Source organism: Silene latifolia, chromosome 9 (assembly GCF_048544455.1).
Source record: "Silene latifolia isolate original U9 population chromosome 9, ASM4854445v1, whole genome shotgun sequence".
NCBI classification, from domain to species: Eukaryota; Viridiplantae; Streptophyta; class Magnoliopsida; order Caryophyllales; family Caryophyllaceae; genus Silene; species Silene latifolia.
In genome coordinates, this window is record NC_133534.1 from 116,583,686 (window position 1) to 116,655,774 (window position 72,089).

The window sequence follows — 72,089 nt, forward strand, 5'->3', positions numbered from 1 at the left end:
AGACAAAATTTGAATTTTTCTTCTCAAAACCTCGTATTATCCATTGTAAGGATCTCTTGTGAAGAGTATAGATAAAAGTTATTTGTGATCAAAAGGGTTTTTGATTCTTGACTAACATATCTACTTACGATGAATTGTTTCTCATATGCTTAATTGAGTTAAGTACTTTGAAACGTTACATCATTTTGGTAACTAGATTTGTTTGAAATCAAAATTGACCAAAATACCGCAACCACTTTAATGAAAGTTTTAAGACTAAACAAAACAATTGAAGAGTAGTCTTCATAAATTTCAATTTTGCTTCTCTAAGCAAAGACTCATTGAAATGAGTGGGGTAATTTTCTTAAACCGTCAAGAAAAGGATAAGTTTTTAAAGAAGTAAAATTAGAATGGAATTGATACAAGGTAATGTTAATAGTAAAGTTATTGAGAATAACGATACTAAACCTATCAATCCCGACCGATAAAGTTTCCATTGTCTTAATTGTTGGACGCTAGGAAGGAAACTACCCCAAATTATTGAAGAATCAACAAGTTAGTTGTGGGACATCTAATGGGTCCTTCTTCTTTAAATGTTTATTTGATTAACATAAATTTTGCTAGTACTACTTCGTCAATATTAGAAACCGGTGGTGGTTTTCATCATTATGTTTGATACATAGGATGATTAGAATATGACGACTAGCAACAATGATGTCGAGAGATAGAGTCATTGTGTACTCAATCTAGTTTTTGGGTTTAGAGTTGTACTTAATTATGACTATTAAGTGCATAAACTCTAAATAAGAATATAAACTTGTTAAGATACAAAAGAGGTTTCACTTTTGTGAACCTATACACCATGATTTGATGTATGGCTAGCCCATTATCAAGGTGATTATATTCTAAACCAAACTAGAATAATATATCATGTAGATGATGCAAGACTCAAATTGGTAACCCAAGATTAAACCTTAGTTTCTGGAATGATGAACGCAAAGAGTTATCAAGTACTCTTGAAACCATTAGATCTTATGGTATATGCGTATCTTGTATTCAAAGCAAGATGTCTCGTGCCTTTTTGGTTGAAAAGGAGATCGAGGTTGTAAATCATTGATCTAAAATAGGTTGATCATTTACTTTTACCAACGATTTAAGTTGACTCTAATGTGTTCACTTAATAAGGTAAATAGAGAAATCTTTGAAGAAGTTTAAAGAGTTCAAGGAATCACGATTTAGTCGTGATGGGATTATCAAACTGAAGACTTTGATATAAGCCAAATGAAATGTGATATAGTATCACAAGTTATTCTCTCTCAACACACATTATGGGATAATGTCTGGTTGGATAAGAAATCAAACGCTATTCGATATGGTTTGGACTTCGATCAAGTTACTTTGAGTTACTTGATCCTTTTGTCTAAATTATTTTTTTTTCTACTAAATCTTAAACGAATCATATGAGATATGAAATGGTAGGGTACCATGTTTGTAAGTTTTTCAAAAGAAACAAATGCTCATTTTTCTTACTATAATCACGAGTACAACGGGATTGTGGCTCGTGAAGCTGTCTTTCTATCATACAAGTTTATTTCTAGAAGACAAAGTGAGAGAAAATATTCAAGAGCCACAAATTGTATTGTGTCAAAGGATGTTATGTCGCAAGAAACTGGTCTTTCTTGGGTACATGAGACGTTTTGTGTAAAACGTTGTTTCGTCACTTGTTGAAGATGATGAATTCATGTTACTTTTAAGAAAGTAAAAGAGGTTACAACTTACAATGAAATTGTTTGATTCAAGTTGATTACTTCTGGAAAGTAATGAACATTTGACTTACATGAGAGTGTTTAAGTCACAACTCAATACAAGGCTTAGAGCCATGAAAATCCGAAATAAAAGGCTTGATTAGTGACAAAGGGTTTTGCACTAATAAAGAGAGATTTCAAAGCTTGATTGGTTGCAAAGGGTTTTGCACTAGTTGAAATGCTTAAGTCTATTTGGATTTTTCTTAGGAATTGTGTTTCATTATCAGATATATATAGCGAGTGAATCTAAAACCCACTTCTTCATAGAAGGAATGTATTCGATACTTGTTATGAGTTTTGTAGATTCTTACAATCCTAAGATAATGTGAAACTTAAGAGAGGGTCTTAAGTAGGACATCAATGAGTTGGAATGAATGTTTCAATCATGTTATAAAACCTTTCTCGATAAGTCGAGAAGTTGTGTTTATGCATGAGGTTTAGTGGGAGTTGCGGAAATTTTAATTAGTCTAATATGTGGATGACATATTGATCATTGAGAATGATTTAAGACTTTTGGAGTAATATAATACATCTTTTATATCCAGATTTATGTAGATAAATCCACATGACATTAGCGTCAAATAAGAAGTCTTATGTTGATAAGATTCATGACTAGTTCAATCAAGTTGAACATATTTGATTGATTCCATTTTTGCTTCGCTGCGGATCAATTAAATGAGTAATGATGTATAACATTTCATATACCTTGAGTATGATGAATTGTTTCAAATCGAATTTAAGTAATAGTTACCAAGTAAGCCATAAAGATTACCCTTAAGTGCTTGCAGAAGCATTAAGGATGTAATACAAAGTGTTTTTGATGCAATTTTGTGTAAGGGTGTTACACAAGTGACAATTGACAATTGAGATTGCGCATGGTTTCAGACAAAACCATAATCAAAACACATTAGGATGGTTAAGATACCATTGTGGCTATGTTATTTAAGAAATATATTTTCTAGAATCGTTCTAGGCAATAAAGAACAATGAGAAATATTTACAACGGAAATTGAGTACACTTGCAATCATGGCATGTGCAAGAGGGATGAGTCCCGCACACTGTGAAAATAGTGGGAGCTATTTTAAGGCAAGAAAGCCTATGTCTAGATTGGATCTAGACACGTACTCAGAAAGTTTTCTAATGCAAATGTATACATTACGAAAGGAAAACAAGTATGTAGCAAGGTTGAGCAGGGAGTTGCTAAGACCTACTTACAATGCCTATTCATAGGCTTAACATGATGAGTCATATCATTTCAATTGAATTGAGATAAACAACTACATACAAGATCTAAATTGGATTATAGAATATGAAGTAGTAATCAAGTATTGACTACTCATATGATAATCACATTCGTCGTTCGAGTTTTTTAAATCTAAAAAAACACCTTTTATACTTTGTTACATCCAAATGGGTTGTGGAGACAATATTGAACCCCGTTAAAGTGAACCTGGATGAACATGGTATTCGCCCATAGTCACTTGTATGAGGTGACGTATCGAAGTGACTAGAGTGTGATGCGATTGATGGCAAGTTCAAGTGCCATAGAGTCATGTGAGATGACTAGTCGATTACATAGGCAGACTGTTAGGAACACTTTGTCGGGCCTTATGACCGCTTATAGAGTTCTGGCAAATTTATATAGCCTGGTCATGGCGAGAGCTACTATAGTATTCTAATGAGTCGATTCTTTTGACTAAAGACTGTTCGCCTAAGGTGGCACAGTTTCAGATTAACTTTGATTTGTGTTACTACGACCTTCGTAAATGGGGTCAAATGGGCATATTTTGGGTTATGATGGCTGTCGCTAGTCGAAGGGAATAAGTGCAATAGGAATTGTCCACCCCTTATCAGGGTTATAACAATATCTCAGGGCCACTCGAGGAGTAATGAACTGGAAATGCGTGGCCACGCTCGGAAGGTATCTATGGTAGATAATTCCGATCAATCAGTTATTTTCCAGATCGAGGAAACCACTATCGATATGATCACTTGCAAGTACGACCAGAAAGACACCTTGCATTGAGTGGGAGATAGTAATAGGACAAGAGAATTGGTGACGCACACTTGTCGAGGACAAGTGGGAGATTGTTGGAATATGTGTCCTCCGACAATAATGCGATCACAACTGTTGATCATGATGATCACATGTTTAAATCTCGTTTTAAGAATACATGTGGGATGTAATAATTTTACAGTCAACTGGTCCACACATATCGGTAATGATTGGCTGACTAGAGTTTGACATTACTGTCGTGCAACGGTGGTGATCAGTTGATCCCCTTAGGTCATACCTATAGGGAAATACTCTTAATTGATTATTTAATTAATTGTATGCCGATACGAGTTAATTAAATTGTTTAAAAATTGACGGGTGATTTGTGAGTTAAGTTTACGTGTCTTACTGTAATTTTATTAAATGAGATACGGTCTAAGTAATCGAATCGTTTTATTACTTGGATAAAATTATTGTTTACGAAACAATTGATATTGAATTGAGATTGAATGAATGATTTATTATAAATACAAGACGTTGTGATTTATAATTGATAAACCGTTTTGGTACAAGTAATTACGAATTACTATTCGATTTTGTAAATGACATATTTTATGAGTATGTTGATTTTTAATATGTTAAAAATACATTACTATTTCATAAGACAAGTAACATGTCACATATGTCACAATTGACAAATGACAAAATAAAATAGACCATCCATTTTATGTTAAAAATGTCGAAATAGTGGAGGGAGTATTATGTTTAAATTGTGTTAAATATTAAAGTGGAAAACAATATGATAACACACCTACTTGTAGCCTTGCATGCCTATTTTTCTTGGGTAGAAAAAAAAGCTCATGCATTGGGTTATACTCTCTCCTCCAACCGGTTTTTCCAAGTGAAAAAACATAGAGTTTTCATCATTCATTTATTCACTTCTTCAACATATATTTTTCTAGTGTAAGAAATTATATACTCTCTACAATATGTGAAAATTCTAGAGAAATAAACTCACATAATTACTCCCTCTTGAACCGATTTTTCAAGAGCAAAATTATAATTTTTGTGTCAATTTTATAGTAAGACTTATATTATTTCTAGTACAAAATAATATTAGTTATTAAGAGATTTCCTTGGGTATATGCTTCTGGGAGAGATTCTAAACTTGAATCTTGTTCATCCATTATTGGAAAGCTCAAGAACTAACAAGAAGGAGATCTTGTTGGTGCCCATAAAACCGAAATTATCATAGTAAGGGTTGATGATTTCTTCTCTTTTAATTGAAGTTTGCATGCATAAGATTTGTAATTCTTTTATGACTAAATAATTTCTCACATATATGAATATGTCGAAATATGAGATTAATAATTTCTAACAATAGTAATAGGACAAGAGAATTGGTTATGCACACTTGTCGAGGACAAGCGGTAGATTGTTGGAGTGTCCCCGACAATAATGCGATCACATTGTTGATCATATTGAGATCACATGTTTAAATTTCATATTAAGAATACATGAGGGAAAGTAATACTTCTTAGTCAACTGGTCCACACATATCGGTAATGATTGACTCACTAGAGTTTGACATTACTGTCGTATGACGGTGGTGACCAGTTGATCCCCTAAGGTCATACCTATAGGGTAATGCTCTTAATTGATTATTTAATTAATCGTATGCCGATACTGGTTAATTAAATTCCTTAAAATTGACGAGTGATTTTGTGAGTAAAATTACGTGTCTTATTTAATTTGATTAAATAAGATTCGGTCTAAGTAATCGAATTGTTTTATTGCTTAGATTAAATTATTATTTATGAAACAATTAAAATATAGAATGAATTGCCTATTATAAATATAAGAAGTTGTGATTTTTAATTCTATGACCCATTTTAAGTAATTGTAATTGTGAATTACTATTTAGTTTTGTATGTGATTTATTTCATTTATATAATAATTTTTAATTTGTTAAAAATGCATTATTTTAATGACATGTCTAGGAACATGTCCAATTTGTCACACAATACAAATAACAAATTGACAAAGTTAAAATGGGTCCATATTATACATATGTGCCGTGTAAAATGGGAGAGGAAGGAAAAATTTGTGTTTTGTTATTTTAATTAGTGGGAAACATTATCATTGCCTACTAATTATAGGCTTTTAAGCCTACAATCTTATGAAGAACAACAAGCAAAAGCATTGGGCACTCTACCCATGCTAAAACCGGTTGCTTCCCCCCTTATACACTCAAGTAGTGTATTTTTCCTTTAAACTAATTCATTCTTATTAATTTACAACTTGAGAAAAATAAATCTCTCTAGTTTTTGTTGTTGAACAAAAATAAAACTCTCACAAAACCTCTCCCTCTTGACCGAAATTTTCAAGAGCAAAATACAAATTATTTTGTGTCATTTTAAGGATAGTTTTTATTAATACTAGTCTCATATTAATTTAAACTATTAAGGTTATTATCTTGGTATAATATTTAGGGAGAGATTCTACACTTGAATCTTGTTCATCCATAAGGAAAGCTCAAGAACTAAGTAAGGTAGGTGACCTTACTAGTGCCCAAATATCCGAAATATCCAATGTAAGGAACCGATTTTCTCCTTACTCTTGTATTTGTTTTGCATGAATAAGATCTTGAATTAATTTTATGACTAAATTAATTATTCACATATTCAATATGTTGTAGATACCCGTATCCGTCGATATTGGAATTTATAGAGAACCCGACAAACACCCGATGATGATAGGACACATGTATTCTTTAGTTGTCATTGTCATTATTTGGGTTCGTTTTACGATGTAGAATGAGCGTCGTTGATGAAGTATTTTATTAATTTAAATGATATTTAAATTAATGTTTTTTTAGTGAGTTCATTTTATTATTTTAAATGATATTTAAATTAATGTTTTTTTAGTGAGTTCATTTTGTTATTTTAAATGATATTTAAATTATGGTTTTTTGAGGTGAATTCAATTTATTTTATTTTATTTTGAATTTATTTTCCCAAGTTTATTTTATCGAAAATAAAATAAATAATTGATTTGAAAAATCATTTTATGAGTATATTTGATTTGAAAAATCATTTATTAATTGATTTGAAAAATCGATTTTAAAAGCGAAGAAAACTCGTTTTAAAAGCATGTTTTTGAGCTCGATTTTAGCTCGGTTTTTGGGCCCGTTTTCTTTACGAGTTGGCACGAATATCGAGTACACTAATCAACCTAAGCCTCTACACATCCAACCCAGTTCGAACCCCCATAACCACGGCCCAAATTCCATCCCAAACACCCCCCAAACAGCCCGCATATACACGAGCAGCCCCCCTGTTTTGCAGCTCAAATCCCGAGCCCAAAACCCGCTCCAAATACCACCAAAACCCGTACCCATTAACCCTAACCCATACCCTAGTATCCTACCCATATTATCCTAGCTTAATCACCAAGAAAACCCCTCTCAAACTCTCACAAAAGCTGCTGGACAGCAGCTATGCGTGAGCAGGCCCGACTGCTTCTCCCTCTCTTTTACCCTACTTTAACTCCTTATAAATACCACCCCTTCACCATACATTCATTCCTATAAGTTCTCCATACATCCTACCTTAACTCACAAGCTTTAAACCTCAGAAACAAACCCTAATTGCCTCTCAAAAACCCTTCACAAAACCGACATCCAAACTGAAACAGTTTGTGTGTCCTCTTCGAAAAACAATTCGTTCCTCCATCAAACCTCCATCAAAACTCGAGTTTCTTGTTCCTAATTAACCACATAACATCCATCTATACATTAGATACGAGTCAAATTGCCCTTGAGAGTACACGAAATCCCTCGAAAAACAGAGTGTTATACACTCTGTTTTCGCGGTTTTTTCCTGTCTGTCCAGTTCTGTTTGTGCTCGTTTTTCGTGCCCAATAACTCAAAACGAGCAGGGGTTGCTTTAAGATCTCTGTTCTCCTCTCTTTCTAGTTTTCAAAACATCTTTTAAATCGAATTTTCATCGTGAAACGAGGGAGAAATCGCTGTTTGAAAGTTGTTGTCCAGATTCGATAAAAACGCGTATTTGCTTTGTTTCTTCGTCGACGACGGCCTCTCGAGATAAAATCTACCATCGATTACGACCCAAGACGGTGTCAACGATACATGTAGGTTGAGGGTGCATCAAATCCTTTTCTTTCTCCCTTTTATTTCGTTTTTTTATGTTTGTTTTTTTATAGTTTGTTTTTGTTCGTTTATCGTTTTTGTTTATCGATTGTTTAATTAACTATGAAAATAGTTTAGTCCGAGTATGAGTTAAAGTACCACCATGAACACCCGCGTTGACTTGAGATGGGAAAGAAACCGCTACATCAGTCGGTCGTACACCCCCGTCTCATTTACATATCCTCGTGTTCAAGATAGGACATAAATAAAACGAACTTCTAACTTCGCTCCTCGTTTTTGACCCTTTGTTTGTTTCGGCCAATTCGACACACCCTAGGACCATTAACATGTTAGTATGACCTCTGATTGTTAACATATAACTCATTTAGATGACATTAGATTAATTTAATAACCTAATTAGACACTTTAGGGTACATCGACATAGCTTTAAAAATCAACTAACAATTCTGTAAATAATTGAATTCATCTCCCCTTTCACTAATTTTCTCGCTAGCATGGAAGTGCGTGCTTAACACCTTTCCATTTACACTCGTTGACGATTTAGAATTGTACCTAACCTAGTTCGTATTTATTTAATTCAATTTGTAATTAATTATCCTTTAATTTGTTTTATTTATTTCTAATTTTTAAAAAGTCGTTTTAATTATCTTTTATGGTTCAAAATCTTTAAATTTAATTTAATGAATTTTTTCGTAATTTATTTTACTGATTTCGTAATTAAAACATAATTAACTTTGCTTTTCTACAAAAACCGTGCCTTGCACGGGTCTGTCTGACTTCTGATCCGTGCACTGCACGGGTCTGCCAGTTCTAGTTTCTTTTCTTCTTTTGTTTGTTTAATTGTTTACTAATCCTATTTTAATAAATATGGATTGGTGAATAATTTTAATAAGTTGGGTTCAATTTAATTAATAAGTTGTACCTAATTTATTTCAAGCCTTTATACTTATTTATTTTAATTTAATTAGTTTAATTCTAATCTAATTTGTTTATTAACTAATAATTCGGCTAACATCTTTAATTAGTCTAACTTAGCTTTAGCTTTTTTGTTTACATTTGTTTCGTTTATTAAGACTTAATAATTTAAGTTGTATTTTGTTAGTTTGTATTGTAATCTGAGTCAAAGTAATTACGATAGTTGTTGTAATTAGATTGAGTTGTAATTTATTTCTCGTTGTGTCGGCATGAAATGCCTGGGTTGTAATAGGATAGATCCCAATGGCTCCCTCATTCCTCCTAAGCCGTGTTTGCGCATCTTTTATTTCAAATCAACCAACATGCTAAAACAACTTTGACAAAGTTAGTATTCATGCATTAAACGACATAGAAATTGTTGTCACATGTTAGGGTTTTAAAACGATGTTTGCATATCATATATCGTAGTAGCTATGACCTTGTTTGAAATCCGATACTTGACTTAGTAGAGGCCGTTATCGACGGGCGGGGTTAGGTGTCCTTATGGGCTTCCTAACACGTACCCTCACCCCTTACTCAAGATCTATGGTTTGTGGATCCGTCTAAATACCATTGGATTACGAGAGTCATTCAAATCGAGTGATATAGGGTACAAGTCTTTATCTTTAATCACTCGTAGTCGATTGGCTTTATGCTTTTCGATGAAAGGTGTAAAGTTGACTTGAACGGTTCCAAGTTCCCAAAAAACTTGGTGGCGACTCTAATATGTCTTAATTCGATTCGAAAGAACCTCGAGTCGATTATGCCTAGTGTGGATCCCGCGGACGCAGATCCCGAGGGCCTTGTCCACGATTTGGCGACTCATTTGGGGAAAAGAGGACTAGTTACACTTTGTTTCTAGAGTCTTTTCCTCCGAGGTGAAACTTGAAAAGAAAGTGTTGGAAAGTAAAACATTACTCATAGTGCTACGATTCATGCATAAACCCTTAAGGATTTGCCCGGGCCGTCCCAGCGTTTCTTCGTGATGCGTGGGGGGCGACGTCCCACTATGCTAGGAAGCTGCACATTGCTTGCTTCCACTTCACCTCGCGTGGTTCTTGATGGTGGGGACGATCTTCTAGGTACTCTACCTTAAGACACCTTGCTCTATAAGACCGCAAAAGGATGGAGGGCATAGACCTTCTTGTAGAAGACTTGCCGAGACTTAGAGATGTCTAGGAGCATACATCCTTATAACATGAGAATGACAATGTGCAAATTGTTTTCCCGAATCTTTTCGAAAATTTTCCATGTCCTTTTCGAAACCGAACTTTTGAACAACTTACTTTCAAACTTAGCATGACTTTCAAAACGCGAAATGCTGCCCAAATAGGACTAGAAATTTCGGCCAAAATGAGCTTTTATAGCCGGCATGCTGCCCATTTCAAATCTCATTTCCAAACCAATCCTTCGTTTTTCAAAATCAATCCAAATTGCCTCTCGAACCTCAACCAAGCATGAAATGCGTCAAGTCGTGTCCGGGTCATGGCCGTGTTAGGCCGGGTGTGTTTCGTTCTAAGAGTCTAGAACACGACCTTGTCGGGTCGCCCAAGCTCACCTCTTGGGCTTCGAGTCATGTGGGTCGACCAATTGGTCTAGGATAGTCCACAGAAACGTCCAAGCTAGGCCCTTTAGGACGTTTCATTCGAACCTAAGGACTATGTTGGTCCAATCACGGGTTTAGTCACACCGAGTCCAGTTTAGAATCGAGCTATGACAGCTTGAGTCATGTCGTTTTGTCGAGTCCAAATGAACCAAGGTCTAAATCCAACCGTGAGCCGAACCTTTGGTTAGTCAATCTCAAGTCAAGTCTTTGTTTGAGTCAAGTTGGGGTCGTGTCCTTAAGTGTGCAGGGGCTCTTACTTTAAATATTGACTCAGTACGGGGTTTTCTTGTAGAAAGGCCGCCAAAAACCCGACGTCAAGCAATGGAAGATGCTGTTAACAAGCTCACTGAGGCCGTGAACCTCATGATGACCCGAATGGATGCAATCGAATCTAAGCTGGGTGAAGATTCCACCCCACCTCTGACTGATCTGGAGAAATGGTTCAAGTTCATTGAAGACCGTTTGAAACTCTCCCAGGGGAAGAACATCCACTATGAGAATGCTAGGGCCTATGCCCCAGTTCAGGATAAGTTGCCCACGAACATGGTACTCACTGACAACCCAAAGTTCAAGGGCACAGAAGATCCAGTCCACCATGTTAAGGCTTATAAGGGGTACTTAGCACTAAAGGGAGTACTTGCTGACATGCTCTCTGAAATTTTTGCCCAATCTCTGGATGAACACCCGAAGGCGTGGTTCTATAATCTTGACCTTAAGAACTTCCCCACTTTCGAAGATATTACGGTGGAGTTCTGTAAGCACTATGCTGAAAATGTTGAGATTCAAACCAACATAAGGACTTTGGAAGTTATGACGCAGAAAGAAAAGGAAGGCTTTACTGAATTCCTTGCAAGATGGCGCGCTGAAAGCGTGAAGTTAGCCAAGAAGCCTGACGAAGTTGAAATGGTAGATAAGTTCGTAAAGAATCTACGACCTATTTACCGCAATGCTCTGAAATACCAGAATTTTGGCTCTTTCAAAGAATTGATAAGAATCGGGATAAAGGTAGAAGATGATGTCATAAGGGCAGAGGCTGAAAGGCCGAAAGGGTACCAAGGGGCCTCATCGTCTAAGGGCAAGGCCCAAAGAACGCCCATATTGATGAAGCCATCAATCTCTTAGAAGGGCAATCAAAGAAGTCGCAGCGCCAAACACCTAGGGCATTCACCGATATCGGATGCACTTATACATATGCTCTCCAAAGGCTCATAGCCCAAGGGAAGCTGAAGCCTATTGGTCCAACTCCGGACCCACCCGCTGAGCAACAAGGTAAATGGCATAAACCAAATGCCTACTGTGCCTTTCATCAAGGGAAAGGCCATGATACTGAAAGGTGCTATCGACTGAAGCACGAAATCCAAGACATGATTGAGAATGGAACACTCCCAATCCCAGCTGTCAAACCCAATAACATCACCAATCCATTTGGCGATCACGCTAACTTTGTTTCTATCGAAGACAATGTCGATTATTCCCATCTTATCCGCCCATGTCACTTGAAAGGGGTGTTTATCGGGAAAATATTTGTGGATTGCTCTGAATTCTTGCCAAACCCGAAGAATGAAATTCAAATCGGGAGTCTCGCTCTAGAATGTACTCCTCTCTTTAACGAAGTTAATAAAGGACAATTCGATTCACCAACCTTCATCACTGGCGTAGATCCTCAGAGGACTACCTCGGGATGGAGGCAAACCATCAAAGGGATCAAGGACCAGAGCCGAGCATCTAAGCTGACAACTGAACAAGGGAAAGCTTAAGACCAGATTTGAAAAATTATGAGTCGGGATCTGTTTTCTTTTCTTAGTCGAGTCGAGTCTAGGACTTTCTTTTCTTGAAGTTGAGTCGTTTGTTCCGCGATGACCTAGGGTGTGTCCTAGGAATCGTTCCTTCGAGTCTGTTAAGCATTTGTCCTTCCAATAAAAGTTGCAGTTTCGTTACCAAATTTGTCTTGTTTTCAATCCTCAATCATTCTGAAAGCATGATGAAATGCACAACACACTCAAAGGCATCCCTGGGGTAGAAATATGTCCTGTTTCAAAATGTAAGGTACAATAGGATTCCGTGTTTGATTCCTTTACCTATTCCATGTCTGGCGGTAGAAAACCTCCATCAAAACCAGGCTTATGACAGGCTTTTAGATGATTCTAGGACGAACCCGGACTAGCTCCTTGTTTCCCCTATCGATGATGGAAGGCAAGCCTTTTCCCCAACAAAATCATCCCCTCTCGAAGAGAGAAGATATCAACCCGTTCTAATAAGGAATTGTTAGTTCCTACCCAAATTAGTTGGCGAAGCCCAGTTTTCAAGGTGTATCCATTTGTGACTAAGAGAATGAATAGAAGATCATTTTCAAAGAGAGAAAAAAAAAAGATGAAAAAGAATGAAAAAATGAGAAAAGGAAAAAATTGGAAAAATGAAAAAAATGAAAAAATGAAAAGTGATGAAAGAAAAAAGGAAAAAAGATGTTGAAGTTATTGCGGAATGCTTTTTGGTTGAATGTCAAAGTTACGGAAGCCAGAATTCAAGTCAAGTACCCATAGTTGAGGTTCAATGGGCGAAGCCCAAAAGCTTAAGTAGTAACCTCTTTACCCCTAAGTCCTTCCTGAGACAGTTACAAGGGGATAGTCGGGAATTTTGAGAATCATTCCGCTTGTGTTGTTATACCTAGCCTTTAGGGTCCAGACATGGAAATTTGAACCCACATCATTTTTCAACCCATTTGCACTCGTGGTTCATCAAACCCGAGACACCCATTCCAACCACATCAGCAGCCATAGCCCTTGGCCTTAGCACCACAAAACAAACCTTCAGAATGATGGTTAACCATTCCAACTTGTTATTACCAAGCTCCACATCCCAAAAGATCCAAGCCTTTTACACCTAACCCCAAACACGGGATTTAACGGTACTTTACAGGCTAGAATGGGATATGACATGATACCTTAGGTGAAACCTTCGAGTGTGTACACACAATCAAAATGCCATGTTTATGCACCATGATCGAACTACGTCGGATTTGATTTCGCTCCACGCGAATACGTAGGCAGTCCTTCAGAATAAGGGATTCAATCCACCCATCATCCAAGTTGTCATCTTGTCAGTTTGTTACGGGTCTTAACCAAGTCCAAATGAAGCCACCTTTGTTTGAGTTGGTCTTAGTGCTCGATGTAAGCTAGGATAAGGATATAGGTTCGGATGAATAGTATCAAGTCTCAGAATGAGCTTTATCGAACGGTTTACGCAAAGATGCTGAGTCACATAAATATGGGTTTGTGTTGGGAACAGAAAATATGAAAAACCCGCTGAAAAGAAAGAAGGCGTGGAAGAAAAATAGTAAAAGCCCGCTGAAAAGAAAGAAGGCGGTGGCAAGAAATGATGAATACTCGCTTAAAAGAAAGGAGGCGAGGAGAAGAGTGACAGAATGTTCCCAACAAGAGTGATGTGTGATGTCTAAGATTTCTCATAAAATCAGTCTGTGTTCAGTGTCTCGGCGAAGCCAACGTTGTTGCTCAGTGAGTTTAATCCACCTTGTCAATGCCAAGTGATCTTGATTCCCATGTGCCCTTGGGAGCACGCCCATGCCATACGATATCTCCGTCCCAAGTCCGATGACCTTGTGATTCCCATTTGCCATCTTTTGGTGCCGGAACGGCCAATTTACATTTCTACCCCCAATAAGTCAATAATTGAATTAAAACCCGTGCACACTTACGGTTTTATTTTCTTTTTTTGTTTTACGGTAGCGGGCTACGCCCACGTTGTTTACGAGTCATACAGAGTGTCTGAGTCGTATTTCATGCTCACCCATCAAGGTTCAATTTCAAAAAATTTTAAAATGCCAAAATTTCAAAATTTCAAAAACTTTTTGCGAATTATGGACAGATGGTTCAAATCTCAAAGCTCAAAATCAAATTTTGGGTCGACGACCCAACATCCAAATGATTCGTTTCAAATTCAAATTTTGGGTCGACTACCCAACATCCAAGTGATTCATTTCAAATTCAAAATTTTGGTCGATGGCCCAATTATTCAAAATTTTCAACATGTTCAAATTTCGGGTCGATGACCCAGTCTTTCAAATTCAATTTTAGGTCGACGACCCAGCATTCCAACACTTCAACTTCAAACCTCGGGTCGATGGCCCAACATGCTAAGTGATGTCAAAATCCAAAATTCGGGTCGATGGCCCATTATTCAAAATTTTCAAATTCAATTTTCGGGTCGATGACCCAGTATTTCAAATGATCCAATTTTAAGATCGATGATCCAAATGTGCTTGTGTGATGATTATTGCTAGTACATTTTCTATGTTTCAAATATAGCAGGATATGCTTCAACTGGGGGCTCTAAAGTCTTCGACTTTAGAGCCATCACAAACTAGGAGACTCAAGCGCCGTTGGCTTCGAGACCATTATTCGATGTAAAGGAGGACATCCACCAAGAATTCAATTCAATACAAGAGTATGAAATGGAAGAATTCCATAGCTGAAAGCAAATGATGAAAGTGCGGCAACCTCCTCGGAAAGTCCCGTCCCATTTTGACACCTGCCAGCAGATGATAAATTTTGGGCAAATGTCAGCAGATGATGAATTTTGGACATACGCGTGCAGATGATAAACTTTGGGCATGTGTCGGCAGATTTGCCGAACTACGACGCGGGTTTGATTCCGTCGAAACGGATACGTAGGCCCCTAAGGATAAGGCTCAATCCACCATATATGCAATTTTATGGGTCGACGACCAACGACGATAATTTAACACAAATGAAGCGAGAGTCAATCCCCAACGAAGTTTCGGGTATGATCTCTTCTTATGGCTGTCGAGCTTATATACGCAAGTCTAATGGACTATAAACGACCGAAGAATCCTCGGGTCGAGAGGGACTGGGGTATACTTTGACTTTCGCCTTGTCCAAGCCTCAGTCAAAGTGGGGGCTCTGTAGATACCCGTATCCGTCGATATTGGAATTTATAGAGAACCCGACAAACACCCGATGATGATAGGACACATGTATTCTTTAGTTGTCATTGTCATTATTTGGGTTCGTTTTACGATGTAGAATGGGCGTCGTCGATGAAGTATTTTATTAATTTAAATGATATTTAAATTAATGTTTTTTTAGTGAGTTCATTTTATTATTTTAAATGATATTTAAATTAATGTTTTTTAGTGAGTTCATTTTGTTATTTTAAATGATATTTAAATTATGGTTTTTTGAGGTGAATTCAATTTATTTTATTTTATTTTGAATTTATTTTCCCAAGTTTATTTTATTGAAAATAAAATAAATAATTGATTTGAAAAATCATTTTATGAGTATATTTGATTTGAAAAATCATTTATTAATTGATTTGAAAAATCGATTTTAAAAGCGAAGAAAACTCGTTTTAAAAGCATGTTTTTGAGCTCGATTTTAGCTCGGTTTTTGGGCCCGTTTTCTTTACGAGTTGGCACGAATATCGAGTACACTAATCAACCTAAGCCTCTACACATCCAACCCAGTTCGAACCCCCATAACCACGGCCCAAATTCCATCCCAAACACCCCCCCAAACAGCCCGCATATACACGAGCAGCCCCCCTGTTTTGCAGCTCAAATCCCGAGCCCAAAACCCGCTCCAAATACCACCAAAACCCGTACCCATTAACCCTAACCCATACCCTAGTATCCTACCCATATTATCCTAGCTTAATCACCAAGAAAACCCCTCTCAAACTCTCACAAAAGCTGCTGGACAGCAGCTATGCGTGAGCAGGCCCGACTGCTTCTCCCTCTCTTTTACCCTACTTTAACTCCTTATAAATACCACCCCTTCACCATACATTCATTCCTCTAAGTTCTCCATACATCCTACCTTCACTCACAAGCTTTAAACCTCAGAAACAAACCCTAATTGCCTCTCAAAAAAACCCTTCACAAAACCGACATCCAAACTGAAACAGTTTGTGTGTCCTCTTCGAAAAACAATTCGTTCCTCCATCAAACCTCCATGAAAACTCGAGTTTCTTATTCCTAATTAACCACATAACATCCATCTACACATTAGACAAAGATTTACGAGCCAAATTGCCCTTGAGAGTACACGAAATCCCTCGAAAAACAGAGTGTTATACACTCTGTTTTCGCGTTCGCGGTTTTTTTCCTGTCTGTCCAGTTCTGTTTGTGCTGGTTTTTCGTGCCAAATAACTCAAAACGAGCAGGGGTTGCTTTAAGATCTCTGTTCTCCTCTCTTTCTAGTTTTCAAAACATCTTTTAAATCGAATTTTCATCGTGAAACGAGGGAGAAATCGCTGTTTGAAAGTTGCTGTCCAGATTCGATAAAAACGCGTGTTTGCTTTGTTTCTTCGTCGACGACGGCCTCTCGAGATAAAATCTACCATCGATTACGACCCAAGATGGTGTCAACGATACATGTAGGTTGAGGGCGCATCAAATCCTTTTCTTTCTCCCTTTTATTTCGTTTTTTTATGTTTGTTTTTTTATAGTTTGTTTTTGTTCGTTTATCGTTTTTGTTTATCGATTGTTTAATTAACTATGAAACTAGTTTAGTCCGAGTATGAGTTAAAGTACCACCATAAACACCCGCGTTGACTTGAGATGGGAAAAAAACCGCTACATCAGTCGGTCGTACACCCCCGTCTCATTTACATATCCTCGTGTTCAAGATAGGACATAAATAAAACGAACTTCTAACTTTGGCTCCTCGTTTTTGACCCTTTGTTTGTTTCGGCCAATTCGACACACTCTAGGACCATTAACATGTTAGTATGACCTCTGATTGTTAACATATAACTCATTTAGATGACATTAGATTAATTTAATAACCTAATTAGACACTTTAGGGTACATCGACATAGCTTTAAAAATCAACTAACAATTCTGTAAATAATTGAATTCATCTTCCCTTTCACTAATTTTCTCGCTAGCATGGAAGTGCGTGCTTAACACCTTTCCATTTACACTCGTTGACGATTTAGAATTGTACCTAACCTAGTTCGTATTTATTTAATTCAATTTGTAATTAATTAACCTTTAATTTGTTTTATTTATTTCTAATTTTTTAAAAGTCGTTTTAATTATCTTTTATGGTTCAAAATCTGTAAATTTAATTTAATGAATTTTTTCGTAATTTATTTTACTGATTTCGTAACTAAAACATAATTAACTTTGCTTTTCTACAAAAACCGTGCCTTGCACGAGTCTGTCTGACTTCGATCCGTGCACCGCATGTGTCCGCGATTCTAGTTTCTTTTCTTCTTTTGTTTCTTTAATTGTTTAATAATCCTATTTTAATAAATATGGATTGGTGAATAATTTTAATAAGTTGGGTTCAATTTAATTAATAAGTTGTACCTAATTTATTTCAAGCCTTTATACTTATTTATTTTAATTTAATTAGTTTAATTTTAATCTAATTTGTTTATTAACTAATAATTCGGCTAACATCTTTAATTAGTCTAACTTAGCTTTAGCTTTTTTGTTTACATTTGTTTCGTTTATTAAGACTTAATAATTTAAGTTGTATTTTGTTAGTTTGTATTGTAATCTGAGTCAAAGTAATTACGATAGTTGTTGTAATTAGATTGAGTTGTAATTTATTTCTCGTTGTGTCGGCATGAAATGCCTGGGTTGTAATAGGATAGATCCCAATGGCTCCCCCATTCCTCCTAAGCCGTGTTTGTGCATCTTTTATTTCAAATCAACCAACATGCTAAAACAACTTTGACAAAGTTAGTATTCATGCATTAAACGACATAGAAATTGTTGTCACATGTTAGGGTTTTAAAACGATGTTTGCATATCATATATCGTAGTAGCTATGACCTTGTTTGAAATCCGATACTTGACTTAGTAGAGGCCGTTATCGACGGGCGGGGTTAGGTGTCCTTATGGGCTTCCTAACACGTACCCTCACCCCTTACTCAAGATCTATGGTTTGTGGATCCGTCTAAATACCATTGGATTACGAGAGTCATTCAAATCGAGTGATATAGGGTACAAGTCTTTATCTTTAATCACTCGTAGTCGATTGGCTTTATGCTTTTCGATGAAAGGTGTAAAGTTGACTTGAACGGTTCCAAGTTCCCAAAAAACTTGGTGGCGACTCTAATATGTCTTAATTCGATTCGAAAGAACCTTGAGTCGATTATGCCTAGTGTGGATCCCGCGGACGCAGTTCCCGAGGGCCTTGTCCACAGTTTGGCGACTCCGCTGGGGAAAAGAGGACTAGTTACACTTTGTTTCTAGGGTCTATTCCTCCGAGGTGAAACTTGAAAAGAAAGTGTTGGAAAGTAAAACATTACTCATAGTGCTACGATTCATGCATAAACCCTTAAGGATTTTCCCGGGCCGTCCCAGCGTTTCTTCGTGATGCGTGGGGGGTGACGTCCCACTATGCTAGGAAGCTGCACATTGCTCGCTTCCACTTCACCTCGCGTGGTTCTTGATGGTGGGGACGATCTTCTAGGTACTCTACCTTAAGACACCTTGCTCTATAAGACCGCAAAAGGATGGAGGGCATAGACCTTCTTGTAGAAGACTTGCCGAGACTTAGAGATGTCTAGGAGCATACATCCTTATAACATGAGAATGACAATGTGCAAATTGTTTTCCCGAATCTTTTCGAAAATTTTCCATGTCCTTTTCGAAACCGAACTTTTGAACAACTTACTTTCAAACTTAGCATGACTTTCAAAACGCGGAATGCTGCCCAAATAGGACTAGAAATTTCGGCCAAAATGAGCTTTTATAGCCGGCATGCTGCCCATTTCAAATCTCATTTCCAAACCAATCCTTCGTTTTTCAAAATCAATCCAAATTGCCTCTCGAACCTCAACCAAGCATGAAATGCGTCAAGTCGTGTCCGGGTCATGGCCGTGTTAGGCCGGGTGTGTTTCGTTCTAAGAGTCTAGAACACGACCTTGTCGGGTCGCCCAAGCTCACCTCTTGGGCTTCGAGTCATGTGGGTCGACCAATTGGTCTAGGATAGTCCACAGAAACGTCCAAGCTAGGCCCTTTAGGACGTTTCACTCGAACCTAAGGAGTATGTTGGTCCAATCACGGGTTTAGTCACACCGAGTCCAGTTTAGAATCGAGCTATGACAGCTTGAGTCATGTCGTTTTGTCGAGTCCAAATGAACCAAGGTCTAAATCCAACCATGAGCCGAACCTTTGGTTAGTCAATCTCAAGTCGAGTCTTTGTTTGAGTCAAGTTGGGGTCGTGTCCTTAAGTGTGCAGGGGCTCTTACTTTAAATATTGACTTAGTACGGGGTTTTCTTGTAGAAAGGCCGCCAAAAACCCGACGTCAAGCAATGGAAGATGCTGTTAACAAGCTCACTGAGGCCATGAACCTCATGATGACCCGAATGGATGCAATCGAATCTAAGCTGGGTGAAGATTCCACCCCACCTCTGACTGATCTGGAGAAACGGTTCAAGTTCATTGAAGACTATTTGAAACTCTCCCAGGGGAAGAACATCCACTATGAGAATGCTAGGGCCTATGCCCCAGTTCAGGATAAGTTGCCCACGAACATGGTACTCACTGACATCCCAAAGTTCAAGGGCACAAGAAGATCCATCCACCATGTTAAGGCTTATAAGGGGTACTTAGCACTAAAGGGAGTACCTGCTGACATGCTCTCTGAAATTTTTGCCCAATCTCTCGGATGAACACCGAAGGCGTGGTTCTATAATCTTGACCTTAAGAACTTCCCCACTTTCGAAGATATTACGGTGGAGTTACGTAAGCACTATCTGAAAATGTTGAGATTCAAACCAACATAAGGACTTTGGAAGTTATGACGTTGAGAAAGAAAAGGAAGGCTTTTCTTGAATTCCTTGCAAGATGGCGTATTTGAAAGCGTGAAGTTAGCCAAGAAGCTGTGAAGTTGAAATGGTAGATAAGTTCGTAAAGAATCTACGACCTATTTACCGCAATGCTCGGAAATACTAGAATTTTGGTTCTTTCAAAGAATTGATAAGAATCGGGATAAAGGTAGAAGATGATGTCATAAGGGAGAGGTGAAAGGCCGAAAGGGTACCAAGGGGCCTCATCGTCTAAGGGAAAGGCCCCAGCAACGGCCCATATTGATGAAGCCATCAATCTCTTAGAAGGGCAATCAAAGAAGTCGCAGCGCCAAACACCTAGGGCATTCACCGATATCGGATGCACTTATACATATGCTCTCCAAAGGCTCATAGCCCAAGGGAAGTCAAGCCTATTGGTCCAACTCCGGACCCACCCGCCGAGCAACAAGGTAAATGGTATAAACCAAATGCCTCTCGTGCCTTTCATCAAGGGAAAGGCCATGATACTGAAAGGTGCTATCGACTGAAGCACGAAATCCAAGACATGATTGAGAATGGAACACTCCCAATCCCAGCTGTCAAACCCAATAACATCACCAATCCATTTGGCGATCACGCTAACTTTGTTTCTATCGAAGACAATGTCGATTATTCCCATCTTATCCGCCCATGTCACTTGAAAGGGGTGTTTATCGGGAAAATATTTGTGGATTGCTTTGAATTCTTGCCAAACCCGAAGAATGAAATTCAAATCGGGAGTCTCGCTCTAGAATGTACTCCTCTCTTTAACGAAGTTAATAAAGGACAATTCGATTCACCAACCTTCATCACTGTCGTAGATCCTCAGAGGACTACCTCGGGATGGAGGCAAACCATCAAAGGGATCAAGGACCAGAGCCGAGCATCTAAGCTGACAACTGAACAAGGGAAAGCTTAAGACCAGATTTGAAAAATTATGAGTCGGGATCTGTTTTCTTTTCTTAGTCGAGTCGAGTCTAGGACTTTCTTTTCTTGAAGTTGAGTCGTTTGTTCCGCGATGACCTAGGGTGTGTCCTAGGAATCGTTCCTTCGAGTCTGTTAAGCATTTGTCATTCCAATAAAAGTTGCAGTTTCGTTACCAAATTTGTCTTGTTTTCAATCCTCAATCATTTCGAAAGCATGATAAAATGCACAACACACTCAAAGGCATCCCTGGGGTAGAAATATGTCCTGTTTCAAAATGTAAGGTACAATAGGATTCCGTGTTTGATTCCTTTACCTATTCCATGTCTGGCGGTAGAAAACCTCCATCAAAACCAGGCTTATGACAGGCTTTTAGATGATTCTAGGACGAACCCGGACTAGCTCCTTGTTTCCCCTATCGATGATGGAAGGCAAGCCTTTTCCCCAACAAAATCATCCCCTCTCGAAGAGAGAAGATATCAACCCGTTCTAACAAGGAATTGTTAGTTCCTACCCAAATTAGTTGGCGAAGCCCAGTTTTCAAGGTGTATCCATTTATGACTAAGAGAATGAATAGAAGATCATTTTCAAAGAGAGAAAAAAAAAAGATGAAAAAGAATGAAAAAATGAGAAAAGGAAAAAATTGGAAAAATGAAAAAAATGAAAAAATGAAAAGTGATGAAAGAAAAAAGGAAAAAAGATGTTGAAGTTATCGCGGAATGCTTTTTGGTTGAATGTCAAAGTTACGGAAGCCAGAATTCAAGTCAAGTACCCATAGTTGAGGTTCAATGGGCGAAGCCCAAAAGCTTAAGTAGTAACCTCTTTACCCCTAAGTCCTTCCCGAGACGATTCAAGGGGATAGTCGGGAATTTTGAGAATCATTCCGCTTGTGTTGTTATACCTAGCCTTTAGGGTCCAGACATCGAAATTTGAACCCACATCATTTTTCAACCCATTTGCACTCGTGGTTCATCAAACCCGAGACACCCATTCCAACCACATCAGCAGCCATATCCCTTGGCCTTAGCACCACAAAACAAACCTTCAGAATGATGGTTAACCATTCCAACTTGTTATTACCAAGCTCCACATCCCAAAAGATCCAAGCCTTTTACACCTAACCCCAAACACGGGATTTAACGGTACTTTACAGGCTAGAATGGGATATGACATGATACCTTAGGTGAAACCTTCGAGTGTGTACACACAATCAAAATGCCATGTTTATGCACCATGATCGAACTACGTCGGATTTGATTTCGCTCCACGCGAATACGTAGGCAGTCCTTCAGAATAAGGGATTCAATCTACCCATCATCCAAGTTGTCATCTTGTCAGTTTGTTACGGGTCTTAACCAAATCCAAATGAAGCCACCTTTGTTTGAGTTGGTCTTAGTGCTCGATGTAAGCTAGGATAAGGATATAGGTTCGGATGAATAGTATCAAGTCTCAGAATGAGCTTTATCGAACGGTTTATGCAAAGATGCTGAGTCACATAGATGTGGGTTTGTGTTGGGAACAGAAAATATGAAAAACCCGCTGAAAATAAAGAAGGCGTGGAAGAAAAATAGTAAAAGCCCACTGAAAAGAAAGAAGGCGGTGGCAAGAAATGATGAATACTCGCTGAAAAGAAAGGAGGCGAGGAGAAGAGTGACAGAATGTTCCCAACAAGAGTGATGTGTGATGTCTAAGATTTCTCATAAAATCAGTCTGTGTTCAGTGTCTCGGCGAAGCCAACGTTGTTGCTCAGTGAGTTTAATCCACCTTGTCAATGCCAAGTGATCTTGATTCCCATGTGCCCTTGGGAGCACGCCCATGCCATACGATATCTCCGTCCCAAGTCCGATGACCTTGTGATTCCCATTTGCCATCTTTTGGTGCCGGAACGGCCAATTTACATTTCTACCCCCAATAAGTCAATAATTGAATTAAAACCCGTGCACACTTACGGTTTTATTTTCTTTTTTTGTTTTACGGTAGCGGGCTACGCCCACGTTGTTTACGAGTCATACAGAGTGTCTGAGTCGTATTTCATGCTCACCCATCAAGGTTCAATTTCAAAAAATTTCAAAATGCCAAAATTTCAAAATTTCAAAAACTTTTTGCGAATTATGGACAGATGGTTCAAATCTCAAAGCTCAAAATCAAATTTTGGGTCGACGACCCAACATCCAAATGATTCGTTTCAAATTCAAATTTTGGGTCGACTACCCAACATCCAAGTGATTCATTTCAAATTCAAAATTTGGGTCGATGGCCCAATTATTCAAAATTTTCAACATGTTCAAATTTCGGGTCGATGACCCAGTCTTTCAAATTCAATTTTAGGTCGACGACCCAGCATTCCAACACTTCAACTTCAAACCTCGGGTCGATGGCCCAACATGCTAAGTGATGTCAAAATCCAAAATTCGGGTCGATGGCCCAATTATTCAAAATTTTCAAATTCAATTTTCGGGTCGATGACCCAGTATTTCAAATGATCCAATTTTAAGATCGATGATCCAAATGTGTTTGTGTGTTGATTATTGCTAGTACATTTTCTATGTTTCAAATATAGCAGGATATGCTTCAACTGGGGGCTCTAAAGTCTTCGACTTTAGAGCCATCACAAACTGGGGGCTCTGAAGCCGTTGGCTTCAGAGACCATTATTCAGATGTAAAGGATGACATCCACCAAGAATTCAATTCAATACAAGAGTATGAAATGGAAGAATTCCATAGCTGAAAGCAAATGATGAAAGTGGCGGCAACCTCCTCGGAAAGTCCCGTCCCATTTTGACACCTGCCAGCAGATGATAAATTTTGGGCAAATGTCAGCAGATGATGAATTTTGGACATACGCCAAAGAGATGATAAACTTTGGGCATGTGTCGGCGATTCGAACTACGACGCGGGTTTGATTCCGTCGTAAACGGATACGTAGGCGCCTAAGGATAAGGCTCAATCCACCATATATGCAATTTTATGGGTCGACGACCAACGACGATAATTTGACACAACAGAAGCGAGAGTCAATCCCCAACGAAGTTTTAGGTATGATCTCTTCTTATGGCTGGCGAGCTTATATACGCAAGTCTAATGGACTATAAACGACCCGAAGAATCCTCAGGTCGAGAGGGACCTGGGGTATACTTTGACTTTCGCCTTGTCCAAGCCTCAGTCAAAGTGGGGGCTCTGTAGATACCCGTATTCGTCGATATTGGAATTTATAGAGAACCCGACAAACACCCGATGATGATAGGACACATGTATTCTTTAGTTGTCATTGTCATTATTTGGGTTCGTTTTACGATGTAGAATGGGCGTCGTCGATGAAGTATTTTATTAATTTAAATGATATTTAAATTAATGTTTTTTTAGTGAGTTCATTTTATTATTTTAAATGATATTTAAATTAATGTTTTTTTAGTGAGTTCATTTTGTTATTTTAAATGATATTTAAATTATGGTTTTTTGAGGTGAATTCAATTTATTTTATTTTATTTTGAATTTATTTTCCCAAGTTTATTTTATTGAAAATAAAATAAATAATTGATTTGAAAAATCATTTTATGAGTATATTTGATTTGAAAAATCATTTATTAATTGATTTGAAAAATCGATTTTAAAAGCGAAGAAAACTCGTTTTAAAAGCATGTTTTTGAGCTCGATTTTAGCTCGGTTTTTGGGCCCGTTTTCTTTACGAGTTGGCACGAATATCGAGTACACTAATCAACCTAAGCCTCTACCCATCCAACCCAGTTCGAACCCCCATAACCACGGCCCAAATTCCATCCCAAACACCCCCCAAACAGCCCGCATATACACGAGCAGCCCCCCTGTTTTGCAGCTCAAATCCCGAGCCCAAAACCCGCTCCAAATACCACCAAAACCCGTACCCATTAACCCTAACCCATACCCTAGTATCCTACCCATATTATCCTAGCTTAATCACCAAGAAAACCCCTCTCAAACTCTCACAAAAGCTGCTGGACAGCAGCTATGCGTGAGCAGGCCCGACTGCTTCTCCCTCTCTTTTACCCTACTTTAACTCCTTATAAATACCACCCCTTCACCATACATTCATTCCTCTAAGTTCTCCATACATCCTACCTTCACTCACAAGCTTTAAACCTCAGAAACAAACCCTAATTGCCTCTCAAAAACCCTTCACAAAACCGACATCCAAACTGAAACAGTTTGTGTGTCCTCTTCGAAAAACAATTCGTTCCTCCATCAAACCTCCATGAAAACTCGAGTTTCTTATTCCTAATTAACCACATAACATCCATCTACACATTAGACAAAGATTTACGAGCCAAATTGCCCTTGAGAGTACACGAAATCCCTCGAAAAACAGAGTGTTATACACTCTGTTTTCGCGGTTTTTTTCCTGTCTGTCCAGTTCTGTTTGTGCTGGTTTTTCGTGCCAAATAACTCAAAACGAGCAGGGGTTGCTTTAAGATCTCTGTTCTCCTCTCTTTCTAGTTTTCAAAACATCTTTTAAATCGAATTTTCATCGTGAAACGAGGGAGAAATCGCTGTTTGAAAGTTGCTGTCCAGATTCGATAAAAACGCGTGTTTGCTTTGTTTCTTCGTCGACGACGGCCTCTCGAGATAAAATCTACCATCGATTACGACCCAAGATGGTGTCAACGATACATGTAGGTTGAGGGCGCATCAAATCCTTTTCTTTCTCCCTTTTATTTCGTTTTTTTATGTTTGTTTTTTTATAGTTTGTTTTTGTTCGTTTATCGTTTTTGTTTATCGATTGTTTAATTAACTATGAAACTAGTTTAGTCCGAGTATGAGTTAAAGTACCACCATAAACACCCGCGTTGACTTGAGATGGGAAAAAAACCGCTACATCAGTCGGTCGTACACCCCCGTCTCATTTACATATCCTCGTGTTCAAGATAGGACATAAATAAAACGAACTTCTAACTTCGCTCCTCGTTTTTGACCCTTTGTTTGTTTCGGCCAATTCGACACACTCTAGGACCATTAACATGTTAGTATGACCTCTGATTGTTAACATATAACTCATTTAGATGACATTAGATTAATTTAATAACCTAATTGGACACTTTAGGGTACATCGACATAGCTTTAAAAATCAACTAACAATTCTGTAAATAATTGAATTCATCTTCCCTTTCACTAATTTTCTCGCTAGCATGGAAGTGCGTGCTTAACACCTTTCCATTTACACTCGTTGACGATTTAGAATTGTACCTAACCTAGTTCGTATTTATTTAATTCAATTTGTAATTAATTAACCTTTAATTTGTTTTATTTATTTCTAATTTTTTAAAAGTCGTTTTAATTATCTTTTATGATTCAAAATCTGTAAATTTAATTTAATGAATTTTTTCGTAATTTATTTTACTGATTTCGTAATTAAAACATAATTAACTTTGCTTTTCTACAAAAACCGTGCCTTGCACGGGTCTGTCTGACTTCTGATCCGTGCACTGCACGGGTCTGCCAGTTCTAGTTTCTTTTCTTCTTTTGTTTCTTTAATTGTTTACTAATCCTATTTTAATAAATATGGATTGGTGAATAATTTTAATAAGTTGGGTTCAATTTAATTAATAAGTTGTACCTAATTTATTTCAAGCCTTTATACTTATTTATTTTAATTTAATTAGTTTAATTCTAATCTAATTTGTTTATTAACTAATAATTCGGCTAACATCTTTAATTAGTCTAACTTAGCTTTAGCTTTTTTGTTTACATTTGTTTCGTTTATTAAGACTTAATAATTTAAGTTGTATTTTGTTAGTTTGTATTGTAATCTGAGTCAAAGTAATTACGATAGTTGTTGTAATTAGATTGAGTTGTAATTTATTTCTCGTTGTGTCGGCATGAAATGCCTGGGTTGTAATAGGATAGATCCCAATGGCTCCCCCATTCCTCCTAAGCCGTGTTTGCGCATCTTTTATTTCAAATCAACCAACATGCTAAAACAACTTTGACAAAGTTAGTATTCATGCATTAAACGACATAGAAATTGTTGTCACATGTTAGGGTTTTAAAACGATGTTTGCATATCATATATCGTAGTAGCTATGACCTTGTTTGAAATCCGATACTTGACTTAGTAGAGGCCGTTATCGACGGGCGGGGTTAGGTGTCCTTATGGGCTTCTTAACACGTACCCTCACCCCTTACTCAAGATCTATGGTTTGTGGGTCCGTCTAAATACCATTGGATTACGAGAGTCATTCAAATCGAGTGATATAGGGTACAAGTCTTTATCTTTAATCACTCGTAGTCGATTGACTTTATGCTTTTCGATGAAAGGTGTAAAGTTGACTTGAACGGTTCCAAGTTCCCAAAAAACTTGGTGGCGACTCTAATATGTCTTAATTCGATTCGAAAGAACCTCGAGTCGATTATGCCTAGTGTGGATCCCGCGGACGCAGTTCCCGAGGGCCTTGTCCACATATGTAAACATATGAGATTAATGAATCCCAACAGTTGGGATGTTTCGAGAGGATTTGAAAGGTACAGAGGGTGTTTGGAGATGTTTAGGGTTTAAAAATGAAGGGAAAATGTGAAAAAGAAGCTTATATACCAAGACCCAACACACGGAGATCAACTCGCCAAAACTGCCCCTGAGCCCGTCCACTCGGTCGATTGCTCAGTTGTACTCGCCCGAGTGGCTCATAACCAGGAGTTGGGTTAATGCCCATAGGTCACTCGGTCCACTCACTCGAACGACTGAGTGCTACTCGGTCGAGTACTCTGCTGTACTCGACCGAGTGCACAGTTGAGAAAGCCAGAGGTATCACAGTCTTCCTCCCTTAAAACGATCTTCATTCATCCCCGAAGTTCACATCAATCTTTCACAAGGCACCTACAATGCTCCTCTCTATGTCCCAACAACATCTCAATGGAAATGTCTCTACAACACATAGCACCAACTCAACGGGGACAGTTAACCTCCACGCGACTCACACTACCGCAACACTCTACTTATCAAGCTTCACAACACCTACTACTAATCCACTAATCCAACACCGACTCCTGAGCATTACTAACATCATCATATTCAACTTATAACTGTCATTATGCATCCCACAATACAAACAATCCAATACTAATGACATTCACCAAGCAAGGACATCAACTAAAATGAAATATTACACTCTTCCCTCCTTTAAACCGTAATACCCTAGATTTTATTACTGTGCACTCGACCGAGTGGCATAGTACTTAACCGAGCAGATGGACCGAGTGCCCTCTTGGTAGTTACCCCAGCTTTTATTTTGTGCCACTCGGCCGAGTGGCTGGTGCACTCGACCGAGTGTACGAACCCAGCCTTATTTTCGCGTATGGGCTTTGTGTTGTTGGGCTTTAGTATATAAGCTTCCTCTCAGATTTTTTCTTCATTCTAAAACCCTAAACTCCCTCTTTACCTTTCAAACTCTCTCTAAATTCCTCAAAATCCCCTTAACCTTATCCTCTCAAGATTTCATCTTATCCTCAAGATTTGCACTCAAGTTCCATCCTTTTTCACTTTTTAACATTTGTAAGTGATTATTTACCCTTTTTCCTTTATTTATATTGTTAGTAACCTTAGATTTTGGGGGTTTTGTCTTATGAGCATTTAATTAGGGTTTGGGATAATTAGATGGTTTAATTAAGGAATTAAGAGTACTTGATTGTTGTAGAACATATTTGTGATGAAGGTTACTTAATTAATTGTAGGATGTAGGATGTGGCTTGTTAGAGGAGGATTGGTGTGCTTGCTTGTGCTAATTAGAGGATTCCTAAAAGGTAGGATTTTTAATTTCTACTCGGTTTTAATAAGTATGAATGGTTGCATGTGTCACTATTGTGTTGTTATTGCATTATAACATGATTGTTGTGGGTAATTGTTGTTAGTCTCGTATTAGTGTCGAGATTTTACGGTGGCATGATAATGGGTGGTTAATGTTGGACTCATGATAGCATTGTATTTGCATTATAACATGTAATTGGATGTTTGTGTCTTAGTAAATGGTGGTAATGGAGGGTTTTGTATTATAACATGTTAATTGGGGAGTATTTCTTGAAGTATCTCTTTGATTGTTGTATCACTTGAGTACTTGACTTAGTTGGCATCCATTTCATATGAGAAAGAAGCATGTTAGACAATCATTGCATATGTGAAAACATATGTTGGCGTATTGTATCCCATATTGTGTTATATGTGATTGTGGAGGATGATGGAGGAGTTGTGGTGGTAATATATTGTTCTTGAGGAGACGTATGGCGGTTGGGAGACCGTCTTATGCTAGGGTTGCCTCTTGGAGATTCCCACTCCAAGATGGATGTGCACATTAATGACTTGAGTTATATATAGATGGACGCAAATGTTTGAGGCACGACGTCTGGCATGGGTCCGTTTAGCACCCGGGATCGGTACCACCAGGTGTGTCCATAGTACCTGTTTTATGAACTATGGTCCGACTGTTTAGTGGGTGGTGCTGCGGTGCCTTCACCAGGTAGTTGGTACCGTGGGTGTGTCCCTGGTACCGTTATGGTGGTTGCGGTGTTATGTTGGATGCAGAGTCATGTCTTGTGCATTCATTTACCATGTTGCATCTGTACATTCTTGTGTCGTGTCTTTGTGGACATGGGCCACCCACGCCGCGCGCACTCGCGCGTTGTTTTCGAGGCGGTGGCACTTCTCTCACGGAACATTGGTTTGCCAAAGCACGTCATGGGCCGTTACCGATTGGTGAGGCATTGAAACCGGTGAAAGGTTGAATAAGCCTGCATTTGTGGAGTCACCACTAATTTATTGTGGAAAAATTGGAAACCGTTCGAATACCTCGTGCCATGTCAAGACACAAAGTAGTGACATGAACACTAAGAAATCATTACCTTTAGCATTCTATGTCTAGAATGACTCTCGAAGATGCCAATGGACACGGATGTCCAGAGATAACTGGAGTAAGGAGTGAGGTTACGTATTAGGAAGCTCTTTAATTCGAACACCTAATCCCGCCCGCCTCGATAGAGGCCTCTACTAATGATTAGGAAAATTGTTCATACTTGATATGTCGTCGATGTAATGCATGCAATGCAACATCCAGTAGGTTAATCCTAACATGTGAAATTAGACTATGTCGGTTAACACGTGATTTAGCAAACAATTTGGGTCGAAGTAAATGTTAGATTAATTACATGTGAATGCCATACAATTAAATCATACATAATAATAATTATGATAAACGAAATACAATTAAAATTACAAACTTTACAAGATTGATCTGATCTATGTCAAATGCACGCTCAAAGACGGGATTTCGAAGAAGAAAATAAAAGGATAATAAAAACGTAGAATTAAAACACAAAAATAAGTCAGATTAGCGGTGATAATACAAATAGTAGTTGATTAAACCGTAATGAGGAACTACGTCAAAGCGAGAAAGAGTTCAGGGACAGAAGCCAACCCAGAACAGGCGCAACATCTGCTGCGTCCTCTGGAAGAGGCGCAGCAATCCCTGCGTCTATTCTAGAGCTGGGCTCTGTCTGTGAAGTCAGAACCGCAACATCGTTATCGTTCATTGGTATATTTAGGATCGATTATTGATATTAGACTCGAGTTGAAGTGCTTTAACCGATTATATGCATCTGGGTAAGTCATAAAGCGGATTAAAAACGAAAAATTTCAGAAGGTTTACATTATTATGATTGACTTATGTCGAAAATACAAAAAGAGCAAACTTTAGGTTAGATTAACAAAACTGGACAAATAAAACTCGAAATAAAACTATGTATCAAGTTAAAATTCCAGAACCTCGACATGAACAAGTCGAAACCCGAAGAATCGATTTGAATTAAAACGGTGAAAATCCGCAAGTATTGAATTACTCGGGATTAAGGACGTATTATACGTTAAAATAAAAAAAGAAATTATTAAAACATGATGTGTATGCTGACACAAGAAAGAAAACAAAGAAAAAATGAAAGAAAGGAGCAAAAATACAAAATTGCAGAAGGTCGAGGAAGAAGAAGAAGAGTAGGAGCAGCGGCAGCCTCTGGAAGAGTCGCATCAAGTGCTGTGACTCTTCGAAGAGGCGCAGCTACTGCTGCTGCATTTCTTCTCGACGTCAGACCTCCACTGTTTTATAAAAAACAGTTTTAAAAGATGGATTTTAAGACGGTTTTCGAACGTGCTCTTGATATAGACCTTACATTAGTTGATACAAAATAAAATTAAAATAATAAAATGGGATTTTACACCCTCGGACTTACATGTTAGCGTCGCGAGATTTAACTAAATCGGTTTTTAGTGGAAACTCGACTCGATCTATGCAAATATGAAAGTGCCCTTGAAAAAGATTTAGTAAATTGATTAGGTTGATTAAACGGAGTTGGTCAAATTGGTCGGTCTTTGCAACGTGAATGAGACTCAGAAGGATCTGAGCTTACCTGGTCGATTGATCAAGCACGTAGGCGTCGAAAGCAATAGCGTGGTCTAGAATGCAAAGAGAGAAGAGAAAGGGCAGAACACTCGCGTGAAAAATATGTGAGGCGAAGGCCTCTATTTATACTAAAAACATGGAGGAGTTTAGGAATGACACGGATTTGGAAATAAATCACGGAAATATTCTGAAAAGCGTGAAAAGAGGGCTGAAGAAGAGGTGCAACAACTACCGCGACCCTTAGAAGAGGCGCAGCACCTGCTGCGTCTTTTCCCTAGAGGTTTCCTCCTCAGCAAGAAAAATTTCCGCGTTTTTTAATGGAATTTCGGTAGATATACACTTGCTTATTCCGTAAAACACAATATTGCGGAAGATATTTCCTTAAAATATTAAATTTAATTAGGAATAATTATCCAGAGGATTCTAGAACATTCCGGAATATTCCGACTCAACATTTAAACGGTTTTTTGAAAAATGAAGCGGTTTTGACCCGGACTCCAAATGAACTCTAATTACTGTCAAAACGACTATATCGGTGCATAGATGACGACCAAGGGGTTGACTCGGGTGTTTGAGCTATCACCTGTCGATGAACTTACGAACTGTCATAAAATCGCTTCGCTTATCAAACATGCAGCCTAGTCATCACTGGGTGGTTGGCGGGAGGTGTAGATGTAACACCCTCGTACACCAAGATGCCTTACCAAGGACCATCTCAGTGTATGCAGGTGTTACCATCTCGGTTGCTCGAGGTAGTAGATCAAATATACAATAGAAGAACATTTATTAAATTACTTTAAGTCTTTACAACATAAATCAACGTAACAAGATACAAAGTGACAACTTTGATATCTACTAAGGTCTTACATCAAGAACATCTACTCCGGTAGCGTGGTGAATTAATTCCCTTCCAAGCCCGTAAGCAACAAGACCAACTATACCTGCTAAACCAACTGCTCACCATCCCCGAATGGATCACCACAGTTTTGAAAACACAACACGGGGTCAGTTACTGTATAATCAAAGTAAGACAAGTACAAAAGACAACCAGCTGATCATCATCCACCTCCGGTCTCCCGATCTCACACAGTAACCGACTACACACCGAAGTCTGCAGCCCTTCCAGATTACCCATCGCAATAGGTAATCCTCGCCGCCAGTGGGGGGCCGCATCCAATCCCCACCTAAGCCCCGCTCATAATGAGCGATATCCCTGTCCCTTAATGTGCACATCCCCTCCAGTGGCGGGTTCCACGGAGGGCGAACTAGAGTGTGAAGCCACTCCTACAAGTGACTCCACCACAATCATCACAACATAAACACCAACACCACACCAACACTCCAACAATGATCAGCAGACAAACAAGCGTAAGCAATACAACATAATGTCAAATCAATTAAACAGGAACTGAGTAAGGAAACTCTACCTTATCGCCAAACCATGAAAATGCATCCACAATTAGTCAAGCAAGACTCCGAGATGCATCCTACAAATGGTAACCACATCCTATTACAAGACTACCCCAGAAGCCTACTGAAAAACGACAACAAAACAGTGACTTACCTAGTAACGAGGACCGACGGCGATAAAGACGACATTCTCACAAGCATCCTTCATGTGTAACCCAATCCCCTTCCATGGTTACCGTCTAGGCTAAATGAGAGTGTATGGAAAGGTGGGTGATAGGTGAGAGAGAGAGAGAGATATATATTAGGGTTAGAGTGAAATGGAACCGTCGAAAATGAAATAAGACTTGCGAACTTGCGTTTTATAAGAACGCGTCAACAGCGGCTATACTCGGTCAAGTACTCTCATACTCGGCCGAGTAAGCCCTCCTTGGTCGAGTTTTCCCACTACTAGGCCGAGTAGTCTCTATTAGGTCGAGTAATCAACTGTATAAGTCACTTATCCTCACTTATCCTCTCATCTATCCCCTCCTAGGTCTTCCGTGGTCAAAGGGTCGGTCAAAAAGGTCCTTAAACATAGCGGGTATTACAGTAGAAATGAGGTATCTACAAAGCCCCCACTTTGGCTAAGGCTTGGACAAGGTGAAAGTCAAAGTATAGCCATCAGGTCAATCAAAGATTATAACCTTTACGACTATGGCGACGCGAGGCGGCTCAAGGGGTCTGAACCAAGGACCTGTCGCTGGGAAAATTTTAGAGTTTGTCGACTATCGGGGAGGGTCATTTAAAGTCCATTAGACTACGTAAGGAAGCTCTCCAGCCATAAGAAAGAAACCATACCTGAGACACCTCTGGGTGAAACGAGACTGAAGGCGCTTCGGCAAAGTTCTTCGGTATGAAGATAACTTGATGTCTGAGTTCTTCGGGATATGATGTTCCTTTCGAACTCTCGTGGAACCATATGAGGGTCAACAGGATGTTGGAAGAAACCGCTAGGGAATCTGCTTGCGTTGGACTCTGCTTCGGCTCTAAGCGACAACGAACTCTCGCGAGGAACATATTGATGACTCCGAGGGGAAGAATCATATGTTGAGTCGACAACGGCGCGCCATTGGCATCGCTTAGGAGAAAAAAAAACAATAGATCAATAACAACAAGCCCTTGGCATCTCTGAGGAAAATAAAGGTGTAGATCGACAACGGCGTGTTCTTAGCACCGCTAAGGAGAAAATCATGGATCGACAATGACACGCCATTGGCATCGCTGAGGAAAAGGTGTAGATCGACAACGACGCGCCTGTAACACCCCCATACTCCAAGTGCCTTACCAGGATCACTCAGGTATGAAGACATTACCATCTCGGTTACCCGAGGCAATGATAATCAAATAAACAATGAAGAAACAACGTTTAAATATAAATACTTAGCGAAGAGTTACAATTCTCTAAACCAAACCAAATGTGTAATACATGTTCTCAAACTAACTGTTCTAGCTGAAATGGAAGTAAACTAATAAGCTACAGCAGAAGACTCCTATCATCATGTCGTCGCCATCCCAGCTATCCCAGTACTCATCTCATACCTGCTCAATATCTGCTCACCATCCCCGAATGGATCACCGCAGTTTTTAAAACATTTAAACGGGGTTAGTACTAATCACACAACTCAATATATCAACAATAAGATAAATAGACAGCTTAACCGTCACACACACACAACCACACCAATCCCAATAATCTCAATCACCGACTGTCCACTGGACCAGCCCTGCTAGTGGGGGACCGCAGCCATACCCACCAAATCCCCGCTCCACATCGTGAGCGATAACCCTGTCCATTAATGTGCACATCCCCTTCCGTGGCGGGTTCCACGAAGGGCGAAACTAGGGGGTGAAGCCACTCCCGCAAGTGACCCCACTTAGCCGAGGACACGCCTCGAGAACCATAGACAACGATCACAATCACAATTACAATACAATTACTATATCAAACAATCAATCTCAACACATCAACAATCATCCCATTATGGGACTAATACTGAGTAGGAAATCCTACCTGGAAAGCACACTATCAGACGGTCTCTACTGCTGTATCAAAAAGCTTCCTCTATGAAACCTCCTCCTATCATACAACATACAAACGCTACCAAATCACATACTACTCATAAACCCCCAAATCCCTATATTAGGGTTTTAACCAAATCAAAGGAAAGACAATATAAAAGGGTACATAGATCTTACCCTCGACGCAAGGAACTCAACGGTATAACCAACGCTAAGAACTGACCTTCCAAACTCCGAGGATTGCTAATAATGCGATTAGGATGAAGAACTTGCTTGCTTTTGAAAGATCATAGATCCATATTAGACTCTCTAATAAAATAAATTTATCTCATAAATAGTTATTTATGTGATCTATGTAACATGCATGCTAATATGAAAGCATAAAAACAAAGTATAAGGAAAAACAATTTCCTTACATTGATTATAAGGTAAAATGGGCACAAATTAGTTCTCCTTACTAATTTGTTCTTGAGCTAAATATATGTGGATGATCCTCCTTGTATAACCTTCAACTAGAAAGTCTCCTCCAAGTAGCACCCAAGAACAACCCAAATAATATTAATAAGTAAGAACTAGTAACTTATTAATATGTGCCCTTGATAATAATACTAGTAATATTACTAACTATTCTTAGTAATAATGCATACTAGAGAATAATTGTAGAGAGATGGAGGAAGTTTTGTTCACATGCAAAATAATGAATTGTGTAAGAGGTAGAGTGGAGTAGTGAACAAATATATGGAGTGTAGAATGGGAAATGGAAGTGGCGGGTGGAGTGTCATCAAGTGGACAATTTTTTTGTTTTATATTTTTATCTTACATCACATGCAAAATGTAGTATAAGACATATATTATGGTAGTATACAAAATAAGGTAAAATGATTATGTAAGTAATCATCCATTACACTTATTTTACACGGTCCACATGACCATATACGGGTCCATGTTGGTTTTTATATTTGTCGCACAAATCGTGTAATTTCTCATTTTAAACATCGTATCATGTTTAAATGCTTCCATAATAAATTCGTCCAATTCACTCCGTAAATATATGTGTACCACTACACATATTATTTACGTACTAATATTAATCACATTAGTCAATTAGTACAATTTTAGTAAATTAACAGTTAATTAACTAAAATCCGTTTCCCAAAACTTATTATTTAATTATCGCATAATTAAATAATAACTGCCGCTCCTCGAGTTCGCAACTCGAAATCTCTCTAATAATAATCGACTAACCTCTTAGTCGATAAATCAAGGGACTAAATAAATTGTATCTCATACAATTAATTAGTTATCAATTGGGGTTCGTTCCTTTAGGTGTGACCGAAAGGGGTCAGTTGATCACCGCCGCCTCACGACAATAACGTCAAACTCTAGTCACCCAACCGTTATCGATTTACGTTAATCAAGGCGACGAGGATCAAATAATTAAATATCGATGATATTCTATTAATGAGATTTATTATGTTAACGCACTATTGTGGAGGACACTAACTCCAACAATCTCCCACTTGTCCGACACAAGGTGTGCGCTACCAATTCTCTTGTCCGTTTTAATCTCCCACTCAATGCAAGGTGTCTTTCAGGTCGCACTTGCACATGAACACATCGCGAGTGGTTTTCTCGATCGGAGTGTGACTACCTGACCGGAAAAATGTCTCACAGATTACTTCCGAGCGTGGCCACGCATTTGTAGTCATTAACTCCTCGAGTGGCCTTGAGATATAGTTACCCAACGTGGGTGGACAATTTCGTATGCCCTATCTATCCTATTGCACAATACTGACTCACCATGACCTAGTAAATGCCCTTTTGGCCTCCTTTCACGGCACGACCTAGGACAAAAACCAAAGTCACTCGGAAACCGCACTGCTCGGATAATAGTCTCCGATCAAAAGAATCGACTCATTAGAACATCTTAGAGATCCCCGCCACGACCAGGCGTCTATAATAGAACTTAGGGACTCTCTAAATGGTCTCTGTCCGGCAAAGTGTCACACACTCCGCCTATGTAATCGACCAGTCATCATATATGACCTTATGGTGTTGAACAACCATCAATCGACTCACAATCTAGTCACTCCGAGACGTCACCTCATTAAGTGACTAGGGACAAAATACAATGTTCATCTTATTCACTTGAATAGTGTTCAACATTGTCTCCACAACTTATTCGGATAAACAAGGTATTAAAATTTAGTCACACTAAATAAAAATTCATAAAAGAATGAATACGAAAACAATGAATATGATTATCATATATATAATAAAAGATACACTATCCAATTATTACATATCCATAATCTAAAGAAAATCTGGTACTCGTCTCAATCCCATAGAGACGACATGACCATCATGCTTAGCCTTTGATAAAGGCTTGGTTAAAGGATCACAATGTTGTCATCCTGTCCCAACCTTACAAATGTCAATTTCCTTCCTTTCCACATAATCTCTAATTACATGGTATTTCCTTTCAATGTGTCTAGATTTGTTACTAGACTTAGGCTCTTTGGCTTGAAAAATAGCTCCACTTTTATCACAATATAGAGTGATAGGATCTTTGGCGGAATGGACTACTCCTAGCCCCTCCATGAATTGCCTAATCCAAACAAACTTCCTTAGCAGCCTCGAGACGCAAGGTACTCGGCCTCATTGTTGTAGAGATCCGCAGTAACACTTTGCTTGAAGCTCTTCAAAGAAACGGCTCCTCCATTTAGCATAAACACGTAGCCGGATTGGGATTTCATGTCATCCCGATCGGTTTGGAAACTTGCGTCCGTGTAACCTCTTACACACAACTCAGTTTCTCCTCCAAACACTAAGAACGAGTCCTTAGTTCTTCTCAAGTACTTAAGGATGTTCTTTACGGCTATCCAGTGACTCTCACCAGGCTTGGCTTGATACCGACTTGTCATGCTCAAGGCATACGCAACGTCGGGACGAGTGCAAATCATAGCATACATGATAGACCCAACAGCGGAAGCATAAGGGACGGTCTTCATGTGTTCAATTTCCTTAGGGGTAGAGGGAGACCGTGACTTGCTCAAAGTAATCCCTTGGCCCATAGGTAGAAATCCTCTCTTGGAGTCTTTCATATTGAACCGGTCAAGAACTTTGTCAATATAAGCTTCTTGACTCAATGCTAGTATCCTCTTGGACCTATCCCTATAGATCCAGATACCTAAGATTCGTTGTGCCTCTCCCAAGTCCTTCATTTGGAAGTGTTTCCCTAGCCACTCCTTAACGGAAGTGAGCGATGGAATGTCATTCCCAATGAGCAATATGTCATCCACATATAGGACAAGGAATACAACCTTACTCCCACTAAACTTCATGTATAAACACGGTTCTTCCACACTTCTAGTGAATCCGTATTGTTTAATGACATGATCAAAGCGATGGTTCCAACTCCTAGATGCTTGCTTAAGACCATAAATGGACTTCTTGAGCTTACACACCTTCTTAGGGTTAGATGTATCCACAAAACCTTCGGGTTGTATCATGTACACCTCTTCTTCTAGAATCCCATTCAAAAAGGCGGTTTTGACATCCATTTGCCAAATCTCATAATCATGAAATGCGGCAACCGCTAAGATTATCCTAATGGACCTTAGCATAGCGACTGGAGCGAAGGTTTCGTCATAGTGTAAACCATGAACTTGGGTGAAACCTTTTGCCACCAATCTAGCTTTGTAAACATCTACATGTTTATCCACGCCGAGTTTAATTTTGTATATCCATTTACACTGAAGAGGTCGCACTCCCTCAGGTAAATCCACCAAGTCCCATACTTGGTTCTCGTACATGGAATCCATTTCGGACCGCATGGCTTCTAGCCAAAGCGAGGAGTCGGGACTAGACATGGCCGATTTGTAGGTAGTGGGTTCATTACTCTCAAGAAGTAACAAAACACCATCCTCTTCGATGTTACCAAGGTAGCGATCAGGTGGATTAGAAATCCTACTTGACTTTCTAGGAATAATTACCGTTTCAGAGGAAGAGGGAATGCTTTCCTCCACGTTCTCCTCTACCTCGTTCTCGGTTTGTGGCTCTCGAACTTCTTCAAGTTCAAATTTTCTCCCACTCTGTCTCTTAGAAATAAATTCCTTTTCTAGGAAGACAGCATCACGAGCCACAAACACTTTGTTCTCGTGTTTATTGTAGAAGTAATAGCCACGTGTTTCCCTTGGATATCCTACAAAAAGACATTTGTCAGACCTGGGTGCAAGCTTATTGTCAGACTTGATCTTAACGTACGCTTCGCAACCCCAAATACGCATGAATGACAAATGAGGGACTCTCCCTGTCCATATCTCATATGGAGTCTTATCGGCCGCTTTAGTCGGGCTTCGATTTAGTGAAAATACTGCAGACAAGAGGGCAAAACCCCAAAATGAACTAGGAAGCTCAGTTAGACTCATCATTGACCGAACCATATCAAGTAAAGTTCGGTTTCTCCTTTCGGCCACACCATTTAATTGCGGTGTGCCAGGAGGAGTCCATTGTGATACTATACCACAATCTTTTAGGTGTGAATCAAATTCAATATTTAGATACTCACCACCACGGTCGGACCGCAGAGTCTTTATCTTTTTATCCAATTGGTTCTCTACTTCCTTTTGAAACTCTTTGAACTTGTCAAAGGCTTCACTTTTGTTCTTCATTAAGTAGACATACCCATATCTACTTAAGTCATCAGTAAAAGTAATGAAGTAGAGAAAACCTCCTCTAGCGGTGATGGTTAATGGTCCACACACATCCGTGTGTATGAGAGCCAAAACCTCACTTGCTCGTGTCCCTTTTCCCGCAAAAGGTGCACGAGTCATCTTGCCTAAAAGGCAAGACTCGCATGTACCATAAGATTCGAAACCAAATGGTTTGAGCACTTTTGATGAAGCAAGTCTCTTAATGCGTCTTTCGTTTATGTGGCCTAAACGACAATGCCAAAGGTAGGATTCGTTTGGATCACCCTTTTTGAGCTTTTTAGTTTCCATATGATAAACGTCATTAACATCATTTAAAACATAAATGCCTCCAATTGAAATGGCCTTGCCATAAACCACATCATTTAAAGAAAAAGTACAACACTTGTCCTTAATCATAAAACAAAAGCCTTCCGCGTCTAACGCGGAAATGGAGATGATGTTCTTAGTTAAAGTTGGTACAAAATAACACTTATTTAAATACAACTCTAAACCACTAGCTAAAGTGAGCACATAGGTCCCTACGGCAACGGCGGCTACTCTAGCTCCATTGCCCATGCGGAGATCCACATCACCTTTTGCTAGTGCTTGCACGTCCCTTATACCCCGCAAATGGTTACAAAGGTGAGAGCCACATCCGGTATCAAGTACCCAAGTGGAAGTACAAGCATAATTAACGTCTATCACATAGAGAGAGGAAATCATACCAATAGGCGTCACACGCCCTTCCTTGAGATCCTCCAAGTATTTGGGACAACTCCTCCTATAATGCCCCTTCCCATTACAATGGAAACATTCGGCCTCGGAGAGCTTGACACTTTTTGCCTTGGGATTGCCATTCACAACGGCCTTCCCCTTTCCCTTGTCAATTTTCTTTGACGATTTCTTGAATTGGGACTTTTCTTTCCCTTTTCCTTTCTTGACTCCAAGAGACATGTTCTTTAACTTCATGGTTAAAACATCTCCCTTTTCACTCCCACTAGCCTCCATATCCCTCTCCGCTTGGGTGAGGAGTGCATGAATTTCATGGTAACTCTTATCCATACCATTCATGTTGTAGTTTACCCTAAAGTGGGCAAACTTGGTGGGGAGTGAGTGAAGGATACGATCCACCACAAGAGTTTTAGGAATCTTACACCCTAGACGCTCTAGGATGTCAACATATTCGACCATTTTAAGGACATGGGGACCAACCTTTTGGCCCCTCTCAAGCTTAGCTTCAAAGAAGCGTGCCGCCGCATCGTATTGACGGACTTTAGGTGTTTGTGAAAACATTGTGATCATACGAGTGAATATCTCGTAAGCATTTAAAGAAATGCATGATAGCTTGAGGTTTGGCGATATTGACCATATCAACACATTCTTGATATCATTCAACATCCTCACATAGTCATCATGGGCGGTCCGCACCGCCGATGAAGCTCTTGCACCGGGCTCAATAGGAGGAGCATCGGTCAAGTAAGTGAGCACATTGTCGGACAACGCGGCACTTTTGATGTTGGATTCCCATTCAAGAAAGTTACTACCGTCATCTTTTAAAATACATTTGTCCATTACGGACCTTAGCCATGAATCTTTGCCTAGTGAAGTAGTCGATGGAGTTGATGAAGTTGCCATTGCGAATTAAAATGCTACAACAAAAAGGGAAAATTAACATTCATTGTTTTAAAAAATACTTGTAAAAACATGTTTAGCAAGTTTTAGCATTTATATAATGATCTCCCACTAAATTATATAAATGATTCCAAGACCCAAATATTAAACAAAAATGAGCATCGCTTGGGCGAAACATCTCATAATTGCGTAAATTTGGTAAGTCACGTTGACTAATTCTACCTCTAGAACTCTTGGTCGACAAATTTCCTCAAATTTATCTACTAGCCCCGGAACACAAGACCGTCTTATATCCCGTTGAGTCCAACCAATTTTGGCGTGTGATAACCGCTTACCACCCTACTTACCCAAGGTAAAAAGAGAACACCCGCGCAGGCGAGCGTGGCTCTAATGAACAAGAGATTCATAGGTGTTACTAATTGGTAAGGCTAATCTCAATTTTAGTTAAGTGAGAGATCTTGTCAATTTAGTCATAAATTCCTTATAAGTGAATTAATTCAGTGAATGTAAATGACGTGAATTGACAACCGCGAAAAATAAAATGCATGTGAATGGCGATTTTGGCATGCGCGAAAATAAAACAAGCAAACATGTAAGCATATGATTAAATCCTAGTATGGCCTCCTAGTTAATAAACAACTAGTCTATTACATTTCGGAAACCAACTCCTTGGTCCCTTGCCTCTTCATTCCTTAAGTGGCTCTTCCTTGTGGGATTTGGAACACCTTCCAAAAATAGACTAAATCTCGTTGTAATCCGTCTTTTGGAAACGCCTAGGTAAAATAACTATTACAAATTAATTACATAGCTATTCCTATTATACATTAATTAATAAAATGAATAAAACTATTAATTAATTACAAACCGACGATACGAGATCGTATTTAATTACAAACAAATCGATATTCCCATTCATTTGGGGTAATAACGATTAAAATTAACTAGGCCATACTAGGTACAAAAGATAAATACTTTAAATAAATGACAATCATTCATTCAACTTAAATAAATATGCTTAAAATGCTGTAAATATGATGCCAAAATCGCCCTACCTATCTTCATTGGTATCCATCTCGGTTTTGTGGATTTAATCGATTTTTAACATGTAAAAATCAATAATTAACTCTTAAATCTCATTTAAGTCCAAACTAATTGTCCAAACTGTTTTGAACCTCAAAATTAGTCCTCACTAATTTTATGACAAGTTATTAGTTTGGTTTGGTGATTATTTGCTAATAAAATCGGAAAAATCATAATATTTAAGTAAAAATCCAAAATAATTGAAAAATTACCCAAACAATTGAAACAAAAAATTTTTAGTATTCTGGAACACTCCCAAGAACACCAAAAAGTCATAAAAAATGCCCAAAAATTTCGGATAAATTTTGTGAAGAAAAAGATCGATATTTATCGGTTTTTAACCACTAAAACCAATAAATCATCAAAACAAAGTGAAAACACACATGCAAAATCACTTTTGACATTTAAATAATATTCTTAAATGTACATAAATTTATCATGGGCAGAATCAAAAATTTCGAAATAATGATTAATTAATTGGACTTTTATCGACTTTTTACTCAAAAAATCAATAAACATGCAAAAATTCGAACCAACCTTCAACCTTTTGCATACAATCAGTAGAAAACATGCATGAAATACCATAAAAAGGCCATGCACCGAATCAACATTTAATTAATTTTAGTCAATTTTTCACTAAAATGCGACATTTTGACTCGGTTTTCTACCAAAAATCATTAAAATTAGCAAAATTACTTGACAAATCACCAAAAAATTCCACAAACCTTTTGAGATCAGTAGGTATGCATGTCCCAAAAATTTCGTGCCAAAACCTCTTCTAACACAATTTTTGAGTTTTTACTAATTATCTCATAATTCATAAAAATGCTTAAAATCAACATGCAAATTACAAGCCTATGCTCTGATACCACTTGAAAGATCATAGATCCATATTAGACTCTCTAATAAAATAAATTTATCTCATAAATAGTTATTTATGTGATCTATGTAACATGCATGCTAATATGAAAGCATAAAAACAAAGTATAAGGAAAAACAATTTCCTTACATTGATTATAAGGTAAAATGGGCACAAATTAGTTCTCCTTACTAATTTGTTCTTGAGCTAAATATATGTGGATGATCCTCCTTGTATAACCTTCAACTAGAAAGTCTCCTCCAAGTAGCACCCAAGAACAACCCAAATAATATTAATAAGTAAGAACTAGTAACTTATTAATATGTGCCCTTGATAATAATACTAGTAATATTACTAACTATTCTTAGTAATAATGCATACTAGAGAATAATTGTAGAGAGATGGAGGAAGTTTTGTTCACATGCAAAATAATGAATTGTGTAAGAGGTAGAGTGGAGTAGTGAACAAATATATGGAGTGTAGAATGGGAAATGGAAGTGGCGGGTGGAGTGTCATCAAGTGGACAATTTTTTTGTTTTATATTTTTATCTTACATCACATGCAAAATGTAGTATAAGACATATATTATGGTAGTATACAAAATAAGGTAAAATGATTATGTAAGTAATCATCCATTACACTTATTTTACACGGTCCACATGACCATATACGGGTCCATGTTGGTTTTTATATTTGTCGCACAAATCCGTGTAATTTCTCATTTTAAACATCGTATCATGTTTAAATGCTTCCATAATAAATTCGTCCAATTCACTCCGTAAATATATGTGTACCACTACACATATTATTTACGTACTAATATTAATCACATTAGTCAATTAGTACAATTTTAGTAAATTAACAGTTAATTAACTAAAATCCGTTTCCCAAAACTTATTATTTAATTATCGCATAATTAAATAATAACTGCCGCTCCTCGAGTTCGCAACTCGAAATCTCTCTAATAATAATCGACTAACCTCTTAGTCGATAAATCAAGGGACTAAATAAATTGTATCTCATACAATTAATTAGTTATCAATTGGGGTTCGTTCCTTTAGGTGTGACCGAAAGGGGTCAGTTGATCACCGCCGCCTCACGACAATAACGTCAAACTCTAGTCAGCCAACCGTTATCGATTTACGTTAATCAACTGACGAGGATCAAATAATTAAATATCTGATGATATTCTATTAATGAGATTTATTATGTTAACGCACTATTGTGGAGGACACTAACTCCAACAGCTTTCTCTCTTAAACAGTAATTTAGGTTTTGCAAAAGTGATTTAGAAACAATGACGGAAGGTTATATATCTTAATCGCATAATTAACAAAACCCGAGAAAACTCCCCGTAAAACCGGTTACTCGATCGAGTACCCAAGGTACTCGATCGAGTACCCCCTTACTCGATCGAGTATCCTAGTTACTCGATCGAGTACCCAACAGGTCAGAAACTATTTTAAAACGCAACTCACCCTTACTCGACAGAGTAAGGCCTACTCGATAGAGTACCCAAAGACTCATAAATACGGAGTATTACAGCGCCCTTGGCACCAATGAGGAGAAAACAATAGGTCGACAACGACATGCCCTTGGCATCGCTGAGGAAAAGGTGTAGATTGACAACGGCGTGCCCTTGGCACTGTTGAGGAGAAAATCACAGGTCGACAACGACAAGCCCTTGGCATCGCTGAGGAAAAGGTGTAAATCGACAACGGCGCACCCTTGGCGCCGTTGAGGAGAAAACAATAGTTCGACAACGACACGCCCTTGGCACCGTTGCGGAGAAAATCCGCTCAGGTCGTCGTAAGAGAAATTCCGATAAAAAGGAGAAATCCATGAACCGTATTTAGTGATCACGAATTCTCGCTGGGGAACAAAAATGTCGTGGTTGTCTACAGTCTGCCGAAGAGAAAATGCCTATTCGGACGAAGAGAACACCCAAAAAGAGCCATATGTTGAGGAAGAGGCGCATAAAGCCCGGGCCCACATATAACAAACTCATAACAAATTTTAACAAAATTCTGAGGAAATTTGCTGAGGAAGAGGCGCAACAAAGCCTGCGACCTTTGGAAGAGGCGCAGCAAATACTGCGTCCTTTCCTGGGTTCATCCCTGTCTGGGTAAAAACCCGACTAAAAGCCGTGTTTTGTTTTTATTTCAAAACACAAAACATTTCATTTCTACACAAACAAATCAACCAAACTCCCTCAAAACTTGATCAACTCTTGCCATAGACGATGTCTAATCAAGGTATGTGTCTTGTTCTTGCTTTACTTTGCATTTTAAGCTTAATTTATGGGTCGAAACTAGGGTTTACATACCCATTTGTGTCAAAAATTTGGGGCTTTCGTCCCAAATGGATTTGCCTCATGAAATGGACATTAGAAATGAGTAATTGATCATGTTAGGAATACAACCATGTATCCCTTTCGAATTTTCGTCGAGTATTAAGGATTTGAGGGCGAAATGTGACGGTCTTTCTTGCTAAACCGTACAACCCTTCGAAAATGGCCCTATACCAGCCCATTTTTGATGAAACTTGGTGTTTTGGAACCCTTGAGTAATGGGTAAACTTGCTATCATGCCGAATTTTCGATTTGTGACAGCTTCTCCGGGACACTTTTGTGTGGCATAATTGCTATTGGAGCGAAATGCTGCCGAATTTTGAATCAAACCCGCAACTAGGCTTAAACTTAGACTCATCTTGACTTAACCTACCACATGTGTGGCCGGGGTTTGGAAAGCATGGCAAAAGATGGCTAGAAATGCCGCTTTTAAACGCTTAAAACGCTTGAAAATGCTTGAAAACACGCTTAGCATTGCTTTGTTTACTTTGATTTGCAGAGGACGTACCTTCTACGTCGGGGAGAGACCCCATGGAGATTGACGTTGACCCTTCTATCACTCTGAGAGCGACCCTAGAGATGGAGGATGACATAGAGGAGGAGGCTGCGCCGAGGGCCAACCTAGGACGAGGTGGCTGTCAGCTCGCATGAGCACCTGAGTGGGCCGAGAAATGGGATGTGAGACATCTCATTTGGGCGGAAGAGAGCCACTTAACGTACAGAATGGCGAGGAGCATGTTAAGCCTTCAGCCTGTCATTCTTTATTAATTTATTTCCTTATTTCTTGTTATTTGCTATGCTTATTCATTTCTTGCAAGTTTCTATGCTTAAGAAAGCTTTCTTTTGAATTGACAAAGGAGGCTAGGAACTTGAGGTCCTTCTCCGGTTACACAACAATGATGGATGCCTTCGGGAAGCTGACGGAGGAGGAGAAGGCTATCATCGAGCAGGGAGCCTACGGTGCCTTGGTACGAGGCTGGAGGGAGATCAAGGAGAGGAAGATTCGGGCAAACCTTAGCCTGATTCGAGCCTTTCTTGATCGGTTTTGGGACACGACCTCGACTTTCCATATGCCTTTTGGAGAGATCGGGGTCACCTTGGAGGACTACAACATGATCTCAGGTCTGCCGTGTGGAGAGGAGCCGTTGGTGTGGCCGTCGGTTGCCATGAGGATAGAATCGGCTAAGGCGAGGAGTCTAGTTGGCTGGAACCTGGCTGCGAGCGCGGCCCAGGTTCCTGGTTTGGTGCCGAGTACCTACGTTAGGGACTACTTCGGCGATAGGTGACACGGCTGTCGTAACCCTATCAAAAATAAAACCAACCGGTCTCTATAAAATGTAGTAGAGGCAGTCGGGTATCGAATCCACAGGGAGATGGGAATAATGTAAGCTAAACTAAGTCTGCCTAATTAACCGTTTCTTGGGGGATTGATTTTTGATTCTAAACTACGGAGGAAAAGAGAAGAAAGACAATAAAGGAACAAGCAATGAATAAAAATGAAATTACTTGAAAGAGAGAGAGACAGCTAGGACCAGTCCGTTCACCATGGTTTTCTAGAGATCAAATCTAAGGACAAAGGCAACTTGAACTCGGTCTGCAAGGTAATGAAAAGGCCCTTCTGGTCCGCTATTCACCCTAAAACTTTACTAACGTAGCTTCCACCCTCATTAGAATGTCCTATTGTTAACTGCAGGTCTTACCCCTTCCAATCTTCCGATCTACGTCAAGGCGTATCAAATCAACTAGCTAAATACGTCGACTCAAGCAGCTAATTGCTATTAAATGCGGTGATTAACAACAAAAATCTAATTCTAGCCAAGCCTAATCACCTAATCATACCTTCCTAATTACCATGGCTTCCCTTATGTCCTAGCATAAGGAAATTAGCTATGCATAATGTAAATTGAGAAATCAATGAAGATAAACAAGATAAATAAATTGAACATGATAATAAATTACTATAGAAACTAGAGAAAGAGCAATAGAGGAGAGAGATGAAAACAAGAATAATAATTGCAATAATTAATGAAAAAAATCAAGATCGAAAATACGGAATACAAAGGAATTCCAAGCAATAGAGTTTTTAGGTCTAAGAAGTAAAAGTGCCAAGAGAAGAGAGAGATCAGCCGTCCTTCTCTTTCTCCTTATTTATTCTAAGATACAAAATAAAATTTCCGAAAGATAAATCTAAAAGATTGCGTAATAGTCAAAACCTCTCGATCGAGAAGAATCAAACCACTCGATCGAGAACAATAAGGGTCAAACATCTCGATCGAGTAAAACAAGTACTCGATCGAGGAACACAGCAAATACAAGTACTCGATCGAGGTCTTCCAGTATACTCATGTGCTCGATCGACGAGTTTACGCAGCCAACTTAGTCGATCAAGTTAGCTAGCAATGAACCACCGTAGGTGAACTTCAAAACACCTTCCGAAGCCACTTCACGCATCCTTAGGTGAAAAATTCCGGGCTCCAATTCTTCTTAATCCAAAATGCATGCAAACAGGACAAGTTCAGGCTTGATTTAGCTCATCTCCGGTTCATTCCAGCAATTAATACCAGACAAACCAAAGTAGACTATACGGGGGCATTTGTAGCTAGTTGGCACATAAATAACACAGAAATGCGTGTAAATATAGGTAAAAACCTTATATAAAATACACGCATCAAATCTCCCTAAACCAAACGTTTGCTTGTCCCCAAGCAAACTATAAATGCAACTAAAGACAAGTAGTGGAACGGGACCAACTTACCAGCTACAAACTGTCCACCCAAGCCAATTTAATACAATAGATTAACAAAGTATCAAAGGGTTAGATGTAAACGAGTTAAATCAATGTTTTGAAACTACTGAACCATCGACCTTGCAACACTCATATATATCGAACTCTCACGGGTCGCTCATCACACAAATCAAGCACAAGGTGAGTATAATTTTATGAGATAGAAAGAAATAAAGTCGCTCACCTAACTCGACCTATAAGAACATGCATGCAACTAACATGAAACCGATTTCTACCGACCGTACATATGCATTCCAACCAAACTGGACCAAGACATATGCCGAGGACTTACATATAGTGTGAGGTGAGGTAATTAGGTAAGAAGGGGCAAAACAATTTGGATAAGTGGAGGTAAAGCTAAGCTAGTACAACCGTAACCAAATAATAAACTTATTCCGCTTCACTACTCAATATATAAAACGTAAGAACGTGCCATTGTGGCAAAACATCACTCACACCATCAAAAGACTCCCCATGAAAAATAATGATAAGACTGGGAGTCATACTCAGAATTTATTCATTTCTTTCATTTTTCCTCTTCTTTCAACTTTCTTTCATCAGCTGTTCTCTTTTTTTCGTAATTTTTCTTTTTCTTTCTTTTCCATTTCACTTTTTTCATTCTCCTCATCTTCTTAATTCAAGACAAAAATACCAAATTGATAATCACAACAGACCCAAGATAACTGCTAAACTAGCTTGACTAGGGTAGGCTAAATTTAGGATCGCAGTTAAATAATGGGCCAAAACATGTCAATTTAGCTATGTGAGGCTCATTTGTAGAAATGAAAGAAGGGATCGTAAGTTACATCTCCACATCTGTCACTGCCACAAACCCGAATGCATACAGGTACTAAGAAAAGAATGTCATCCTCGTGCAATTTGATGTTACATGTCTTATAAGGAGTACTACTCACATCCAAATTGAAACCAGTCATGAATGTCACCGGTTTATCAAGCTCTAACTCTTAGAATGTATATGTAGTTTGCCAAGATTAGAGTCAAGTCTATTCGTTCAGATACGTTTAAACAAAAACTCGTAGATTATGCAAATAACCATGCCAACAAAAATGTTAAAAACTTGTAGGGCAAAGGTGAAAGACTCAATGTAGCATAAAAGTCATAACGTTCCAACTCAACCTATATGCAAAAATAAACGTGGAATTTTTGATTTTTTTTTTAAAATTTTAAATTTTTATAAGATTGTTTTGAATTTTGTTGAAATTAAAATAAACAATGCATGCAAAAATAAACGTGCAAAATGAAATACAATAAAAACATTATGCAGACACAGATATTGATGCATATCACCTCCCCAAACCAAACCGTACAATGCCCTCATTGTACTCAAAAATAGGGAAAGGAAATGCAAACTGAAAAGAAGAATGTAGCTTCCGAAAACTTGCAAGATAACGCGAACTAGGGACCTCCCCAAACTAGCCAGCAACAAGGGAGGTCGTAAACAGCCCCATAACATCGCAGCACGTGAGTCAAGGTAAAAGAACTCGATCAAAGGAGTAAAGTACTCGATTGAGTAAAATGGGGCATCGGCAGCGCTCGATCGAGAGACAAGATCACTCGATCGAGAGGTCAGATATGCAGGGTGATGCGGTCGTTTCTACACCAAAAATAAAATACCTAGATTACTGCTAACGAAGTCAGCGGCAAGTAGGGTCGATCTCCACAGGGAGGCAAAGTTGCTAAATATCTGTCTAATTTGGTCTGTCAGGGTGTCACAGAACTGGGGGTTTTGAATTGATTCAACTAAACTAGAAATTAAAGCAAAGGAAAAGAATTAACAGTAAAAGAAAGAAGTATGCTAAGAGTCGGTCCACCGTGGCGCTATCGATCTATTATATCGGGAATATTAAGGCGATTAGACTATTGATAAGAAGAGCTATGGTCGTCACCTTTCGGTCCTTAAACCGCCCTAGAGTGTAAACAGCTTAACTTTCGCCCTCACTGCAATACCCTATTGTAACTAAGCAAGCCTTCCCTTCCAATCTTTCGATCTAGGTCGGGGTTAACTAAGATTATGGGTCTCCTGCATGCATACATTCGACCAGATAACAATTAAATTGCCTAATACAATTCCTATCGCAGTCTAATCTCATTTAATACGATTAAAGCATTGCTACCACGGCTTCCCTAATCCTAACATACTAGGGGAAATTAGCTACTCATGATAAAAGGAGAAACGAGAGATAAAGAAATAACAATAAACATGACAACAATTAAAGAAGAAAATAAGAGAAGGAAATAAGAGGAAGAATTAATACCGAATTAATGATCCGGAATAGAAGAACTAAAGTAACAGTAGTAAGAGAAGCAGTGTATTCGAACCAGAGAAAAAAAGAGAGTATAGAGTGTCTCCGGATAAAAGGAGATGGATACAAATGACATCCTAACTCCTATTTATAAGAAATTAGGGGTAGGATTAAACCTAATGACGGAAAATTAGACTAAAAAGCCCAACCCGTAGCAAAGTACACTCGATCGAGTAGAGAAAGTACTCGATCGAGCAAAACAAACCAGAGAACATTTCGATCGACTAAGGAAACTGTTCGATCGAGTAAGGGCATAAAGAAACTGGTCGATCGACTTAGGCTAGAGCTCGATCGACGGATTATTCAACCTAAAGCCACTCGATCGACTAGAATAGCACTTGATCGAGTGATAATTGACTTCAATGACTACAATTCTCGTTAATTTGACTTTGACTTGTCCTTTTAGCTCCCGAAACACCTTCACGCATCCCAAGACAGCTATAATTCCCGCTCCAAATCTACTCTTTCTCCAAATGCATGCAAAACGAGCGGTAAATGGCTTGATTTCGCTACTTTATGGCTCATTCCTGCAAATAAGACAAAATACAACAAAGTAGCATATTCGGGGCATTTTGTAGCATAAAACTACGATAAAAGCATAGAAATACGTGCATAAAATAGGCTAAAAAGACTATATAAAATGCACGTATCAAATCTCCCCAAACCAAACCTTTACTCGTCCTCGAGTAAACTCAAAACTATACACTAATGGAACGGAAAAAATAACTCAGAGCTAGCTACAAATGCCCGCTTAAGCCAATTTAATGCAAGCAAACTAAAACTTATAGCTAAACAGTCAAATGCAAACGAGTTGTAAGATGTTTATAAATAAAGCTGAACCGTCGACCTTGCAAGACCTTTAATGATGGACTCTCACGGGTCACTCTTTCTCTCATGAAGCAAAGGGCAAGCATAAATATGTAAGAGAGAGAAAGAAATATAGTCGCTCACCTAAACTACGACCCACATAAACATGCATGCAACTAATATGATAGACAATTCTAACTACCGTACACACATTCCAACCAAACAAGGTCCCGTCACAGCCGAGGGCTTACAAAAATATGGTAAAGTGAGGCAATGGGTAAGAAAAGGCAAAAACATTTATGGGAATGTGGAGGTATAGGCGGCCAAGCTAGTACCTAAAAGAACCATATATCAACATCCAATTCTTAAGCAATTATGGGATTAAGCACATGCCCTTCATTTGGCATAAAACTCACCAAACCAAACTGAACTCACTCCTCAAATAATGTAAGATAGAACATAGGAGCAGAAACCGTCAACCATTTTTTTCGAATTTTTCTTCTTTTTTCCTTTTTCATTTCTCTTTCTATTTCTATTTTTTTTTTTTTTCTCTTTCTTTTCTTCTTCTTTTTTTTTTTTTTTGATCACGTTTTTTTTTCTTCATCCTCCTTTTCTTCATAAGTTACCAACTCCGAATCAACAGAATATGCGCCAACATTGATACTATGGACAATATACCGCAAAACGATCTAAACTAGCTTGACAAGGCAGGCTAAATTTGGATGTAGCTAAGGGTCAACTGGCAAATTTGGCTAATGTGGAGTTAAATGGGTAAAAATGAAAGAAAGGGAAATTGTAAGCACCTCCCTGCATGTGACACCAACCACTAACCCGAATGTATGACGGCAAAAAGCAATTGAATTTCATATACGTGCAAATTGATGAACATGTTATGCAAGGAGTAACTACTCACAATCCTATATGAAACCGGTCATAAATGACACCAGTTTAAAAGGCTCTAAATCTTAGAATTTATAAGTAGGTTGCCAAAATTTCAGGTCAAGTCTATTCGTTCAGCTAAATTAAACATTAACTCGTAGATTATGCAAAAGACAAAGCTAAAAGAATAATAGTTTAATGCAAGGCTTAAGCAAAAAGACAAATGCAGAGCAATATCATCATGGAAATCTACCGTTCCGACTCAACCTATATGCTAAATTAAACGTGAAATTTTTTTGAATTTTTTAACAATTTTTCAAATTTTTATTGAATTTTGAATTTTTTGAAAATAAACAACAATGCAAACATAAATAAGACGTGATAACATAAATGCATTAAAAACAATATGCAGACACGGATATGGATGCATAACCTCCCCAAACCAAACCGTACAATGCCCTCATTGTACCAAAACATGGAAAGGAAATGCAAACTAAGGAGAAAGAGAGTAAAAGCGGAAAACTCACAAAACAACGCGAATAAGGGGACCTCCCCAAACCGACCATGAAATGGGAGGTTGCTAAGGCCCGGAAAACCGTCTCAGGAAGCTAATCCAAGTCAAATACACTCGATATCCGTCCAACAGTGGTCGATCGAATGAATGGGCGCTCAAAAACTGCTCGATCGAAAAGACACTAGGTCGATCGAGTGGTTTCTTACTTTGCAGGTACTCGATCGAGTAGATATTAGCTCGATCGAGAGGATTTGGCAGCACAAGTGCTCGATCGAGTACAAAAAGTACTCGATCGAGTACTTCTCATTGTGTTCCTGCAAAAACGCAATAAGAACAGCCCGCAAACTAACAAGACAAGCATACTGAGATAGTCTATGGTATAAAACCATTTATTACAACTGAAATTAAATAAAAAGCAAAATAAAATCTCCGGGTTGCCTCTCGGGTAGCGCTAGCTTCAGTCAGGTCCCAGCTCGACCTTCTTTTTCTTCGAGCCACTATAATTAATCATGACCAGAACAGCTCAAAGCGCGCAGCAACCTGTCAAATAGCTGCGCATGTGCTACACAAAACAGTAAGTAGCACCAGAGTGGAATACAGAAATAGGAAATAAAATTATGTAAGCATTTAAGTCTAACAAATTTCCTATGGGCGCTCCTAAATTTATCCACAAAATAAAGGAGCGCGGGAGCAATCGTCAATACATTATGGGTTGAATTCAAATTAGCGATTTTGAGATGACATGTACGGTGGAAATTAGTTAACTTATGTGTCCACATGGGAGGGGGTAAAGCATTAAAAGGACATGCATGAATCAGACGAGGTAATATACAGACAATAATAAAATTACCGTTTACTACCTCAGGTTGGTTGCTCTCAACTACGGAATCACTGACAAAGGAATGGATTACCTCATCCGTGCTAGGAACAATTACCGTCTCAGCCGCTTCTTCGTCAACCTCCTCAGTGGAATCTGCCCCGTAAATCGCAGCTTCAAGTGTATCCGACTATTTGTGAATAGGGAGGTTCACCGTAATCCTCATCATCGTCAAACTCGTCATCCAATATGAACCCAAGTGACGAATAAAAGCTCCCATCAATGGCCAATTCAGTCAATCGAGCAAATTGCTCACTCGATCGACCAAGTTCCTTCCGCACCTCACTCGATCGAGTAACAAAATCACTCGATCGAGTACTATCCTCCTGTCTGTCACTCGATCGAGCATAATGTTCACTCGATCGACCACTTTCCTCATGCATGTCACTCGATCGAGAAGAGATGTTACTCGATCGAGGACTTTCTTTCTGTCTGTACCCGACATCCCCGCATACGTTTTGGAAATACGATAGAAAGTCGTCATCCGAAATATAGAAATCATTTTCCGTCAGATCGGGCAACGCGGGTTCTTCATGGGAAAAACCGCTCTTGGTCAAGCACACCTCTTTTGATTTCCGTTCATCCAACCCAGCCGTTAACCGAGCAATTTGGATTTGTAACTCAAAGCAATTTCGGTGACTTGAGCACCCACATGTCTACCAAATTCCAGAATTAAGGATTTCAGCTCCGCGGTTTCTTTTTTCTCTACATCACGAGGATCTTGTTGCGGTGGCCATTGATGGGGTGGATGTGGCGGCACAACTACAGCTGCATTGTGCTCAAGAGACCACATCCCCAAGATTTCTTCCTTTCCCAACTAGCAGGTTTCTCAGCCTGGGCTTCAAACTGAGCAATCAGTCGGGAGACAGATGTCATCTTGGCAAGAGGGATCGAAGGTACTCAAGCCTTCCCTTCGATAATCTCCCTCAAGAGCTGTCTAATAAACCCGTAGGCCTATCAAAACAATGCTAAAGAAAAAGATAAGAACAACCTCAAGGTACTTAGTCTTCCCTTGAGGCGAAAAGACAAACAAAAATAAAACAGATAAAAAGCGTCGCCTCCCCAAGAACGGCGCCAAAATTTGATGCGGTCGTTTCTACACCAAAAATAAAATACCTAGATTACTGCTAACGAAGTCAGCGGCAAGTAGGGTCGATCTCCACAGGGAGGCAAAGTTGCTAAATATCTGTCTAATTTGGTCTGTCAGGGTGTCACAGAACTGGGGGTTTTGAATTGATTCAACTAAACTAGAAATTAAAGCAAAGGAAAAGAATTAAAAGTAAAAAGAAAGAAGTATGCTAAGAGTCGGTCCACCGTGGCAGCTATCGATCTATTATATCGGGAATATTAAGGCGATTAGACTATTGATAAGAAGAGCTATGGTCGTCACCTTTCGGTCCTTAAACCGCCCTAGAGTGTAAATGACTTAACTTTCGCCCTCACCGCAATACCCTATTGTAACTAAGCAAGCCTTCCCTTCCAATCTTTCGATCTAGGTCGGGGTTAACTAAGATTATGGGTCTCCTGCATGCATACATTCGACCAGATAACAATTAAATTGCCTAATACAATTCCTATCGCAGGTCTAATCTGTTTAATACAGTTAAAGCATTGCTACCACGGCTTCCCTAATCCTAACATACTAGGGGAAATTAGCTACTCATGATAAAAGGAGAAACGAGAGATAAAGAAATAACAATAAACATGACAACAATTAAAGAAGAAAATAAGAGAAGGAAATAAGAGGAAGAATTAATACCGAATTAATGATCCGGAATAGAAGAACTAAAGTAAAAAGTAGTAAGAGAAGCGGTGTATTCGAACCAGAGAAAAAAAGAGAGTATAGAGTGTCTCCGGATAAAAGGAGATGGATACAAATGACATCCTAACTCCTATTTATAAGAAATTAGGGGTAGGATTAAACCTAATGACGGAAAATTAGACTAAAAAGCCCAACCCGTAGCAAAGTACACTCGATCGAGTAGAGAAAGTACTCGATCGAGCAAACTCAACCAGAAACATTTCGATCGACTAAGGAAACTGTTCGATCGAGTAAGGGCATAAAGAAACTGGTCGATCGACTTAGGCTAGAGCTCGATCGACTGATTATTCAACCTAAAGCCACTCGATCGACTAGAATAGCACTTGATCGAGTGATAATTGACTTCAGCAGCTACAATTCTCGTTAATTTGACTTTGACTTGTCCTTTTAGCTCCCGAAACACCTTCACGCATCCCAAGACAGCTATAATTCCCGCTCCAAATCTACTCTTTCTCCAAATGCATGCAAAACGAGCGGTAAATGGCTTGATTTCGCTACTTTATGGCTCATTCCTGCAAATAAGACAAAATACAACAAAGTAGCATATTCGGGGCATTTCGTAGCATAAAACTACGATAAAAGCATAGAAATACGTGCATAAAATAGGCTAAAAAGACTATATAAAATGCACGTATCACAGGGTGCTCGATCGAGAGTAGCAATACTCGATCGATGGACAAAAGTATTCGATCGAGGAAATAGAGTACTCGATCGAGCTCTTTAAGCCTGAACTTCTAGGCGTCATTTGAAGCACCTGCAAAAATGCGACAAACAACCCATAGAACTAACAAAACCAGTTCAAACATTCCAGTTTATTGCCCGTAAAGTTACCAACTAAAGCACACAAAATTAACTAAAAGTTTTAAGCAAAGTACAATAAATTACAAGTCGGGTTGCCTCCCGGATAGCGCAGGTTTAAGAGGTCCCGCATGACCTTTTGACTTCAGTTTTCTTGCTCATCTAGATGGTCAAAGTAGAAAACTTCGACATTGCCAACATAATCATCTGCTCAATAGTAATGCTTCACATGATAGCCATTAACTTTGAATCTTCTGCCCTCGGGATGCTCTAACTCAATGGAGCCAAACTTGGTGACAACAGTCACTGTATAGGGGCCACTCCACCTGTACTTCAGCTTACCAGGAAAAAAACGTAGTCGGGCATTAAACAGCAGCACCTTCTGCCCGACTTGAAATTCGTGCGGTATGATTCTTTTGTCATGCCACCTCATCGTTTTCTCCTTGTAGATGCGCGCACTGTCATAGGCATTTAGCCTAAACTCTTCTAGTTAATCTTGCGGCAATAAATGGTTCTCACCATACAACATAGAATCATAATTCAATTCACGAATAGTCCACCAAGCCTAACATTCTAGTTCAATAGGTAAATGACAAGACTTCCCATAAACCAACTGATATGTTGATGCACCAATTGGTGTTTTAAAGGCAGTCTGACATGCCCATAATGTGTCATCTAATTTTAGACTCTAATCCTTCCGTGATTTATAAACAACTTTAGCTAAAATCTCCTTTAGTTCCCTATTAGAGACCTTAGCCTGCCCACTGGTTTGGGGATAGTACCTCAAACCTCTGCGATGTTGGACAACGACTTTAAACAGTATAGCTGTAAGTTTCTTTTCTTTAAAATGCATACCCCCATCACTAATGACGACCCTAGGGACACCTAATCGGGGGAAAATAATCTTTTTAAACAATTTAATCACGGTTTTGGCATCACAGTTAGGTGAAGTAATAGCCTTCACCCATTTAGACACATAGTCTACAGCTACAAAAATATACTTGTTACCTTTACTAGACGGAAAGGGTCCTTGGAAATCAACGCCCTAAACATCGAAAACCTCGACCTCTAGAATGCCATTTTGAGGCATCTCATGTCTCTTAGAAATATTTCCCGAGCATTGGCAAGCATCACAAGCTGCAACAAACATTTTAGCATCTGCAAATAAAGTAGGCCAGATGGAACCAGACTGAAGTACCTTGGCCACAGTTCACGACGTACCGTGGTGACCGCTATAAGTGGAAGAATGATATCCCTATAGGATTGCTTTGGTCTCCCACCGCGGAATACACCGTCTGTAAAGACCGTCAGTGTAATACTACGGTTTTCCTAAGTTGGTACTCGGCCGAGTATGGCCTACTCAGTCGAGTAAAGTGTGTCGTGTATCCTGTTTGGCTACTGCCCAGGAACACTCGGCCGAGTATGCGAAATACTCGACCGAGTAGAGGGTACTCGGCCGAGTATACTCTATACTCGACCGAGTATCCGGTCTGTCGAGTGTTAATGACACGGTTTGATTTGGAAATGATTAGGGTATTATATATTACACTAAACAGTTTCTAATTACGTTTTACAAAACTTAAAACATTCTACGACGCTCTAATCATCTCTGAATCTCTCCTTTGTGTGTGGGTGATCATAGCAATTGCATTCATTCCTTTGATTCTTCATCGGTAAGTCCTTATCTTCACATTCAATGGTTCATATTCTAGGGTTTGTCTTTGATTATGAATTGGGGGAAATAGGGTTTTGCATATACTGATTGTGTTATGTGATTATTGATTAGGCGGAGACTTCGTAGAGGTGCCGTTCTAGATTGCCTGCTCGCATTCCTTGCTGTTGTGCTAAGGTAGGGTTTCCCTACTCAGTTTCTATTAATTGAATTAAGAAGTGATTGTATTGTGTTTACCGTTATCTTCTGATCATCAGAGTGTTGGTGTTGTGGTGGTGGTTATGATGTTGTTGTGTTAGTTGTGGTGGAGTCACTTGCGGGAGTGGCTTCACGCCCTAGTTCGCCCTCCGTGGAACCCGTCACGGGAGGGGATGTGCACATTAAGGGATAGGGTTATCGGTCGTTGATGAGCGGGGTTTTGTTGGGGATTGGCTGCGGTCCCCCACTGGCGGTGTGGGCTACCTGTTGCGATGGGTAGTCTGGCAGGGCTACACGCCTCGGTGTGTAGTCGGTTACTATGTGAGATCGGGAGACCGGGGATAGAGGATGATCAGCTGGTTACTTGATGCACTTGTCTTATTTTAATTATGCAGAACTGACCCCGTTGTTATTTTATAAAATCTGTGGTGATCCATTCGGGGATGGTGAACAGATTGTGATAGGTGATGGAGTTCTTTAGCTATGCGACAGTCATGGGGAGTCATCACTCAAGTCTAGTTTCCGCCGACAAGAGACTTAGTTTTCATTTATAGTTGTTAGACTTTCACCGTTGTAGTTTGGCTTTTGGCTTTTGGTTTTGGAGAACATGTAAATTTTATTCATTATACTTTAATAAATGTTGTTTGGAATTGGAAACTTTGATATACTAACCTCGGGAAACCGAGATGGTAACAGCCTTTAATTCTAGGGTAGTCCTTGGTAAGGTACCTTGGTATGAGGGGGTTTTACAAAGTGGTATCAGAGCCGACGATTCCGGCACCTAAAACTAATGAACCCAATGAACTTAGGGAGTCTAAATAAAATAAACCCGGGGAGAGTTGTTTGGAGCTACCGCAAAGACTTGGGAGACGTCCCGAAGTCGCATGAAGGCCCTTACAATCTCTTATCGGTCACATGGGGGAGTCTTGGAAACTATTGTATGTCGAGTCATATGTGTGTAGTACTTGTGGCATGAGTGTTGTGCATGGTTGAATGAAATGACGAAGGAAGTGGAATGTGATAGTTGTTGAGAGATGTATCAAAAATTTGTTAATGTTAAACTTTGAGCATGAAATATGATTGGCATGTTAAGTGTTTATCATGTGGCTTTCAAAAGGGTAGTGGTACATGTGTATATGATCATGATGATGTTGATGTTTGGTTTGTTGGTAGTAGCTTGTGATTAAGGTCATCCGTCTATATACATGAATATCGTGTTTAAATTGCATGTGGATATGATAAAGGTCCATCTATGTACTGGTTTCTTGAAGTATTGGGTCGTTATTGTTTGTTTTATTCATGTTTTAGTTGTTTTGTTAAGAAAATTAATTTGTATGAAAACTGATTTTGAAAGGGTTGTCTTAAAACTATCATAAGTCGAGTTCTAGAAAAGATATTGCTGTGATTCCAATTAGAGGTGATAGCTTATCTTCTTACGATTCTAACGATAGGTCACACGAAGTAACGAGTGAGATATGACTGTTTTACGAAAACTGAACGGTGTTGAGAACTGTGTCGATACTCAACCGAGTATTCCATATTCGGCCGAGTAATCTGTCTGTGATAAGTCTGTTCAGCTTCTGGATTCGTGAACTCGGCCGTGTAGTATCAATACTCGACCGAGTACCCTGTACTCGACCTAATATGCCATGTACTCGACCGAGTACCTCAGTGGGCGGCCATTTTGAGTCGGTGGCTATGTTCTTATCTTTGTTTTGAGTCGGTGGCTATGTTCTTACATTGTTTTGAGTCGTAGGGTATGTACACATGTATGTTATGGGTCTTAAAGTGTTCATTTATATATGTGACGGTCTTGATACGTAAGTTACCAAATGCTATGATAGGGCGAATGCCGGCTTATGAGGGATATGTGTTGGATAGGAAGGACATGAGTTATATGTGGTTGTGAGGGATAGTGGAAAAAGGAAAGGGAAGAATGAAGAGCTAATCGAGGTAAAGAGCATGTTTGGTGAGATATGGTGAGTGATATAGTCGTGTGTTGAGTAATATAAAAGTAAGTGTTTATGGGCAAGAGTGATATAGTGTAAAGAAATGTGAGAATGCAAAGGTTGAGAAGAGGGATGCGGATAGTGTTAAATTGGGATGTGTACGAGTTTATGGAGGGAGACGGTTAGGATTGTGTTGGTTAAGGATATATGTGATGAAAGGTCTGTTGGAGCTGGTGTCCTCCACAAATTAGTGTGATAACATTTGTAAATCTCTTACAGGTTCACAAGGGTATACTTCGTATATTTAATCAGTTGATTAACGTTTACCTAATAACGGTTGGCTTGCTAGAAAGTTTGACGTTATTATCATACAGATGGCGGTGATCAACTGGTCCCTAAAGGTCACACCTATAGGACGTATTTGAGAAATGTGGTTATAGAAATATAATTACATTGATGCCCAAAATGACTAAAAAGTTAGTCAATGTGTTGATGAGATAATTATTTAATGAAAATTAAATAATATTAAGTTGAGACGAATTAACTGTCAATTCGTAAATTAAATATAATAAGTTATATTTAATTAAATATATATAAGGTTAGTTTGGACGAATTAATCTGTTAATTCGTAGTTAAATATAATCAGTAGTATTTAATATCAACAAATTGAATGTGTCATAGTGGTAATAGTGAGGGTACACAAGCCAAGAGGTCATGGGTTCGATCTTCAATAGTTGACAATTTAACACACTTTATATATTTTTGTAAAGACCAAAAAATAAGGAAATTTAATTCCTTATTTCGGATCACATTGGCCGAAATTAGGAGATATAAATCTTTCCTAATTAATTTCGGATTTCGGTCTATATAAAAAGAAAGGTGGAGAATTATTTCGAACCTAATTCTTTTTCTGACCGAGCCTCCTCTTTCTCATCACAAAAAAACACAAAGACAATAAAATTTTACAGAAAATTTTAGATTGATTTCTAGCATAATCAAAGGGTATATCTCAGATCGTCTTGGGTGCAACTAATATGCGAATATCAATTTTGATATTGTTTTTAGGCCATATTTGCTAGGACCAAAGGTTATTTCTGAATCCTTTACTTTTGTTTATGTATTTTATTTTATGACCATTGATCATCTGTTTTAAATCGTTATAATCCTTCTAGTTTAAGGGAAGTATACAGACTTATTTCCCACAACTGGTATCAGAGCACAAGGCTACGATTTTAATTTTTATGATTTTCATAAAATTTGTATGTAAACGATAAGATTTTCGAGAAGAAAAATTGGGTTTCAATTTTTGGATCGAAATTTTTTATGCCGTTTTTGTTGTGCCGTTTTTTTCCTGTTTGATGATAGTTTTTCCATTCTATTTTTCATATTATAGTTTATAATCAGTTAAAATTATCATATGAAGAATTGGTAGTTTTTGATTTAATGCAGATTAAGTTAAAATCAAATGGAATCGTCATGTTTATGATTAAAAGATTGTTTTTGCTATATAGTTTTTGGCATATAAATTAATCATGTTTATTATTTCATATGCTAATCATGTTCTAATAGCAAAGGTAAACAATTGATCATCAAATCCTGTTTTAGGGCATAATTGCCGCAAAAAGAAAAGAAAAAAAAAAGGCTGTTTTTCTTTTAGGGTTTACGAAAAAAAATTTTATGTTAATTTTATTTATGGTAAACCGTGAAAAAAAAAAAAATTAGGAAAGTTTTTTTTGCCTTTTGCCGAAAAAAATAGAGAAATTTTTTTTGGAAATTTTTTTTTCCCTTGTTTTTCCTATTTACCGAATTAGAATAGGAAAGGAGTTGTTTTTTCTTATTTTTTCCAACCGTGACAAATAAAAAAAAAAAAACCTTTTCGTTTTTTTGGCCGAGACAAATTTAGAGAATTGGATTTTATTTTTCTTTATTTTGGCCAATTAGTTATTGTGAATCGGTTCACAATTTAATGATACCGAGTTATTTTAAAGCAGTTTAAAATTTTTGACGGATAGAATTCATACTACAAGTATAATATGGATTAAGTTTGAAATTAATGTGATTAAATTGCGGAATTATCACTTAATTTAATTTAAATAGGTGGTTTGGATAAATTAATCAACATAATTTATTTATTGTATTATGTATGTTTAATTTATTTTTAGTTGATGCTTTTAATTATGTTGAATGAATCGAATGAATGAATTTTATTTACGTATTTAATTTTGCAATCGGTTGTAATTTGTAATACTTAGTGTGGCCTTAGTCAATTATGTTTTCGTAATGAAGGAAACATAATTTTTATGTAATTATGAGATCTCGAATCTCCTTTATTTTAGTTTTGGGTTTTTGAAATTAGAATGTAATTAATAGGTCAATTATGTAATTTTATTTATTGTAATTTCAAAGAAGACTAAAGATGAAGATTCAAGCTCACTCCCGCTACATGGATCAAGATGGAACATCAAGACAAGCTTCTCGGGTCCAAGGATGGATTCCAAACTTGTATTTATTGTTCATTTTGATAGGATAGGCCACACTAGGACTTTTACTGTTTTTTTTACGTTTTTCATTTTATTGCTTTTCATTCACATGCTAGTAATTGCATCATATTCCGCCTAAAACCAAACCACCTACTACTAAAATGCATGAAAATTGACTCATATAGGTTGTATGTTAGTTTTCATGGACATGCAGATGTCACAGTCTTTAAGCCATCACCTTAGTTTAAATCATTCTCGCATGCTAGATTATAGTTCACTTAAAATGAATTAAAAAGTTGATGGGATCTTCCTCGAAATCGGAAATTGAGATTAGTCTTTCTAAGGGCAAACATCTATGAGTCCCTTCTTCGTCGGTAGGCCTAATATGACCCCTTCTACGTTGGGTAAGTAGTTGTGTTGACTTAGTTTACCTCAACATCATAGTCCGAAGAGTTTCTCGTGATTATGATGGACTATAGATAGAATTTACAGAAATTTATCGACCAAGAATTCTAACGGTAGAATTAGCTAAAAGGTTAGCTTATCAATTTACAGAGAATTGCGTCTTGGGGTCATTTATATAATTCTTGAGGGAGGTTAATTGTATAAATGTCTTTGAGTCTTCGCGTTATGACATTAGTTCATTAGACTTAAAATAAAAACGATGCATGCTTATTATTTTATTCTTCTTTCGCAGTGTAGAACACGCTTATTATCAATAATACTGTTACAACAAATGGCTGGAAATAACGCAATCCCAATGCCTAGATCCACACTAGATCGTTCGTCCTGGCTTAAAATGTTAATCGACCAAATGAATCAGTCCACTCGACTGAAGAATGATGGGTCCAATTTTGCGGACTGGGAGGCGGCACTACGGAATGCGCCATGGCGACGGTAAGCTCGGGTATTTAATCGAGCCAATACCGGTCAACCTGGACCCAAATGCAGGAGCCAACGAGTCACTCGCTTATAGTGATTTCGTTATGGAAGCGGGTGAGATAAAGAACGTACTCATCTTTGCAATGGAAACCAATTTGCAGAGACGCTTCATTGCCCAAGGTGCAAACAAGATTTTCACCACGCTCACTAATGAGTTCTCAAAGGCACCGAGAATCATCACATATGAGCATACCTGTCGCTTCTTTGATGCGAAACTCCAGAAGGGCCAACCGGTTAGCCCACACATTCTTCACATGATTGAGAATGTCGAGAAACTGGAGTCACTGAATTGTAGAATCAGTGAGAGCATTGTCATTGACCGAATGCTTCATTCTCTTCACGATGGTTTTGCCCGTTTCAGGGCGAACTACTACATGAATGACTTGAAAAAGAGTCCTCATGAGCTACACTCCCTTCTCGTACAGACCGAGAAGGATATGAAATTGAGTGGGAGCATGAAGCAGGATGTTCTCACGATTCACAACAAGAGTGAAGGTAAGGGCAAGGCTCATGGCGACCTAGCTGTAGGTAAGCCAAAGTTTAAAAAGCAGGAAACGGCAAGAGTGCGCCCGGTGAGACTAGTGGCTCACAGGGCAAGACAAAGAGCAAGGGCGGTGACATAGAGTGCCACCGTTCTCACAAGACTGGACATTGGAGGAGGAACTGTCCCGTCTACCGTGAGGACATCAAGGCAGGCCGTGTCGTTCCTGTTGGTATGTCATCTTATATTCATATGATTGAGATTAACCATGCAATTTTCGGAACTTGGGTACTAGATACTGGTTGTGGTTCTCATCTGTGTAATCATTTGCAGGGCCTAAAGAACATCATACCTCTCGAAAAAGGTGATGTGGACCTGCGAGTCGGGAATGGAGCACGAGTAGTCATTGCTTTGTCTCGAAGGGAACATATGTAATCCAACTCCCTAGTGGTTTTGAGTTATCATTAAATAACTGTTACTATGTACCCAGTTTATCTAAGAACATTATTTTTGTTTCCGTACTTGCTAAAGACGGTTTTACATTTTCAATAAAGGATAATAGTTGTATTTTCTCTTTTAATGAAATGATTTATGGCAAAGCAGTTTCCATGAATGGAATTTATATCTTAGATCAAACCACGGAAGTATTACACATGAATAATAAGAAATTAAAGGTTGGTGACAAAGATCAAACCTATCTATGGCATTGTCGAATGGGACACATAAATGAGAAACGCGTAAAGAAACTCGTCGATAATGGGACTATTCCCTCATTCGAATTTTCTGCATATGTCACGTGTGAATCATGTCTCATTGGCAAGATGACTCGAATTTCCTTCAAAGGTGTTGGAATGCGCGCTAGTGACCTATTAGGACTCATACATACGGACGTATGTGGACCTATGTCAATTACCGCTAGAGATGGCTATAGATATTTTATCACTTTCACGGACGATTTGAGTAGATACGGATATGTCTACTTAATGAAGCATAAAAGTGAGTCCTTTGAGAAATTCAAGGAATACCGAGAATAGGACAGAACCAATTGGGTAGAAAGATTAAAGCACTCCGTTCAGATCGGGGTGGCGAATATCTTTCAAATGAGTTTGATCAACACCGAAAGATGTGGAATCGCTCTACGATTAACTCCACCTGGAACACCTAAATTAAATGGTGTGTCCGAACGGAGAAATCGAACCTTACTTGATATGGTTCGATCCATGATGAGTCACACGGTAGTGCCGATTCATTATGGGGTTATGCTCTTTGTCATTTGCTCTTATACTTAACCGAAGTCCGTCTAAAGTCGTCGACAAGACTCCATATGAAATGTGGAAGGAACGGTACCTAACTTGTCCTTTATTCGGGTTTGGGGCTGCGAGGCTTATGTCAAGTGGAGACACGAGGATAAGCTCGGCCCGTGATCGGTCAAGACATACTTTATAGGTTATCCAAAAGGAACATTTGGTCATTACTTCTATTCGCCAACCGAACATCGAGTTTTTTTTTGCGGCTAGTGCGACGTTCTTAGAGAAAGTATTTCTCGAGAACAAATCGAGTAATAGAACCTTCGAGCTGTCGGAGATTCCAGAACCAACAACCGAGGAACAGATGGAGGAAGCTGTACCTCCAACTGATGATACGGTTAATATTCTTGAGGAACCTAGGAGGTCGGGTAGAGACTCTCATCCTCCGGACAGATACATTGGTATGGTCGAGGAGAATGATGTTTTACTTCTAGAAAGTAATGAACCTGCAACCTATAAAGGTGCTATGGCCTGTTCCGACTCAAAGCTATGGCTCGAAGCCATGCAATCCGAGATGGACTCCATGTATGAGAATAACGTATGGGATCTAGTTGATTTACCTAATAAGGTAAAACCTCTACAGTGCAAATGGCTTTACAAAATAAAGCGTTCTGTAGACGCGCAACCAGATATCTATAAGGCACGACTTGTGGCAAAAGGTTTCACTCAACTGCAAGGATTGCATTATGATGAGATTTTTGCACCTGTAGTCATACTACGTTCCATTCGGATAATCTTAGCGATTGCCGCATTTCATGATTATGAGATTTGGCAAATGGATGTGAAAACCGCCTTCTTAAACTGTTATTTGGAGGAAGAGTTGTACATGGTGCAACCCGAAGGTTTCATAGATCCTAAACATCCTAAGAAAGTATGCAAGCTTAAGCGTTCCATTTATGGACTTCAGCAAGCTTCTCGGAGTTGGAATCATCGTTTCGACCAAGTGATAAAAGAGTATGGTTTCACTCGATCGGTCGAAGAACCATGCTTATATATCAAGTCGAGTGGGAGCAAGATTGTATTCTAGATATTGTATGTCGATGACATACTCTTGATTGGGAATGACATTACTCTCCTTTCTTCGGTTAAAGAATGGTTGAAGAACCATTTCGAGATGAAAGATCTGGGTGAGGCACAGCGTATTTTGGGAATCCGTATCTACCGAGATAGATCACGACGGACGTTATCACTTAGTCAGGAGTCTTATTTGGACAAGGTTCTTGAGAGGTTCAGCATGACCTACTCCAAGAAGGGGAACCTTCCTATGACGACTGGGATGCAGTTGAGCAAGTCTCAGTCACCCACGACGCCTTTGAAGGTATTGAGCGCATGAGTCGTGTTCCTTATGCTTCGGCAATAGGATCGATCATGTATGCCATGATATGCACACGTCCGCACGTGGCATATGCATTGAGTATGACGAGTCGGTACCAAAAGACTCTAGGTGAAACACTTTGGATAGCGATCAAAAATATCCTCAAGTACCTACGGAGGACTAAGGATTGGGTATTGACTTATGGAGGCGATACTAAGCTATGCGCAACCGATTCTGCAGATGCTAGCTTCCAAACGGATCGAGACGATTCAAAATCTCGGTCCGGGTTCGTCTTCACTCTTAATGGTGCTTTGCGGTCAGTGGAAGAGTTCCAAACAGAGTGTTGTAGCATATTCTACTACTGAATCCGAGTACTATGCCGCTTCGGGAGGCAAAGCAAAGGAAGCGATATGGATGCGTCAATTCTTACAAGGCCTTTCGGTAGTTCCTAGTTCGAATGACCCGATCACCATCTATTGTGACAATAGAGGTGCCATCTTCCAGGCTAAGGAGCCAAAGTCTAGCAACAAATCTAGACATGTACTACGGAAGGCTTACCTGATCCGTGATTACGTGGAGCAAGAAGAGATAGTGATTGACAAGATTGCGACGGATGATAACATCGCAGATCCTCTCACCAAACCGTTGAATTATGATAAGCATGTAGGGCATGTTAACTCCATGGGAATTAAACATGTTCCTAAGTTGTAGTACTTGATTATGGATTTGATACATTATCTTTTTCATATATTATTTACAACTTCATCGTATTATATATAATATTTTGTTTTTCATGTGGATTGTACTGACAACATTGAACGCCACAAAGTGAACTGAATTACATTATATTTGTTTAGGTCCGTAATCGCCAATGTGAGCTGATAACTCCGGCTATTATATTGTGCAGTCGATTGATGGTGGGTTCAACGAGCCATAAGTTAAACGGTTGACTAATCGATCACAGATACGAGATTATGACGATACCTCGTAGGTCAATTTTTTATTTGTGACAACGTAATGGAGTCCTAAATGTTTTATAACATTTGGTGCCAGGTCATGGATAGGACATCCATTGTGTACCTAGAGTCGATTCTTTTGACTATCAACTGTCTCTTGAGATTAAGGCAGTCTTTGGGTGAATTTGGTTTCTTTCTCACGGTCTCACCGTAGAATCGGGGCTAAGTAGATTTTTTTTCGGGTCATTTCATACGTGCTTACGTCTGCAGGATTCGAGTTGAGGAAAATATCCATCCCTTATCAGGTATAGTTATTTCTCAGGGCCACTCGAGGAGTTGTAACTGAAACGCATGGCCATGCTCGAATGTTGATTCGTTTATCAGTTAAGTTACTCTCTAGTCGGGAAAACCACTCTTGATACTGATGGCTTGTAAAATACGACCTTTGTGAATTCGGATTTGCAAATTGTTTTACATTGAGTGGGAGAAATTTTAAAGGATATGAGAATCGGTTATCGCACATACACTTGTGAGGACAAGTGGGAGTTTGTTGGAGCTGGTGTCCTCCACAAATTAGTGTGATAACATTTGTAAATCTCTTACAGGTTTACAAGGGTATACTTCGTATATTTAATCAGTTGATTAACGTTTACCTAATAACGGTTGGCTTGCTAGAAAGTTCGACGTTATTATCATACAGATGGCGGTGATCAACTGGTCCCTAAAGGTCACACCTATAGGACGTATTTGAGAAATGTGGTTATAGAAATATAATTACATTGATGCCCAAAATGACTAAAAAGTTAGTCAATGTGTTGATGAGATAATTATTTAATGAAAATTAAATAATATTAAGTTGAGACGAATTAACTGTCAATTCGTAAATTAAATATAATAAGTTATATTTAATTAAATATATATAAGGTTAGTTTGGACGAATTAATCTGTTAATTCGTAGTTAAATATAATCGGTTGTATTTAATATCAACAAATTGAATGTGTCATAGTGGTGATAGTGAGGGTACACAAGCCAAGAGGTCATGGGTTTGATCCTCACTAGATGACAATTTAACACACATTATATATTTTTGGAAAGACCAAAAAATAAGGAAATTTAATTCCTTATTTCGGATCACATTGGCCGAAATTAGGAGATATAAATCTTTCCTAATTAATTTTGGATTTCGGTCTATATAAAAAGAAAGGTGGAGAATTATTTCGAACCTAATTCTTTTTCTGACCGAGCCTCCTCTTTCTCATCACAAAAAAACACAAAGACAATAAAATTTTACAGAAAATTTTAGATTGATTTCTAGCATAATCAAAGGGTATATCTCAGATCGTCTTGGGTGCAACTAATAGGCGAATATCAATTTTGATATTGTTCTTAGGCCATATTTGCTAGGACCAAAGGTTATTTCTGAATCCTTTACTTTTGTTTATGTATTTTATTTTATGACCATTGATCATCTGTTTTAAATCGTTATAATCCTTCTAGTTTAAGGGAAGTATACAGACTTATTTCCCACAAGGTCGTTATAGAGAGATGGAAACGAATGGCGTATAGTGAGATCGAGTTATGCCGCGATGGGTAGATAGTGGTCGAGTTTGGGAATTTGGAATATCAAGAGGTAAGCCTAGTGTGTGATTCTTTGGGCAATTAACGATAAGAGGTGAATTTTTGGTTTTCTAGACATACGAAAGGGAGATACGACTAATTGAAAAGTAACCGTTAGTGTGTGAACTTGATGGTGACAAGTGTGAGTGAGTAGTATGATGAGAGAGGATCGGTGATAAGGAAGAATGAAAAGATATTTATATGAATGATGTGACCATAATTAGCGCACATTTAGTCCCCTAATTGAGCCTATTTTGCATACTATTATAACATTCTATGGCCATTTTATCCGTCAAAACCTTCCTATTTGCTTTTCTATCGCATTTCATATGTTTTGTAGAAAAGAAGATAATAAGGCGGAAATTCCCGTCTTTCGTGCATATTTGGAAGCTCATTGATGATATTAGACGGACTAGTATGAAGAGGAAGCAAAGACTAAAGACCAATCTCGCAAGAATAAAATGGAAATGAGCAAAAAGGGAAGAAAAGAAGAAGAACCACTGCTGAAGAACAATCCGAGCGGATTGTACCAAATCCGCCCGTCTCCACTGAACAATCCGAGCGTCCTGCTCAGAATCAGCTCGGATTCATTCACCAGAATCCGCCCGGATTCTCTTGAATCCGCTCGGATTCCTTTGCCATATTCCGTCCGTCCCGACCCCAATACGCACGGATTCCTTCACAGCATGATTTCGTCTTCTCAAAGCTTCAAAGAAAGACTCCCTTCCTCCGGAGAATACCGGAGTCTCCTTGCTCAACTTAAAAAGTGTAATTACTAGTTTAGCCCTTAGTTAACCCTAATGCATCCTCCCTAATTTTCACTATAAATACCCCATTAGTCTAATTAGAGGAGCATGTTCTTCTTATCAATAATTAGTGTAGTTAATATCAATCAAATCTCTCTTCAATATTGTAATCAAATATTAATTAAGTTTTAATCCAAGTTTTAGTTCTTTAATCTCTCTCTTGTTCTTACTTTATTTTGGGTAATTAGAAGATTATTGGGTTTATTGGGAGATTGACAACCTTCCATCAATCATCAAGTTCTTCTATTATTCTTTGCATCATTATTTTGGAATCATTAGTAGGTATATTCTCTTAATCCCTTTTTAATTATTGCTAATTACTTTCATTTGTTCATCATGTTTCATTATGTTAGTATGATTGACAACCTTTCTAGCATGATCAATATGATAATGAGTGAGTAGTCTCTTAGCTAGGGTTTAATGGGTGATTAGGGGAAACCAAAATGGGGAATGATTCATGCTTAAATTAATATGCTTTCATATCTTATTTGCTTGCTTGTTTTGATCTTAATACATGCACATGTTATGTTTGATGAAATGCTAAGCCTATGAATCCTTGCATTTACTATCATCTTCTATCCTTTCAACTTGACTTGTAAGACATAACCCAACTCGAGTCTTGTTAGACCATGCATGTGTTAAGTAGGAAAGATTAAGTCGACTTGTAGGTGTTGTACAATCTAATCGATTCGGCTCCGGGACCCAAACTTTCCTAGGATTGTAAGATATAACCCAACTCAATCCATCACAACAATAATTGCTTGCTTATAATTTGAGAACATGTTTGTATGATCATATCCCATGAATCCCCTATGAACCCATGACACCCTAGTGCCTTTAATCAATTGTTTACACCCCTTATTTTATTCATCTTGCTAGTTTATTTTCATTGTTATTTTAGTTTAGTAACCTTCTACATCAACCCATTTGTGACACCCCCTAGACACTACTAGTTACAATAGAATTCTCATTTCAATACCCGTCCCTTGGGATCCGACCTTTACTTGCCTCTTTACTAATTGTAGAGTTGCTCGTGGAGTATAAATTGTGTTTTGTATCGACCATTGACCAACGACCACATATGCTTAATTGTGAACACCAAATGGACTCGATCAAAAATGGCGCCGTTGCCGGGGACGGTGTTTAATTGATTTAAGATTTCTTTTATTGTTATTAGTTGTGTCTTTTTCACCTTGGGGAAGTAAAACTCCTCAAGGTTTGTTCTAATTGTTTTCGAGTTGTTTGATATTTTGCATGTCTAGAAGGTTACAAAGAAATTTGTTACCTTTTGACCGTGAAATCGAAAGAACCTTGACGAATAATAGGAGACTTGTTAGGAGGAATTTGGGAGGTATTGGTGAAGTTGTTCAACCCACTAGTGAGTTTGTCAATCCTTTCGCAATAGAAGGAGAAGAGAACCCATTAAACAATACCACACAAAATCCACCTACAAGGCCTAAATTCTCGTCACACTCTATACCCACCGAGGAGGATCTACCAAATGGTACTCCTACACCGCAACATCTCACCGGAAACTTTATTGCCAAGTCCGCCTTCATCCAACTAGTTGAGAGGAGCCAATTCGGGGGAATGCCTAGTGAGGACCCTCATTCTCATATGGAAACCTTTTGCGATTATTGTGAAGCTATCTCTCAAACGGGCGTGACTCAAGACCAAATAAGATGGGTCTTATTTCCTTTTTCGTTAATCGGCACCGCAAAGCAATGGTTGAAGGGCCTTGATAAGGCCACCCTTGGAATAGATTCTTGGAAGAAGTTAGCTCTAGCTTTCTACAAAAAATTCTA

At 38.6% G+C, this 72,089-nt stretch overlaps 1 protein-coding gene across 1 annotated transcript; it reads right to left on the reverse strand.

Moving 5' to 3' along the window:
* Positions 1-32,526: 32,526 nt before the first annotated feature.
* LOC141601505 (uncharacterized) lies at positions 32,527-43,897 on the reverse strand. Its single transcript, XM_074421793.1, has 3 exons — positions 43,555-43,897; positions 40,559-41,482; positions 32,527-32,624 (listed from the first exon to the last, which is right to left on the reverse strand). The coding sequence occupies exons 2-3, from the start codon at positions 41,466-41,468 to the stop codon at positions 32,527-32,529; spliced, it is 1,008 nt and encodes a 335-aa protein (XP_074277894.1). The 5' UTR covers positions 41,469-41,482; positions 43,555-43,897.
* Between the last annotated feature and the right edge of the window lie 28,192 nt (positions 43,898-72,089).

Coding starts and splice junctions, on each gene's coding strand:
- LOC141601505 (XM_074421793.1), bottom strand. CDS start 41,468: ATGGCAACTTCATCAACTCCATCGACTACTTCACTAGGCAAAGATTCA. Junction 32,625..40,558: donor AGGGCGTGTGACGCCTATTG/GTATGATTTCCT, acceptor GATGGTGAGCAG/TTGGTTTAGCAGGTATAGTT.